The sequence below is a fragment of the Barbus barbus genome (genome assembly GCF_936440315.1).
Source record: "Barbus barbus genome assembly, chromosome: 11".
NCBI classification, from domain to species: Eukaryota; Metazoa; Chordata; class Actinopteri; order Cypriniformes; family Cyprinidae; genus Barbus; species Barbus barbus.
Genome location: NC_136739.1, coordinates 29890776 through 29962864, shown reverse-complemented (window position 1 = coordinate 29962864; position 72089 = coordinate 29890776). Strand labels below are relative to the sequence as shown.

The 72089-nt window shown below is 37.2% G+C and overlaps 1 protein-coding gene across 1 annotated transcript; it reads left to right on the top strand.

Annotated features, from left to right (window-relative positions):
* Positions 1–35926: 35926 nt before the first annotated feature.
* Positions 35927–66655, top strand: LOC306877449 (uncharacterized protein; the record flags this gene model as incomplete). The annotated part of the gene is made up of 7 exons (XM_079429217.1): positions 35927–36051; positions 41186–41314; positions 53605–53691; positions 54686–54755; positions 54879–54973; positions 56041–65209; positions 66564–66655. The coding sequence occupies exons 1-7, from the start codon at positions 35995–35997 to the stop codon at positions 66653–66655; spliced, it is 9699 nt and encodes a 3232-aa protein (XP_079285343.1). The 5' UTR covers positions 35927–35994.
* Between the last annotated feature and the right edge of the window lie 5434 nt (positions 66656–72089).

Here is a 72089-nt window from a genome sequence, read left to right as displayed (position 1 = left end):
CTGTTTACATTTTTATATTTATATAGTTATTTCAATATGTGTAATAGCCTTTTTTATATGACAATAGCAGCACTATTGAACAATACTCTCAATCTTTATTTAGTATTCGTTATAATTACCTATGTAAATATTTAAATATTTAATCATATAATATATCATACAATATAATGATCATCTAACGGATTATTTTTAAATAAATATATTTAAATAAGTATATTGCATCCTTAATTTTACTATGTATATAGTAATAGTAATAATAAATAAATAATAATAATAATTATATTTTAATGTGTAAAACTGCCAAAGGGATGTCAAAGGCAGCACAATTGAATGAATATACTGAATATTTATTCATTATTAATAATAATAATTTAAATACTTATATTAAAATAATTTGTAATATTTGCATTTTAAATAAATGTATATTTAAATTATTATATTTAAGTACATTGTACCCACAATTATAATATTGTAAAAAAAAATACATTTATTATTATTATTAATAATAATAACACCACCACTACTACTACTACTACTACTAATATTTCCATGGTATTTTAATGTGTGTAAAAATGACCATTTTTACATTACAATGGCAGCACAACTGATTTTAAACACTATATTGTGAATCTTTATTTATTAATTGTATTTAAATGCTTGCATTAAAACATTTTAAGTACAGTTTGCATTTTAAAATTATATTTTAATATTTTATTTTTTACATTAAAATTATTTTAAATACTTATGCCCCTTAAATGTTATATATTATTGAAAAAAATATTAATAATAATAATAATATAATTTATTATATAATTATTATATAATTATATTTTATATATATATATATATATATATATATATATATATATATATATATATATATATATTTATTATTATTTTTATTAATTAATTCATGCTTAAGAATAATTTGCATTGCTATGCAATAAAAAAAATGGTAATTTCTTTTTGAGAATTAATTGTTCTTAATTCAATTGTTATTTCTGTGATGCGCAAGTCCTTCATTTGTAAAGAATGTGGCTGTTTTGCTGAGTTCTTCCTACCATAACGACTGTTAATGTACTGTCAAATATCATTTTAGTGCAGGCTTTGAAGCAGCATTTTGTTGACAGGCTTACTGATCAGCAAATCTAAACAAATCTTTAGTTTCAATTCACCAGAAAGATTCAAGTCCCTGGGATGAATCAAAACACAGAACGCATTTAATGTGTCCGACAGCATTTTAGTGCAGGCTTTGAGGGAGTGTTCCCTTCATGAATATCAGCAAATCTAAACAAATATTTAGATTCCATTCACAATTTCCCAGGATGAATCAAAACTCAGACCACATTTAATCACGTCAAGCAGCACTTTGAGCCGGACCTGTTCATCTGGCTAATTACCATACCAAAAGTGGCCTCGGGCAGGGAAAGAAAAAGGAGGAAGTGTTAGAACCTCTTGCCTGCGGGCCCACCGCCTCTTCTCCTGTAGATCAGAGTCTGCACCGTTGCAGAGATCAGGGAGCTGCGCACAACCTGTGTTCAGTGGAGTGCTAACAGAAACATAGCATCCGCGTGGGCCGTGCTCGATGGGCTCCGGAGAGCTCTGACCTGTGTGCATCAAAGCTTCTGGAGAGTTCCTGGGGAAGGTTGACTGTGTGGGCCTGACACACATTATGGCTTGTTGTAATGAAGAAAGATTGTGTCAGACGAACACTCTACTCTCATCTCATGACAGATAGAGAGCCACGGGAAAGAGAGTGTGTGAGAGAGAATGTAGACAGCGCTGATAACATTGAGGTGAAATCGATGGGCTGGATGACACAGGTGGAGGAAAATATCGATTTTGTGAAGATTTCAGAGATTCGCTGATTTTTCGAAAACTTTTTAGAGAGTCTGGCAAACAAGTCACAACTTCTTTTTTTTTATGTTAAGGAAACCCAAATATACTCTCTTAAAACCTCTTTCTAAAAATATAAAAGCTGCTGTATATTTTCATGCATAAAAAACTGTTTAAACAGTGTGAACAAGGGCTCAATTTTAAAGACATGTTGTTCCCTGAATATTAATAATTGGCTTTTATATGGCATAAAGCCGCAACAGATTGTAAAAGTATTATCAAGAAAATATTTGCTTATTATTAAGTTAACTATATATATATATATATATATATATATATATATATATATATATATATATATATATATATATATATATATATACTGTATATACATTAAATAAAATTTGGGATTGGTAAAATTGTTAATGTTTTTCAAAGAAATATCTTCGGCTCACCAAGGCTGCATTTATTTGATTAAAAATACTGTATAAACAGTAATATTGTGAAATATTATTTTTTACATTTTAAAATAAGTGTGTATTACTTCATTATATTTTAAAATGTAATTTATTCCTGTGATAAAATGCTGAATTTTTAGCAGCCATTATTCCAGTATTCAGTGTCACTTGATCTTTCAGAATAAAACTTTTTGAGAAGAAAGTTCAAAAGAACAGCATTTATTTGAAATATAAATATTTTGTAACATTCTAAATGTCTTTTCTGTCACTTTTGATCAGTTTTGCACATCTTTGCTGAATAAAACTATAAATTTCTTCAAAAAAAAATAAATTAAAATTGATCCCAAACGTTTGTAGTGTATGTATATAGAAAATGTACCTATTTATTTTTTTGTGTTTTTTATACTTTTAATATATATATTTTTTTCAGTTTAATATTAAAATTAGATGATGAATATGAATATCTTGTCTATCCATATCCATTTTTCCATCTCTCCGTCCATCTAGCCCATAAATGATGTCTCCTGAGTGTCCGTCCAGAAGTTCCGGGCAGTTCATTGAAAACCAGTCTTACTTTTTCTGTAAGTAAGAGTGACAAGACTAAAGCCGAGTCCCACCGTCCATCCCTGTGGGACTGTGATAAGTTAAATGATGAGCCTCGGGACAAAAACACCTGCCTTTTTAATCCAACACTTCCTCCAAATGAAGATTTACACACAGACGACTTCTCCCCTGTCAGCTCTCGGCATCTCTGTCTCTCTCTCTCTTTCTCCACCCACAAGCCACCCTGGAAAAGCTGTGAGCGAGAGATAGAGCTTCTTGCCTAAATCCCCTTGATTTTTCACCCCTCCCTTGGTGCGCTCGCTGGTCACCTCCATCTCCATCTCCATCTCACATCTGCTTTATCTGAGCCATCAAATCTGTGGCTACAACATAATCACCAGCACACAGCGGTTTGACCGCTGCCCTCGGCCAAATCAGCCACCCGCCTGTCATGCTTAAGTAAAGAGCATCATGCGGCTGTTCTTCACACTGACCTTTGTATAAGAGGATGTTTTGTATCCTTGCACTTGGATTTCGGAGCTCTCCACACACATGCATGTGTGTTTTTGGATTGTGAATGTGTGCATATGGTGCTGCTTCAACAGGCACTTTTGGCCCTTTGGGTTTTTAGAGAGAAAGAGAGAGAGAAAAACTATTTTCATGCTAGTTTGCCTTCCAACAATGATTAACAGTGTACTTGCATCCCAGAAGAATTGTAATTTTTATTAGTAGTAGTATTGTGATTAATGTTATTGTTATTATTATTGTTGTTGTTATTATTAATGTTTTCATATGTTATATTTTATGTATATTACTAACTGTTAATGTTATTATTAATAGTATTGATTGTAATATTAATTATTATTAAAATTTAGAGGGCAGTTGTAAATTTTTTTGTACAATTTGTAATTTTAAGATTGAAAGTCTGGATTTGGGTTAGGGGGTAAAACTGTAAAATCTTTACATAAACAAAGGAATTAAAAACAAAATTGCATGGTAAAAAGTTTGTTTTGACCTTCATATAACAGAAAAGGTTGAAATTTGTAGACAGAATAAATCCTTGGAACAAAAACCCAATACGGATTGTGAGCTTGAATGATGGGTATATATGGGATCTGTAGTGTGTTTGGATGGGTTCACGCTGATGTAGGTATGTGGAGTGTGTTGAGAGAAAGAGGTCTGTGGGTTTGGTGGAGGTTTATGTTGCTTAACGGCAGCCTGATCCCTTTTACAGCTCTCTGATGGAAAGCCCCTTTCTGTAGGAGCCAGTGACCAACCACTAAATTTATCCTGCTCACATACAGAGATTGAATCCCAAACCCAGCCGGATAACACGGCGGATCAGCCCGCGCCTGAAATACGGTACACAAACTCAGAGTGAAAGAGAGTGAGACAATTTATAGTGTGTCTCTTAATAGCATCATGCTCTCTGCAGCAGTAAGTCCAGCGTTTCAGATGATTGCATGACAGAACGAGAAGAGTCTGACAAAGTCCTGTCTGAATTCTGAAGGCTGTTTAGGGCTTATGTAGTTTGGCCAGTTTGAGGAGCGGTTGTTAGGGTGTCTGAGTGGTTGATAAGATGTTACTGAATTGTTGCTGAGCTGTTCTCAGTGGTTGCTAGGATTGGATGATAGGGATGCTATGGGATGCTCTTTGAGTGGATCCTAGAGGATTTTCAGAAGTTAAAATGGTGTTCTGAGTGGTTTTTAGGATGTTGATAAATATTAGGGCTAATATTGTTGACAACGTCGACAGTAAAAATTTGCCAACAAATGTATTTATTGTTGAATAATCAGACCTAATGTAAGGGCCTGTAATAATGTAGTTTGACCAGTGTGGCGCTGTAGAGCAAGACTGTAATTCAACCCCCCTGTATGCAATCCAATAGAAAAAGATGTGCAAATGAAGCCGAACCAGTGTGGGAATGTTTTATAAAACTACAAACAAAAAATGCACATACATGAATTTTGCTTTTCAAAATGATTCACTGTTTCAAAACACCACACACTGGCGACACCTGCAGGAAAAAACAGTAAAAATATAAACGAAGACTCAGGCCACACATGCATAAAAATGGCTTTACAAACCCACTGCAAATATTTTATTGGAAGTATAGTCTATAAATTGTAATTAATTAATCAAATAACATAATTAAATAATAAGTGTCTGTATAATGTGTGCTTTTATCAATTTTAAGGGCTTTTTTACTTGCTATATGCATGGCTTAGCCAAACCAATAAGAGACTATTAACTACTATTATTACTTTTAAGTATACATATGTCTCATTAAAATGTCTATAGACACTTGTTCAGTGGGTTGCTACTGGGAATCTGAATCTGCATGATTTGCGTTCACAGAGATCATCGTCCCCTAGAGGTGACCCATTGAAATTTCGAAACATTTTGAAACGTAACGAAGCCTTTTTGACTAAAATCACGTGACTTTGGCAGTTTGATACACGCTGCAAACCACTCATCTGAAACAAAACTATCGTAAATGTTTTGAAGCTTCATCAATCAGTTTTTCGAAAGTGGCCACACCAGTCACGTGTATAGGCCCTGATATACTTATGCCAAAGTTATTTTTCATTCTTTGTCTAGGGGGAAAAGGAGGTTGGTATAAGCAAGCGGGGTGGTGATGGCGCAGTGGATAAGACACATGCCTTTGGTGTGAGAGACCCGGGTTCGAATCCACTGTGAGACACCAATGTGTCCCTGAGCAAGACACTTAACCCCTAGTTGCTCCAGAGGCGTGCGACCTCTGACATATATAGCAATTGTAAGTCGCTTTGGATAAAAGCGTCAGCTAAATGAATAAATGTAAATGCAAGCAATGCTTTAATGTTAGCAAACATTTCGATGCTGAGCGTGGTGTTTAGATGATTGTGCAACACATTGCGCACTTTGAAGTGAAGTGAAGTGACATACTGCCAAGTATGGTGACCCATACTCGGAATTCGTGCTCTGCATTTAACCCATCCAAAGTGCACACACACAGCAGTGAACACACACAGTAGTGAACACACACCCGGAGCAGTGGGCAGCCATTTATGCTGTGGCGCCCGGGGAGCAGTTGGGGGTTCGATGTCTTGCTCAAGGGCACCTCAGTCGTGGTATTGAGGGTGGAGAGAGCGCTGGACATTCACTCCCCCCACCTACAATCCCTGCCGGCCGGGGACTCGAACCCGCAACCTTTGGATTACGAGTCCGACTCTCTAACCATTAGGCCACGACTTCCCCAATTTACTGACTAGATGCACATGACAATCGCGTTTGATATATCGCCCAGTCCTAGGCTATATAGCATTTTATATAGCAAGCTGCTTTAATCAAGGATTCAAGGATTCAAGGATTTGAATTGCAAAAGCAGAATAATTGACCATATTAATCGAATAATCATTCTAATAATCATTAGATTAATTATGAAAATAATTGTTTGTTGCAGCCCTATTAAAAACTACCATAGGATCTTACCTTCATGCTGCTTATTTTTGACATAAGATCGCGCGCTGCCATTTTTAACTGGAATATGCAAGGTTTGTGCAAGGTTTCCTGTGTCATTCGCTTCCAGTTATGATACCTGTACAAAAATAGACAGTAATGCTCATAATCTATGATCAAATTTATGATCATAATCATAAACATACAAGTTTGTTAGTTGTTGAATACTGAAGCGGAAATCACGCACATTCACAGAAAATAGCGAATGTAAGGTGGATACACACACAGGAATAAAGACATACAAAGTCATGAGAATTATAATTTGATCAGGGGGGAGATTATTCCTGAAAAGAGCTGATTTAAATTTTGCTGTGTTTTTCATTTACGTCGGAGCGGAGCTTCTTATGCACGGTAATTCAGCAAACAAAGCTCAGCAGAGTGTACGTGTTAGTGTGAGTTTACTGTGCTGTGATTAGAGGAGCTTCAATCCCTCAGAGGATCTTGTGGAGAGGCGTCAACAGGATCACATTTGAGTTGCAAATAGTTTTGATAAGACAAAAGTATGATGTTTTGTATTTTTTTTTAGAAGGCCCTCGAAAGCTGCAGCGGCTTGGTGAAATGGCTCCTCGGCTTTTTAGCTTTTCCCAAAGATGAAAGGCAAAGGCAGACAATTTCCATTAGCGATATGGCTTCCTCTGGTTGCCACAGCAACATTGCTGCATCCGTTGTGATGTTTCCAGATAAAACTCTCAAAATTTAGTGCTATTATTGTGCATTAAAGCTGGTTCCATTACGGTGATTCACACAGGCACATTTTGTCCTGATAACCTCTCATTGCCGTCTTATATATGGTATTTTCCATCACAGAATCCCTGTATGAAACATCGGAAAAGATGGACAGAGAAAGAAAAGAGAAGCTGTGGTTTATTCTATTGTGGAACAGACGGTGAGAGGAGGTGATAAATGCTCTATTGTGCCACGAAATGAAGTTCTGAAGTGCTTTAACTGATTGCTGAAGATGAGAGTCAGGTCTCTCTTACACAGGCTGGTTTTTTCTCCTGACTCACAGGAAGTGGTATGTTCCTCTATGGATCTGCTGTCATATACACTCTCCCCTGGTCAGACAACAAAACCAGCACCTGTGAGAAGAGAAAACTTAGTATATATGGAGGGTGAGAAACATTCAGCTGCAACATCAACTGCCTTATATTACACTATGTGATGTACGTCATATGTTCACAGTGTTATTATTTTTGGGGTATTAATGTTTCCACAAATTTGTAAGCGCAATATGATTGAAATAAGTCATCTTTACTTAAATCTTTACTGTCACTTTTGATCGATTTAATGTGTCTTGGCTGAACAAAAATAATTAAAAAATTACTTTTTTATTATAAAACAAAACAAAGCAATCTTAATTGCTGTGCTTGTATCGGTTCTTCATTAGTTGGCTTTCATTAGTGGCAGTCACACTTTAGGCTGCCAAAATTTCTGATGCTCAGTATGATTGTAAAGGCAATTCATCTGCAGATTCTAAAACCACAGCAAACTAGAGCATCAATCATACAGTTTGCACTCAGGAATAATTCACAGAGAAATGAAAACTGTCATATTTCAATCACCTTAATGCCGTTCTTCCCTCTGTTATTCACTGATTATCTTTTCCTCAGTTATTCATATCATTATTGTTTATTTAACTTGAGCACAAATCTGTTATCAGAGCGGCAATGGAAGTGAGGAGGACTATCATTGAAAGCACAAATCTATCATATGTCTTAAGAAGACTCAGAATGAGTTATATGCATTACATTTAAGGTACCTTTATGGTGCTTTTGTGTCTTTTTTCACCTTAGCAAGATAGATTAACATCAACTTTCATTGTGTGAACAAAAAAAGCTAGGACTTTCTTAACAACTGGCTTAATATGTCATTATGTGTTTCATGGATGAAAGAAAATTATACAGATTTCTGAGTGAAACATGAATGATTAAATGATTGCACTATTTCTTAAAGGTTAAATTAGAGAACAAAACTACTGCAGTGCATTACTACATTACTAAAAACAGCATTTGCCTTCATTCAACTCTTTCTTATTAGATGCAGATTTAACATGGCAGTCTATAAGGAAATGTGTTGCAGTATAAAACGCAGTGAAAGAAAAGCAATATCTTTTGCTTTTCTGGTTGTGACATTGGATGTGTGTTTTTGTTTGTTCTTTTGTTGTGCTTGTTTACACTCGTTTTATGGCTAATCAGGGGAAATCAGCGTCTGCCGCTCAGACTGAGATTTCCACAGAAATGTGTCAAGAAAGCTCAAAGTAATTCCTGCCACAGAAGTCTTTGATGAAATATGAATGGCAACAGATTCTTGTATTGATGAATATGCATGAGCTCTTACTCCCATTCTACAGATGTATGTATAAGCTTTTTATTTTTGTCGGAAACAGGACTGAATATTTCATTCCGTAGAGGTTTATAATTAATCATATTTTTCCTTTCAGCTGTTTTAAATTGTTTTGTTGGAATAGCAGGCATGTGTGCATTGACATAAATGTTTAAATACGCCACACCATACATGCACAGGCACATTAATCACTCAAACACACACACAAACTAACATATGTATCTACACTCCAATGCCGACAGTGATGCAACGCTCTCATGGGCTCAGATGAACTAAAAACAAACACAGACTCTCTCGCTCTGTTACGTGGTCCCTCTGTATGTTTGCTTTGTTTCATGTCGGCTTTGTCCCTTGATGATACCGTGACACAAACACTGATATTTATGTACAACAGCCAATTTATAGTAGTTATATGTAGAATGCATTTCTCTAAATTCAAGAGTTAAGATACTTAACAGCCATTAAAATAGGATTTCATTTTATTGTACAGCACCACAAAATGTTTACCACACTGGTTTTTGATAACTTCATAAAATTGAATGTTGAGATTAGAACTTCAATCTATGTAATCTAAAACATAATTGGTTAAAATATTTTTTTTAAATGCATAATTTTACAAGAACATGAAGTATTCTTGGGAAACACTTCACAGGGAAGTTGTGGCCTAATGGTTAGAGAGTCGGACTCGTAATCCAAAGGTTGCGAGTTCGAGTCTCGAGGCTCCCAACTGCTCCCCGGGCGCTGCAGCATAAATGCCCACTGCTCCGGGTGTGTGTTCACGGTGTGTGTGTGTTCACTGCTGTGTGTGTGCGCTTTGGATGGGATAATTGCAGAGCACAAATTCCGAGTATGGGTCACCATACTTGGCTGTATGTCACTTCACTTTTTATAAAGTGTTTCATCATGCTTCCTAGAACAGAATTTACATTAAGTAATGGGAATATTTAGACCAGTCTTTTATTTATTTAATATTTATTTATATTATAATATGTAACTATTTGACTGTTTCTGGAAGTTCTTCATATGTTGCATGCATATTTTAAATTGATAAATATTTTAGAAAAAAGATTGTTAAACACTGAGATACATCTTTAATTTTAAAGAGCTGATTAGTTGCTAAATTCCGGCTCAGTCACAGATCATTTCAAGTTTGTAGGAATCTCAGGTTCATTTCCGTCCTGATGTTACAGAAAGTGATGATATTTGAGTGGGTGAGTTGTTTAACATTTAATTAGTTTTGCTCTTTGGGGCTGATTTGCAGACTGGTTGTGAACATGTTTACATGCATTTTTTTGTGATATTCATTTTTCTTTATTTTTACACTGCTTCCTCTGAAACAAATAAAAAAAGCTCCTGAAAAAAAATAAAAAAATAAAAAAACACGTCGTGAAAGGCTCTGAGCCTTTTACATTACAAAAGTGCAAAGTGCTTATATGCCACCCGTATGCAAGTAAGTAAGGTTTGATTTTAGTTATAGCACACAGGTTACATAGTGCTTTAAAGGAAACATAAATTACACAGAATAATAAAAGCGGTAAAAATAAAGTAGGAAAAGACAAAGGAAATAAACTGCACATCATAAATTAACCTGCATTTTGTCGGCAGTGTATCATCGTGTATTGTTAGTTTGTCATAGGACTGACAGAAGAAGGAGTATTACTCTGTGTCTCAGACAGAAACAGCATTGTGATGGAGATTTTATGAGGAACAAGATGGAAGGCTTTGGCTCAGCGCCTAGATGGAGAGCACAGGATGGCCTGACTGAGATTTCTTTTAGAAAGCCTGCACTGTCATCCAACCGAATGTGGGTTAGTCATCAAGGGTTTCCCTGCAACTCATCTGGTGTTTAGCACACAAGTGCTTTATAATTTAGTAAGTACAGTGGCAGCCATGTTAATTCCCGCTGAAGCATTTTGTTCACTCAGTCACAAATTTTGTATTCATTTCGACTTGCGTTTAATCACTCAAAAACCACTCTGACCAATTTAAAGCGTTGGACTAAAATATTAGACCAGTAACTTTTGAGTTCAGGAATCATTCATTGAAGGAATAGTTCACCCCAAAATGAAAATTTGCATATATATATGTATGTATATATATATATATATATATATATATATATATATATATATATATATATATATATATATATATATATATATATATACATACTCACCCTTAGACCATCTAAGATGTAGATGAATTAGTTTCTTCATCAGATCAGATTTGGAGAAATGTAGCATTATATCACTTGCTCACCAGTGGATCCTCTGCAGTGAATGGGTGCCGTCAGAATGAGAGTCCAAACAGCTGATAAAAACATCACAATAATCCACAAGTAATCCACACCACTCCAGTCCATCAGTTAGCATATTGTGAAGAGAAAAGCTGCATGTTTGCAAGAAACAAATCCATAATTTAAACGTTTTAAACTTCACACGATTGCCTCTAGCTAAAATACCTGGAGATTTTTATCCATTAAATTGCTTTCTCTTGTAAAAAAAAAAAAAAGCCATTTAGTCTGAATCAGAAGAGAAATATGCACAGATTAATTTACAAGCCAAAACAGTTCTAGGCAAATATATTGGTAGATTTTGATGTGAGAGGATGACAGGGGATGGACTTTTCACTGGAGGAAGACGGTTTGAAGCTAAAATATCTTAATTATGGATTTGTTAATTACAAACATTCAACTTTTCGACCTCTCAAGATGTTAACTCATGGATTGAAGTGGTGCGGATTACTTGTGGATTATTGAGATGTTTTTATCAGTTGTTTGGACTCTCATTCACTGCAGAGGATCCATTGGTGAGCGAGTGATGTAATGTTAAAATGTAATCTGAAGAAACAAACTCATCCACAGTACATCTTGGATGGCCTGAGGGAGAGTAGATTTTCAGCCAGTTTTTTCATTTCTGGGAGAACTATTCCTTTAAAAACAAACAGCTCATTTGTCATTTGTTGTGAATCAGAGCTGTATGCAACCAGACACTACAGTAAAGTGGAAAAATGCATTTCTATTTATTGTCTTTTGTATTATTTTTAAACAGCTAATAGTGCTCTCTCATCACGTTCAATTCACACTGCAAACTCAACACTCAGCGAAAACATAACTTTTTTTCTGCAGCGGTGTAGATTTAGAGGCTTTACAACCCTGCCGCTGGATAGCAGTGCAGAAAACAAAAGTATTTTAGGGAAAATCTAACATGTTTAATGTGATAAACGCTTCAAGGAAACCAGATTTCTTGCTTGTAACACACAATATCTTCTACCAAACAAGATGTAATCCTAGGACAAAGACAACAAGTTTTCTATCCTTCAGAAAATCCCATTATATGGAGACAGCCCAACATTGCTTAATGTACCAAATCAACAACCCAGGAACACAAAATCTTTAAAACTTGCTGGTCGTAAACACTGTCTACAGGCGATAGGATCACGCCATAATCAAAGCACAAAGCCAAAAAGGCTTTTCTTTATAGCCTATTGGGTTTCTGTAGGAAACAAGTTTAATGTTAAACTTTTAGATTAGGCTGGTGGGCTCAACCATTTGTCTTTAGACAATGTTTATGATCAATAAGATGCTAAATAATGTTAGTCTTGCGAGGCCAAAGTATTAGTATACGTTGAGCTGTGTCTATATTATGGATCTGGATGGGTAAGAGGCATTAAGGTAAATCTTTGTGCTTTTTGTTTTGATTATGGCATCGTTCTTGCATGCAGATGGTGTTTATGTTCATTATGCTTTGAGAGGAATTCTGCGGTCATTGCTTTGGTACATTAATCAACATTTGTTCATTTTATAATGAGCTACACAGAGGAAGAAAATGTTGTCTCATTTTTTGGACTGGTTGTTTTGGCTGTAGATGGTGTTTATGATGAGAAGTGTGAAATTTGGATGTTTTTGTAGTATATTAAGCCACATACTGTAAGTTATTTCAGTGCAGTGTTTATCGGTGGAAAAGTGTAGACGTCTAAGAACCTGTTAATCAACAAAATATTATGAAAATGATTCGGTTCCAGTGTTTCTTATAAAATGGAAACCGGTTCTGAATAGGAACTAGTTCTCAATTTCTATAGTCCCTGTGGTGATAAAGTACAATCTCTTAAAAGCCAATTGCATCTGGGAAAATGGCCAAGCCTGGATTCTGAAGTGCTGTAAAGAGTGATGTGAAAGGTCCAGCCGGAGGCATCAGAGGAATTAAAGCATATGCTCAAAGCACCTCATTTGTTAACTGTCACGTACTGTATTAGCAATCTTTAGACTTGTGGAAAGGTTGACAGATTTAGAAATCAGATTTAGACCTGAGCATGACCTGAAACTCTCATCTCATTCCTGACCTTCACCCTCCGAAAACACAGCAGACTGTTTAACACTCTCAAAATTGTACTGTGATGTCATCTTCCTGAAGGTAGCAATTAAAATGTCATTTTATTCTTACAGCCACAAGGGTTCATAGTAGCAGCCATTGCTTTTCATTTTATAGGCCTTTGTTTAATGAGTCAGGAAAATGTTATTGCTTGAGGTCTTAGTTGTGTTTTATCTCAGATATTGCTCTTTAAAGACATAAATGAGAGAATTGTTGTCATACTATGATACAATAATTTGATGAAAAATTCATGAATGCATATTGAAATCTCAAACATTTGGTTGTAGACTTAAGTAATCTTGGTGAATTTGAGCAGATATTGAGATGTTGATCAGATTTTTTTTTTGAAACACTGCAAATAATACTTTTCCTTTTTTGAGGCCTGTGTTTAATGATGGAAAAAAAAAAGATTCAAAGGTGAGGAAAACTGTATCTGAATCATCCGAATCCAGACTGTCTGTGTTTTTCTCTCACCATCTGCGTAAAAATCCCTGGCCAAATTACCTACTGTTTTTTGACAAACTCCAAGGTCGTCTAGTAATTTAATTGCTGTCTGAATCAACATCTCTAAGTTTACAAGAAGAAATCAATTCAAAATTCACTGTTTAAATCCTTTTTACCACTGTCGAACACCGTACAGTAACTGTTGCACTTTGCTGTAGTTTGCATGCATATTTATTACTGAAATGCTGTAAACCACAAAAGAACAGTATTTCATAACTGCTCCACAACATACAGTGGGAGCTGTTAAAAACAAAAAGAAAAAACAGAAGAAAAGCACATAAACATTTGAAATTATTATAGCAGTGACAGGTATGCAATACAATTTTAAAATATGTATTATACACAATTATATACATAATAATATAAACCAAGCAACTTCATGTTTACCTTATGTAAAGAAGACGTTGCAATTTAAAGGGGTCATATGGTGCTATTTTAAAGATCATTATTTTGTGTATTTGTTGTAACAGAATATGTTGACATGCTTTAATGTTCAAAAAACACATTATTTTTCAAATACTGTATATTTCCTCTATGCCCCACCTCTCTCAAACACGTCGTTTTCTACAAAGCCCCTCCTTCCAACAAGTGCAGTCTGCTCTGATTGGTCAACTGACCCAGTGCATTGTGATTGGCCGAACACCACAAGTACGTGACGGAAATGTAACGCCCCTTACCATAATCGCGAGCTTCAGCTTTCAAGTTAGTTTTATCAGTTCAAGCTCAAGAGGGGAACAGAGTCGCGTAGCAGACACAGTGATGATGCTTGTATGTATTTGCAGTACACAAGCTGCGGTTAAGACAACTTATGACAGTTGAACACTCCGCTGTGATGTGACCCTGTTCCCCTTACACACACACACACGACGCGTTACGCGCAAAGCTCCGCATTTGAACAGTCAATAGCAAATACTTGAACTAATAACAAACATACTTACAGTCACTGATTCAGAAGGGCCAGATTGTCATAGCAAAGTCGGAATTTACCCTTTTTTGTTTTTAGAAATCTAACAGAACAGAAAGGATTTAAATAAGGGATAATCACAGATAATAACTAAAACACAGCTGGATGGAATTAACTAATAATCACACTTAACAAGGACAGGAAACAAACCAAATAAGGACACAAGAGGGAAACACATGACACACACGACACATGACTGACATAACTCCACCCTCCCAGAAGGAGCGTCCCGTGCCGTAACAGTACCACCGGGGAGAGGGGGTGGGCAGAACAGACAGTCAGGGGCGCCATGGTGGATCAGGGATCTCAGGAGGCCATAGCAGGTGGTATTCGTGGCTGTGGCCTCGGTCCGGCCACTAGATCTGGAACCTTACTACCCCCCAAACAGGAAGCCCTCGCAGGGCTAAATACACAGGAACAGGACAATCCACAGGAACAGGAACCCTTCATGGGCTACGCTCAGAATCTGAGGCCTCTCTCAGGGTTATCTCAGGAACCGCCTCCATCTCTGCGACAGGAGGAGCCTCCGCGGCCATAACTAGATGAGTCTCCATGGACATGACAAGACAAGATTAAAACTGCTCCTGTGGACACAACAAGACTTTAAAACCATGTCTCCAGGGGACATGGCACGGCACTCCTGGTCGGAACAGGGGAACTGCATCCACGGGACCTGGAAACGGCTCTCCTGGCCGAAATTGTGGAACTGGATCCACGGGACCTGGGACCTGAAGTGAGCCGCAGCCGGCGGGCTTGAGTCAGCGGCGGGTGTCGTGAATGAGTGAGCCGCGGAAAGGCACTGTTGATTTCCCCATGGACAGCGGCGGGTTTGAGGGAGCTACGGACTCGCGGCGATCCCGCCGATCGCCAACGCCTAATAACAGCTGGCGACTTCCATGCCGCGGGACAAACAAACAGGAACAAACAAAAACTTTCAAAAAACTGAAAATAAAACAGTGAAAAGGGGGCGCCACTTACTTTCAGTTTGGTCCATGACTGATAGAAACGCACAGCGTCTCCCTGTCATGGCTGCATCAACAATACTGCGGTTACTGAAACCACGCCTTCTTTCTTTGCGTGAACATTTGAGCGACATTATGCAAATATTTCCACATTGTGACGTAGACATGCGGGGGCGTGTTTGAATGAGTGGTTTTAGGGGGGCGTGGCAGAGTTTTAACTTTTATAAAGAATATATCTTTGAGTTTTAGACTTTAGTCTTTGCAACTTCAGGGATCTCATCTATGCACAATCAGCTTGTAACACTCCAAAGAGAACGGAAAACTTGAAATCATATGACCCCTTTAATTAAATCCATAATTTTGAGAGATAAAATGCAAGACAGAAAACCATTTCAACTATAGTGCATCTGTTTTCCAACTTTTATAAACAGGTTTTATAATCAAATACTAAATAGAATATTATTAAATATTTAGTTATTCTCATTACTGTGAATAAATTCCCATCCGAATTCATGAGTTTTATCGCTGAGGTGCCATTTAAATTGATTTTTACAGGTCCGAATAGGACTTGGTGTTTTTATCCCAGATATTGCTCCTTAAATTGCTTAAATAAAAATAGACATCAATGAGAAGAATTTTAATTGCTGACTTTTTTTTATCTTGACTAATCTGAGCACAATTTGTGAGAGGAGATACATGAGATTACTGGCGTCTTATGCTAAAACTTTTGATTTCACTGCTATTTAGGAGGGGGAAAAAATGATTAAAGAACTCATTTGTGATTGTTCTTTCCTACAGGTGAAACTGAGGTGTTTTGTATGATGGCAGACCGCTAAGATGTTGGCTCAGTATTAGGTACATAAATGATAAAATTTACATTTCACTCAAAATTAATTTGCTGCAGATCAATAGAAAAAGGCCTAAGGTTGTTATCTAACTGCTATTAGCAGAGGAACCATGACACAAAGTCATTAGAGGTGAAATATGTGAGTGCGGTGTCTCCCGGTTTCAAGTTATGAATTAATAATAGATGCAACCTGTTTGATTGTACAATGATAAACAACAGTACAATCATTACCATAATATTGAGGAAAAAAACATTTTGGGTAATTTGGATTGCAGGAGAACATTAACTTTGAATACAAAGCAGCAAACATTTATTCATGTATATTAAACAGACAAATGCGATTTTATTAGCGCAGATCCAATTATGGAGCGAGGAATCATTAGAGCCATTACAAACACGGGAAATGCTGCCACGTGCACTTTCCCTGGGAAAAAGGCTTCTTGTTTTCTATTTGTTCTCCTAACGGAAGTTGAAATGTTGCTGTGGATTTTAAATGACTTTTGTGGCATGGGTTATAGACACATTCAGAAAAAGACATGGGTTTTATGACATGCCATTCAGAGCGGGCGTCTGCTGTGAATTTGACACCCGTTGTGAATTGTGTTTGATATTGCTGAGACATTTTGTTGGTACGAACACCTGGTAATGATGTTTCGCTATGTGTGTCTCGGATAATGCAAATGGCTGTATATCACTTTTCCGACACAACACCTCATTACAGGTGTTACATCGTGACAGTGGTATTGTCGTCACGACCATCCCAATGCCTAGAACCGAAATAGTATGGGCTATTGTGAAATGTTTTCGATTCATATATGCAAAAGCACCTGGCCTGTTTATATAGATGTTTCTGCCAAGTGGATTTACGATGCAACTTCCAGGGGGAAAAAAGTTTTAATACATTTTAATAATAAAATGTTAATACATTTTTAATAAATAAATTAGTGCTGTCAAATCAATTTATCTCAATTAATTGCATCCAAAATAAAAAATTGTGTTTACATAATATATGTGTGTGTACTGTGTATAAGTCTATATTCATACAAACACATGCATGTATATATTTAAGAAAGTTGATTTTAGATACAATCAATCACGATTAATCGATTTGACAGTGAAGCAGTAAGTAAATAAATCAATTCCAAATGGTTTATACAATACATAATCCAAATGGCATAACTAAAAAATACATAAAATTATATTTCTTATAATTTCATCTAAAAATATAATATATATACATGCATAAACTAATTATTGGACAAACCTGGACAATAATTCAGCATATAGTATTAAATATAATAATAAATGAATGAACATATAAACAAATATTATATTTTATATATTTATGTTTGTTTTTTCTGTATAAAATATATATTAGATTTATTAGTTATCTATATATTAGAGTTTTTATTTATATTATATGCTGAATTATTGCCCTGCCAAATTTATGTATGTATGTATGCATATTAATATTATTTGTGACCCTGGACCACAAAACCATGTTCATTGTCATAAGGGTCAATTTTTCGATATTAGGATTTATACATCATCTGAAATGCTTTCCATTGATGTATGGTTTGTTAGGACATGACAATATTTGGCTGAGATATAACAATTTGAAAATCTGGAATCCGAGGGTGCAAAAAAATCTAAATATTGAGAAAATCGCCTATAAAGTTGTTCAAATGAAGTTCTTAGCAATGCATATTACTTATAAAAAATTAAGTTTTGATATATTTACGGTAGGAAATTTACAAAATATCTTCATGGAACATGATCTTTACTTAATATCCTAATGATTTTTGGCATAAAATAAAAATCAATAATTTTGACCCATACAATGTATTTTTAGCTATTGCTACAAATATACCCCAGCGACTTAAGACTGCTTTTGTGGTCCAGGGTCACATTTTAGTTCTTATTTAGTTATGCATGCTTACCTTTTGTAAGGTGACTTCAAAATACATGAACCTCACACATTAGGTTTCTGTGTTTCTGCTCAGAATCAGCCAAAAGGAAATACAAGTTTTTTTAATCCTTAAATATAGCCTAATATAGATAATCTGTGTATTTCATAAAAAATATGCCATTAATAAGATGCAGTTAATTGAAATCTCCTGCAGCCCCAATGTTAGGAAACTCTGTGCTAGACTGTCCTACACGTTTGCAGTGAACTACTAAGTCATGTTTTTATTGTCTTTGTTTATGTCTAATGTCACCCAGGGCACAAAGTTGGCCAGGACTACGACTAGAGTCTCCTCAAAACTAGATGCATGAAACTCTTGCAAACCGTGTTAGTCACGTCCACTGTCCTTCTTCTTAGTCCGAGGTGCCACTTCATTCTTTCAGCAAGTATTTAGAATGACATTTACAGATCACACGGTGCTGAAAATAAGACGAGAGATTATGTTGGTGACACCTTGCTGAGTCCGTCAATCACTCTGCTTCGGACCCGCTGAGAAATATTATACCCAGCACATTTGTGTGTCTGTATCAAAACACCGTGAGGGTGAATTACGTGCTAGACACAACAGAAGTGATAGCAAAGGTTTAGCCCTCACTGCCCTGCATTCATTCACTCTGATGGGTTCAACTACCTTGACACTTTGCAGAGGACAGACTCTGAATGTGCATGTGTGTAAATCGTTGTCCTGTGGACTAACTGCAAGGTTTTAAAGAATAGTAAGAGTATTATTTAAAAGCTGTGTAATAGCTCTGTCAATTTCTTAAGTTTAGTGATTGAAAAATGAGCTAGAGATTTCTGTGAACGGCGTGAATTGTGGTCAAATCGATCGCATGTTATTTTAACGTGAGTTAGAATGAACTGGGCCATTGCAAAGCATCTCTATCAGTCGTTTTTCTTCCGTTTTCCAGTAACGTGATTAAAACCTGCAGAGACTGTGAATCAGAGTCGAATCGAGCTCTTCTCGCAGTCACTGAAGAGAGAGATGCCTCATTTGAAAGCGATTACAGCGAATCACATTAGTGTAAGTGAATAGAACTGTTCTTAACCTTTGCACGTACAACACAGTCACTATGAGCTGAAACAATATGTGATTTAAAGGAATAGCTCACCAAAAAAAATTAAGATGAAAATAAACTCACTCTCAGGCTCAAAGATGTAGATATGTTTGTTTCTTCATCAGAACAGATGGGAGAAATTAGCATTACATCACTTTCTCACCAATGGGTCCTTTGCAGTGAATGGGTGCCGTCAGAATGAGAGTCCAAACAGCTGATAAAAAAATCACAAGTAATCCACACCACTCCAGTCCATCAGTTATCATCTTGTGAAGCCAGAAGCTTTGTAATTGTAAGAAGCATTGTTGAGGATTTAATTTTAAACCAGTGAAAAAGCCTATCCCAGGTTATAGTCTCACATCAAAATTCACCAACTTATTTTTTTAAAACTGTTTTCACTTCTGATGTGTGCATATTTCTCTCCTGATTCAGACAAGACAACTTTTTCACTGGAGAAAGCAGAATTATGGATAGAAGACTCGCTTAAGCCTGAAAGCAACAGGAAAAAACAAAACAAAAAACAAAACAAAAAAAAGACAAAACAATAGTTTTTTACAAAAATGCAGCTTTTCACTTCACTTTGATGGATAAGACTTTGATTGACTGGAGTCTTGTGGATTATTGGTTTTATCAGCTGTTTGAACATTTTGACGGCACCCATTCACTGCAGAGAATCCATTGGTGAACAAGTGATGTAATGCTACATTTCTCTAAATCTGTTTTGATGAAGAAACAAACTCATTCACATTTTGGATGGTCTGAGGGTGAGTAGATTTTCAGCAAATTTTCATTTTTGGGTGAACTATTCATTTCTTTTAACTATTAACATTCATTGATTGTGATTTTTTTTTAGCTGTATTTAAAGTTTCTGTCAATTCCAGTTTCATTGTCAGAGGATTAGTAAATATTTGTATGTGTCTAAAATGATTATACCTCATCAGTCCAACAGTGAGCACTTCCGTTGCTAGGCTGTAATCACTGAGCCTCTTTCTCACCATTTCAACTTTCTATTTCTCTTCTGTTTTGTCATGCGTGCAGTGAGATGTATCAGATTGGAAAGATTGTTTCGAAACTCGCTGCTTATCAGCTGTCAGTGCAGAGGGAAAGTGAGAGTGAGAGAGAGAGTGAGGTGTTGCAGAGGAAGGGAGTGTGGGAAAGGAAATGTTAAACAGATTAAAATAACTGAAAGCCAGTAAAACATTCCCCAGAGGGATAGATATGATTAGTGATCAGTCTGCCATGACCATTGCAGATTTCAAAAGACTCACACCTCGTGTTACAACAATTATGTCACTTTAAAAGAGCCAATGGCGCTTGACCAATCAAATTCACAGATGGATTATTAGATGGATATATGGACAGATGGAGCGATCAACATCAAGGAATTTATATTTTTTTATTCTGCAATGATGCATTAAATTGAGTGTCAGTAAAGACATTTATAACTTATTTCAAAATAAATAGTTCAATTTCAAATAAATGCTGTTCTTTTGAACTGGATTTATTCAAAAATATGAAGCAGCAACAAACAATTTTTCAACACTGATAATAAGAAATGCATCTTGAGCAGCAAATCAGTGGATATTAGAATGATTTCTGAAGGATCACGTGACACTAAAGACTGGAGTACCGATGCTGAAAATTCAGCTTTGCATCGCAGGAATAAATTACAATTTAATATATATTTCATTAAAAAACAGTTATTTGAAATTGTAATAATATTTGACAATATTACAGTTTTTACTGTATTTTTGATCAAATAAATGCAGCCTCTGTAAGCAGAAGAGACGTCTTTCAAAAAATCTTACTGATTATTAGAGGTACATTATAGATATTAGATAGATACATAGTCAGAATTTTAGGACTGTAACTGAACTTGTTTACATGAATCAGTTTAGTGTTGACAACTAGTTCATCGTGACAAGTTAGCAATTCATTATCACCCAAAAATAGCATTTGTTTCCATATGGTGAGGCCTATATATACCCGCCATGTTTGGAATGGTTGAATCTCGACAATCTCCCTGAATGACGTTATTGTTGTTGTGACACTTGATCATTGTCGTTCTGCGGGGACTTTATTTTAAGCTATTGAATTCTTCAGTGCTGTGTTGTGGTTTTATACCATCTCTGGTGGTCTGTCTGCTGTCCTCCTCCTGTCAGCCTTCATGTCTCTCCATCCTGCTGTGACTGCACAGGGCATGGCGGAGCGGTGTATGCCGGTATTCTGAGAATCCGGGATCGTCTTTCTCTGTGGAGCTCCTGGTATGGATGTAGATGTGGAGAGGGGATATGGCGACACATTTCTGCAGACAGGTGACAGGACGCTGAGGTGTCATTTCTCCTGATGGCGAACTGGACAACCCAGTCACACTGCTGTCAGATTTGTGTTGGTTTATGATGGCTTCAGTGTTGGAAGCTTTCCAAACTACAAGCTATTTAAATTTAGTCAAGCAATCATTACAAAAAATAGGGGTGGTGATGGCGCAGTGGATAAGACACATGCCGTTGGTGTGAGAGACCCGGGTTCGAATCCACTGTGAGACACCAATGTGTCCCTGAGCAAGACACTTAACCCCCTAGTTGCTCCAGAGGCGTGCGACCTCTGACATATATAGCAATTGTAAGTCGCTTTGGATAAAAGCGTCAGCTAAATGAATAAATGTAAATGTAAAAAGAGGAAATAGCAAAAATGCAGTACAAGTTTGTTCTGAAAATAGCTCATTATATATATAAAAAAAACAAGAACAAAAAAAACAACAACAACAACAACTTGTTTAGGGGGAAATATGTATTTAAATCTGTTTAAATCAGATTTTATTACAATGTTCTCCCTTCTGATTGGTCGGTTGTGATGTATTTTTGTATAATTTGCATATTTCACTGTAGTCGCTAGGAATTTGACAGTTCTACTTTTATTCGTCTCATATCAATCCGCATTCTCTCTATTTTTATACCAATGCGAATTTGAGTTGTTCATATGTGCCGTCTTGGAACTCAAAGCATTTACCTGTAGTAAAATAGCCTCAGAGGACTTCAGTGTTTATTTTATAGTGAACATAAACTTTTTGATAGATAAACAGAAGTTTAGGAGTATAGAGGAGTTGCTCTAACAAGTAAAATAGAAAAAAAAAAAAAAATCAGTTTTTGTGTATCCATTAAAAAAATTTAAATAAAAAAACAATACAATTTCTAATAAAATGAATAAATAATAATAGACAAAAACAGGCATATTAAGCATTTTTATTTGTTTAAAATTTTGTTAAATCTAACAATAAATAATAAATTCATGCATTTTTTAAAGACAATAAAAACGACAAATGAGTTGGACTGCAATTATGAATGAACTTGAACTTAGGTTCACTTGTATTCGAACATGCCACAGACTCGAGTACAGTCGAGATAATAAAAAAAAAAGACTGAGATTTAAAATCTCTTTCACAGGAGTGTCCTGGCCATAATGGGCAGCGAGGAAAAATAAATTAACAAATGTCATAAATAATCTGTCTTTCACTCCAACTCAATAATAATGCTGCCACACTTTTTATACTGTTATCTTTAGGTTTTGTTTCAAAATCATTAGTGACAATTGCTATTTGACCCCCCACCCCTCTACACAATTTGTGGATTACGGGGTAAATATTCATCCATTCCATTGTGGCATTTGATATTTTGACTTTAATCTTCTTTTATATATTTCTTTCACCAGAAAAGTCCAAATCAAAATTTGAGTTGGGGTCCTCTGGTTGAGTTGACCCTGGTTCAGAGAATGACCCATTTGCTTTTCTTTATCCTTTTGCCAAAAGTATTTCTTTTTGTGTTTGCCAGATGAGTTGAAAAACATGACATTGGACATTTTACCGTCCAATTCAACTTTTTACCATTAATTCAGTGAACCTTTTAAATGTGCCTGTTTATTTATGTGAAGAGTAATTTATTTACATTTAGAGTTACATTTAACTACATTTTAAACATGAATTAAAAGTTTTTAGATATCTCTTAATTTTGAAAAGTGCCATTTTACACTTTTATTCTTCAATTTAAAAATTGACAATGGAATTAATTAGAGTTAGTTTTTTTTTTTTTAGCCTGTAAAGGACAATTTTTTTTAGAGAAAGCTTTACGCTGATTTACAAGCCAGAAAATATTTTTTATATAAATTCTGAGGGAAAAAGTAGCTTGTTATTGGAAAAGCTGCACTATTTTAGTTGTACTACTGTCACGCTTCTGAAAATTGCATTGAAGTTACCAGCATTGCTACTTTTAGTTAGTTGCTCCCCAACGCTGATCACTCTTGTTTCGTTTGGCTAGAGAGGACGGTTCAGGTGGGCTGGCGCCCTGCTGGGAGCGGAGAGACAGGGTCTCTCATATATCTGCCCCCACATCTGTCCCTCCACGTCTCTGTGGGTCTCAGGTGTCTGCTGTGCTGTTTGTGTCTCTGGAGCCTCTCTATTACATCACTGACCCGGTTTGCAAAACTTTCACCCCTTCAGAACTCTGACCCGCAGAGCCTGGTTTGATGCTGGACACTTGGTACGTGCATGTTGTTTTCGGCTTGTAAGAGAGCATCTCAGTTTTTTAGCTGGTTTTTAAGTGCATCTGAGCTCAGTCTGAATAGAGCATCAGACTTTTAAAGGAATAGTTCACCCAAAAATTAAAATACACTGAAAATGTAATCACCCTCAGGCCATTTAAGATGTGGATGATTTTGTTTCTTTATCTGAACAGATTTGGAGAAATTTTGCATGACATTACTTGCTCACCAATGGATCCTCTGCAGCGAATGGGTACCGTCAGAATGAGAGTCCAAACAGCTGATAAAAACATATTTGTTTTAGAGCTGTTTTAGACTGTTTTTGCTTTTAAACGGGGCTTTATCTGTGCGTATTTCTCTCCTGATTCAGACGAGATTACTTTTTTTTGCTGGAGTAAGAAATATTATGGATAGAGGACTCATATTTTAGCAGGAGTTTTAAGAAACAGCTTAATGATGGATTTGTTTTTTTACAAATATGCATCTTTTCACTTCATAAGACATTATTTAATGAACTGGAGTGGTGCGGATTAGTTGTGGATTATTGTGATGTTTTTATCAGCTGTTTGGATTCTCATTCTGACGGCACCCATTCACTGCAGAGGATCAATTGTTGAGCAAGTTATGTAGCTATATTTCTCTAAACCTGTTGAAGTAATAAACATATCTACAATTTGGATGGCCTAAAGGTGAGTACATTTTCATCAGCTTCATTTTTGGGTGAACTATTCCTTTAATCTGAAGGTTCAGATGAAAGCCTCACAGTTCACTGAGTTCCTGTAGCTCAGCTGTTAATGCATGGCACTAGCAGTGCCAAGGTCATGGGTTTGATTTTCAGTCGCTTAGGATAAAACTGTTTGCCAAATGCAAAAATGTTGGCTATACTAATTTCAGCAACATCAAGCATATTTGATATTATCCTTCAGTTGGTGTGATGGACTCTCCTTGCTTTGGCGGTGACCAATGAGCTTTTTCTCTAAAGAACTGGCAAGCTGCTGTCCTCTTTGAATCTGATCCAAACTAATTTTTCCTCAGCAAACACAAAGCCACGTATCTCAAATGCTGATTTTTATGTATGAGCATTTGTTCCTCCTGCACTTAAATGACTAATGAAACTAGAAAGTGGAGGCAGCACTGTTTGTTATTAATCAATGCATTATTGAAGTGAATTCATTATATTACAATTGTATTCGTTTATGCAGCACTCCAGAGATTTCGATAAGCTTCCTATTGATTTCCTGCCCAAATAGAGTCCCATGATCCAGAAAAAAAATCCTGTAAATACCAGGGATTTCAAAACTGTTATTTAAAATCCTGGAAAAGTCATGGAAATGATTAAAAACCTTAAAATGTCATGAAAAAAATTGGGGGAATTTATTTCCGACTATTTGTTTTTCTTTGTCAATGCAGTCATTATAAAATCCTTTTTATTTCCCAGTCAGTCATTGCAAACTGCTGAAAATATCATTAAAAAAATCATGCAAATTGGTCAGAAAATGTGCAAACGCTGCATGAGTTCAGAGAGAAATGTCAGCAGCAGTCATTTAGTCTGTCACCTCTGTTCCTTATTTAATTGGTGAGTGTGACTGAAAGAAAATTGTCAGAATTCACCCAGTCATGAGACCAATGGAGAATGCATAAAATTAGCCTTGCAAAGCATATAAAATAAATGTCAGAAAAATCAATTTTTTTTAAATGGAGCATTTTATTGAGCCTTGAGGACAAAACAATCCCAGATGTCTCAAAACAAATGTACGCATACATGTTTTTGTTGAGAATCATTTTATGCTTGAGGTTGTTATGGCTCACATAATATAGGAGAATATGGAGTTCATACTCAAGGAGGAAAAGGCATCAAATGTTTATTCAGAGGCCCAAACTGAGCAAAATATGTAATCTGGTGCAAATCTAATAGCTTGCAAATTAATGTGACTTTTGTAACCGTATAGCAGACTACTTACATAAACTGCATATAATTATCAGTTATCACTGATAATCACATATCGCCCAATAATATGTCGTAAGGTGACATTTAAATGCTTAGTTTGATGATCCAAACTCTGTAGTTTCAAAACATATGATGCAGTGTAATACAATGATGATTGAGAGATGAGCCTGAGAGCAATAACGTTAACATGATTTTGCTAAAAAAAACTGAAAGTGGACGTTTTTACAATTAAACTAAAAGGCCTTTTACTTGCTAAAAAAGTCTAAACTATGTAGCAGATTGTAGCATGTAGTAGATTGTGTGCAACAGGTTTCTCAGCAAAGTTTTGATCAGTTTAGAGGCAGTAGAAGTTTATGTATGAAATATGATACAGCGAACTTTATAGAGTTAAACCTTCAGATTAGATGCAGTTGTAATAATATCATAGTGCAGCATTAGCATGTAATTTTAATGACAGAACATAATATTGATTTGAGAAAGAACCACTGACTGTTGCTTCCCCAGCATGACACTGGGGCATGGCATGAAGGCCTCCAAAAAAAGCTCAGCTGGCAGTGCGCAGGCCTGAACGAGGGGAGGGGAGAGAAGATGACGGTCAGAAATAAAAGCAGCTGTTCCCCAAGGCTTGCTGAATACGCATTACGTTTATGTGTGCCGCTGGAGCTGGTCTCCACCAGTCTCTGGAGAACTAAGCAAACCAGACTGCTGGCGAGTCTGAGCACCTGCAGGACAGGCAGGAAACTACAGGCCCAATCTGTGGATCTCTAACGCTCCTCTTCCTCCGGATTGACACACAGTCAGTGAGTGAGACGGCTGCTTGGACCGAGCGATTGGCTGGGTTTATCTGAAAAACATTTGCCTTGTAATTGTGTTTTAAAGGAAATGTACGGGAAAGGATGACTTTACAGGGAGTTTTGTAGTCATTGTTAGTGATTGTGGCGATTGACACATTACTCTGATAATGAGCGCTTGCTCTGTGATGACAAAGAGAGATTTGCAGGTGTTTGCTGTTTAGGGATGAGAGTAGAGTGATTCTGTTAATGATTATTTTACAACTTGAAGAACAGCATAATGATTTATAATAACTGGTCCTAACTAGATGCCTTTTGGTAGTGTTTCGGTTTTGTTTTGCTTCTATATATTTTTAGTATTTTCTATGTAATTTATTATTATTATTGTAATTATTATTTGTAATATTATATACATATGTATATCAATATTTATTATTATTAATACATATAGCTTATATATTATAAATAATTATTAATTGTTAATAATAATTATTAATACTATTATCATTATTATTATTATTATTATTATTAGTAGTAGTAGTAGTAGTAATAGTAGTATGTACTTTTATATATTATATAACATATGTATATATTTATTTATTGTGTTTAATAAGTTAATATTATATATTATAATAATTATTATTAATATCATTATCATCATCATTAGTACTATTATTTTATATGTACTTTAATACATTAATATAATTATATATTAATATTTACTATTTTTATATATTTATATTAAGTTAATTATGGTATGTTGATTATTGTTATTATTATTATTATTATTATACCAGTCATCAGACATTCTAGAACTGTTGAAAGACACTGGCATGAAAACTATTTTTGTTTTTGTTTTTTTGTGTAAAACACTTGTGTTCTTGTTCATAAAAAATAAAAAATAATAATAATAAAAAAAGAATTAATAAAAAAAAAAAAAAAAAAAAAATATATATATATATATATATATATATATATATTGCACATCTTCAAATAAGTTTGTTTGGAAATGTTAGTGGTTTTTGTTAACAAACCACTATACATTAAACTTGTTTCAGCTAATCTCAACTAGCTTGTTTGTGCTGAAGATTGAAGTCCTGCGGCTGGATGAGGGCAGCTGTAGTGTTTCTTTCACAATAATCTGATTGATTTTTACCCGGTGGATGATAAAATAGTAGGAAGCCTTGAGTAGGAAGTAAACCACCTTAGCAACCACTTGGCAACACCCTTGCAACCCCCCAGTAAACTCAAGTATCGTTTCAGTGAGTTTTGGTAGGGCAGATCTAGTTTTATACTGTTTCTGCAGTGTTGAATCGATCATAAACCTGCTTTGCTTGAACCGCCAGCAATCTTCCTCCTTCCTTCCTTCCTTCCGATGTCAGACTCTGGGCTCCATCTTAATGACTGAGAACACAAGCTTCTCATTAAGAAGTTGTTTGTTTCTTTTTCACCTGATCAATTCTGTCACTGTCCTGAAATTGCCTGTAAATTTGTTTGTCTTTTACCTTCACTCCTTCTGCAACAATTAACAAAATTGACTTTGCACAAATTTAATTTCACTCATTCTCAGAAAGTTTTTCTACGTGACAAACATTGAAATAGGGATTGTTTTGTTTTATGAGAAGGCATTTCAGGTGATCCCTTTATTTATTTTTAGAGGCATTAAAATATCATGATTGCACTGTTAATGTTAATTTAATTAATTGCTAAAGCAAAACAATGACAGTAAAATAGTTGCAAACTTCAACAGAATTTTACGTAAGTATCAGGGTTGGAGACGAGCTAATGAATGTAGCAGACAAATGGTATTCATAATCTAGTTTACTTCCATAATGTGACATATGGATACTCAATAACAATCGAGAAAAATGTAGTGTGGGACTTGATTTTATGTGTCAGGAATAGAATTAATGATAAAAAGTGGATGTTACAACATGTTTGGAGGTTTGTGACATCAACCTTAATGGAAAGTAGTTTTAGAAACGGAGAGAGATTACAAAAACATTTTTTTTTTTAAATTGAAAAAATGAAAAAGTGCACTAATGAATCAGTAAAACCATTTAAAAAAATTATTACTTTGCCCTTCCACAAATTAAGGCCTTAAAGTCTTAAATCAAAGCAGAAAGTCTTAAAATCATAAATTCATTGCATGAAATGTTGCATGCATTGCAAAAAAAACAACAACAAAATAATCCTCAGTATTTTTGTTTTCCAATACAAATTCTAAACATACTTAAATCAAGATACTTGAGATGCAAATCTAAAATTAAGTCTTTAAAAGTTGAACAAAATTGAGTGAGTTTATGCTTAAAACAAGAACAAATATCAGTGAATGGGGAATGAAAACATTAAATTGCTAGTAAATTTAACAATAATTTCAAAAAACACTTTGAATTAACCCTGAACTTTTGGAGTAGAAAGACTAAAATAGTATTTTCGGTAACACTTTATTTTAAGGTCTCTTAACTAGTTGCTTATTAGCATGCATATTACTAGAATATTAGCCATTTATTAGTAGTAATTAAGCACATATTAATGTCTTATTCTACATGACCTTATTCTAAATCCCTAATCCCACCCAATACCTAAATTTAACAACTACCTTTCGAACTATTAATAAGCAGCAAATTAGGAATTTATTGAGGAAAAATTCATAGTTAATAGTGAATAAGTGTTACCATATTTTCTTGTAAAACATGTTTAAATAATCCAACAATGTTTTGACAATTTATTTTCACGACACTTTCTACTTCAGAATTTAATGTTTATTTCAGTGTGTTACTTGCTGTTTCTTCATAACTACTTGTGAAATTTACAAGCAATTTATGAGTGAATTGATTTCTTTTGAGTTTAATCAGACGTTCGGTTGAGGATCTTCAGCTCTCTCAGAAACCTGACTCCACCAGCCAGCCCGGTTTAAAATAAGTTAGATTTATTTTTGCGGCTATTTGGCGCCTAGATTACTTCACTTTCCTGTCATGTGAGCTCGGGTCTGTACATAACTCATTACAAGATAGCCTCGGATTGTTGACACGCTTCAGACGTGAGGATTTATATGATCTCAAGGTGAAAGCTTTCAACCAGCACCAGCTCAATAGTAAACTAAAGCTGCCATATAGAGCGCTGCGCTAAAGATGAGGAACAAGGATGTTCCATCATCTTCTCTAACACAGAGCTGCATTTAAATGCATGTGAAGCGCAAGAGTGGCTGTTACCAGGCTTATTTTGGGTGGTGGATATCTGTGGTTGCTCATCCTTCTTGACAGGTTGATGGGTTTACAGCAATGCCGCCCCACACCAGCACGGTTAAAATAGAGTACTCTTGACCCGCTGATGTTATGTACCACCACACATGATCATGCATCATATGACTGCTGTGCATTTTAGAAATGTGTTCCGGCTTCAGGGCTGGGCGATTACAGCTATTTTAATACTTTTAAAGAAAATAAAAAAAAATGGAGCTATATCGCCCATCATATATAGGACTGGGTGATATAGCTCCAAATTTTTATTTTATTTATTCATATTTTCAGTACTTGCTTCAGTATATCAGTATTTATGCATTTCCTTTGAGATGGAACAACATTTTTTGTAACATGGGTGTATTTTATAATATAGCTCTAAAAATGTATTTTATTTATTCATATTTTCAATACTTGAATCAGTATCTAGGTATTTATGCATTTCTTTTGAAAAATTCAAGCAGATTCAAAATGAAGAACAAAATTTGAAAGCAAAAATCTACTTAAAATAATCTAGCCATTTTTTTCCTTAGAACTATATTCAAGAATTATATTCATAATGTCACAGATTGAGCCAGAGACAAACAGGTAAGTGAAACACAGGCAGGTTTATTGACAGGCTTGTGGAAGCAGATCGTGAAGAGTAATGGCAGGTGAGTATCAAACACTATGATCAGTTCAATGGTTCTTAGCTGTATGCTGATGAGTGGTTTCTTTGCATGTTCGTAGGAGAGCGGAGACCAGGAACGAAGGAGTACTACGTTGGAGAATCATCAGGAGATCTAGAGGCAAGTACACACTGGTAAGTTGTGCACATAGAGTCTGGGGACAGTACAGGGATGTGAACAGTAGACCGAACCAGGAGGGAGTGTGAAGAGTGTGCAGATATAGTGGAGCTGATGAGTGCTGACAGGTGCTGGTGATCAGTGACGAGGTGATTATGATCAGGTGTGTGTCGTGACTGGGCTGATGACTGTGATGGATCCCTGACAATACGCCCCCCTCCGGAAGGCGCGTCCCCGTGGGGCGCTCTGGAGGCCTCCAGGGACCAGGAGACAACAAAAGACAGACGGCCTCCAGGGCGGTGCCCGTTCCGGGAACCATGGCGGGTCAAGGGACTCGGGAGGCCATGGTGGGTCAGGGGACTTGGGTGGCCATGGCGGGTCAGGGAGCCTGGGCAGCCATGGTGGATCTAGGAGCTTGGGTGGCCATGGCTGGTCAGGGGAATTGGGAGGCCATGCGGGACCGCCTCCCAGACCACGGCCCCGCCTCTACTACCCCCCCGGAGAGGCGGGCTCTGGAGGGGCTTGTGAGGAGCTGACACTGGAGGGCGCTCAGGAGGCACAGGCACAGCATAGCGCTTTCGAGGGGCCGGAACTGACTTGGAAGGAGCAGCGACCGGCAGCCTTGCCATACGAACCGCCGGTGGGCTTGCCATACTAACTGTCAGCAGACTTGCCATACTAACTGCTGGCGGGCTTGGGAGAGCTGCGGATGGCGGCGTAGAATTCCCCGTGGACGGCCGACTTGGGAGAGCCGCGGACAGCAACGTTAATTTCAAGGGCGATGATTTGTGCGGCAACTTCCATAGAAGTGTCAGTATTTGTCCGGTCTTCTGTCACAGATTGAGCCAGAGGCAAACAGGTAGTGAAACACAGGCAGGTTTATTGACAGGCTTGTGGAAGCAGATCGTGATGAGTAATGGCAGGTGAGCATCAAACACTATGATCAGTTCAATGGTTCTTGGCACCATCAGCTGTGTGCTGATGAGTGGTTTCTTTGCAGGTTCTTAGGAGAGCAGAGACCAGGAGCGAAGGAGTACTACGTTGGATAATAGTCAGGAGATCTAGAGGTAAGTACACACTGGTAAGTCATGCACATAGAGTCTGGGGCCAGTACAGGGATGTGAACGGTAGACCGGACCAGGAGGGAGTGTGGAGAGTGTGCAGATATAGTGGAGCTGATGAGTGCTGACAGGTGCTGGTGATCAGTGACGAGGTGATTATGATCAGGTGTGTGTCGTGACTGGGTTGATGACTGTGATGGATCCCTGACACATATCATTTTCATTTAAATGTATCTATTCTGGTATGTAATGCTCACTTTTCATGATCCCATAAATTCCCGATCGATAAAATCAAGCACTACCTTCCACTTTGACATGCTGATAACCCCGCTTCGCAGAAATATGCCACATTACTGAAGTAAAGCGCATGATTCATAGGAGGTGCAGCATAATGCTAAAGCATCTGGCTGGAAACTGCTAGGTTGTAGACTTAAAAACCCACAGGAGATGATGCATGAAACTCCACAGTGCCCTTGAGCAAAGCACTTAACCCAGGTTGCTCGAGGGAGATAATAAGTGAGCTTTAAGCTGTAGATAAAAGCTTCTGCCGCATGACAAATAATTAAGTAAGTAAATGAAATTGCCAGATGTGTATTGCCAGACTGTAATAACTTATAGGAGCACATAGTAATGCCTGACCAAACATTGCAGCATTCGGAGCCATTAAAGCATATATTTCATTTACAGATGATTTAAAACACTGAGCTTCCAGCACGTTTCTACACAACTGCAGAAGTGAACTCAAAACACGCCACCTGATTCATCTTTATGTGCCTATTTAATAAATGCTTCAGTGCCATAAATAAGTCTTTAAATGGAAGGAAATCATTAAAAGTTAATGAAGAGTCCGTTTTGCTGATCGTGCTGCAATACAGTATTTTATATCATGATAAGCCTCGCTGCTTTTACTTCAACTGCAGACAGTCGGCAACCATTAGTGCGCTCTATAATGGATGTTATACGATTATAACTGGGTGAATCTTACAAAACCTGACAAGAAAATGTTTTGGTCCAAATGTTTCAGTCCAAAAGCAAAAGCAAAAAGTTATAGAAACTATATTTTGCATAAAGAAATTGAAGGAGATATTACTGATATATTTGGCATACTGAAATTGAATTTTTTGACAATTAAGCACATTCCCATAACTGTCTTTAGTATATATATTAGATTAGATTAGATTAGATTCAACTTTATTGTCATTTATGCAGAGTACAAGTACAGAGCTAATGAAATGCAGTTAGCATCTAACCAGAAGTGCAAGAATATAGTGTTTTATATACATATAAGTGCAGAGTAAATGAAGATATGATTTACAGAATGTACAGTGGAATTGCTATATACAGTATTGAGCAGAGTATATACAGAATATAATATATACAGAATTATATATATATAATTTTTTATTCTTTTATTTTAGTTATAACTTAAAATGTACTTTGTATATTAATGTGTATTGGGGAATAAAATGTGTAATATTATATATTTTGGAAAATTAAGCAATTAAAAAAAATCTAAATCGTTCTAATAAATAAAAATGTATCTTTTTTTTCTTTTGGTTGTGGGGTAAAAAATTGGGAGACCAATTGCTGTTTGTTATAGTATTACTAGTGAACTTTTCAAATGGTTCAGTATTGCTTATATTGTTTCTGTAAATGTATTTAAACAACTGTTTTTTAGATGCTTTTTAAAAGCATTGGTTTGAACAAATTGTGTGTGTATGTTTGATATGAATAGTTCACCAGCATACGCCAGCAGCACATTCTTGCACTTATCCTGAATGTGTTTCGTTTACTGGCATGTGATCAGATCCTGGCTTAGACTGTCACTCTAATGAAGACACCAAAGCATTTCCCACAATGCTGCTGTGAGTGCTGTGAATGGTTTTCTTAATAACGAAACACAAATAAACCCCATACTGCATTTCATATTCATGCATTTGCTAACACATCCAGAGCACAATCATTTATTTTAATTGCTTTCTTCAGAAAAAGATCTTTCTTTTTTGTTGAAAGTGCTTGTTAGAGCAACTGATTCATCTATTTCAAAGCATGTCTGATCTATTTAAAAAGTCAATGCTGAAAAAAAAAAATACAGTAAATTGCCTCACACACTGATAGGCTATATTAGGTATTTTAATGTAACAAATATATACTAATAATATTGTTTACAAATTATTTGGTAATACTTATCTGAAAGGCTTAATATAATGCATTATATATAAAAATAGTTTTAGGATTAATTATACCTTGTAATGCACCTTATAATGTATTATCTCATGAATAATTTTAACCACAGTTATATACTTTATAATACTTAACTATTCATTGTTGCACATTTAATAATGCATTAACACACGACAAACAAACCTTCATATAATATAATGCATTTTAAATTTTTGAAATTTATGAAAAGATATACTGTAATGCATTGGGTAATTGAGTAAGAAAATTAAGAAATTGGGTAGTCTCACACCCACATTAGTGAATTTTTCTTCGACTATACGTCAATATAAACACGCGTGAACACCGAGGGTGGGATTAGATGCTCGGTTCGAGCTGCCAACAGCTCATTACCTTAATGAGGTTTTACAGCAGCCGGAGAGACGCATCTTCATATTCGACAATGTCTAATTGGGTTAGTGATGGGCTGACAGTGCAACTGATCTCACTGATGCTCCTGGATGAAGCGAGAAAGCCTTCGGTCATCAAAGTTCCTCCACCACCTCGCAACGTTTTCCCATTAAGGTCTCACCTCCGGCTATGTTTAGGCTTGTTGGAAATACAGTGTGACTTCACCCTAGAACGACTCTGAGGTGTCTGGCCTTTGAGACGGCGTTTACTGATAGCCTGTTGTCTTAGCTGGAATTGCAACCTGGGTAGCTATGCAAACTCTTGCAGTTAAATGTAGGACCAGCCATTTGACCTTTGCAAACATGACCTGTGGTCGCATGCGATATTAAACCCGTATCTACTCTGCATCCAAGAATATGAACTCCTTTTAAGGTGCTCGGCTGAATACTGAGCAGGATTCCTGATTATTCAATTTAGCTTGGGCTGTCGAGTGCAGAATGTTATGTCATTTTATTGTCAAGTCATTAGTAAACTGTCATTTGTTGTGGATAAAGCAATTCATCTCCTTTTTTTAATGAGCAACACAATTAAAGTCTTAATGAAGCCGCTGTATGACTCCCAGATTGCTGTAATCAGTCTTTATTGAAGTTTTTAGAGTCACGTTCCGCCTAAAAAACCTGGTGCATTAATCTAAGGGTTGTTTTTACAAAGAGAGGACCTATAAATCTGTGGGTAAAACATTCAAATAATAATGCAGATTTATATATTCATCAAGGGGTAAATTATAGAACACTCTTTTGACGCCTTTTCCATATGCCCTGTTGTTAATCTTGCTTGTATGCACTAATGACCTTGTTTAATTTGGTAGTGTTTGCCAAGTCAAGCATCGCTATTATTATTGTTCACGTTTACGCTTGGTGGTTAGCACAAACCCCTAACGTTAAGTTTTACATTTTTCACCGTTTGTACTACAGACGCAGAGAGGTTTGCTGTTACTTTTCTGTGGCAGGCTTTGACCTGGGCCTGTACGTAAAAACACAGACACACCCTAGGAACCACCTAGAAGAACTTAGAAACCCCCCAAAACACCCTAGCAACCACCCAGAGCACCTTATAAACCACCCAAAACACCGTAGCAACCAGTTATTTTGACCCATACAATGTATTTTTGGTTTATGATATAAATATACCCCAGCGTCTTAAGACTGGTTTTGTGGTCCAGGGTCACAAATTAGCAACACCCTTAAGAGCATGATTTAGCAACCACCCAACAACTCATAAGAACTCCTTAGCAATCACCCAGAAGACTCTATAAACCACTAAAACAGCAACCACTCAAACCTGCCTAGCAAATCTTTAGTACCCACCTAACCACTTCTTAGACCCTAAAAACCACCCAGGATACCCTAGCCATCAAATAATCTACTCATAACATTCTAAAAACAAATTAACCAGGCATCCAAAGCAACCAGTTAACAATCGATCAGAACACCCTTGCAATCCCTTAGCAACCATCCAGGACATCCTAGCATTGCGGAGGTGTTTTTTTTAATTGCATGGGCAAGCACCACTCTTTTTTTTTCTGAAAATATTCAAATCTAATTGGTTTGTTTTGTCTGTTGATTTCTTTACATCTGCAGGTAGCGTTGCAGCATCCAGAACAGGCACACTGGAGGAGAGCGCTCACTCCGAACCTGTCCCGCTGAAAAACCGCATGGCTGTGTACCAGGCGGCGGTTTCCAAACAGGACAGAACAGGCTTCTCTAGTTCGGTAAGCTTTACACACACACACACACACACACACACACACACACACACACATACATACGGTGAAAACTGATCCTATGATCATAGGAGACTCATTTGGGATGGAAATACCAGGTGTAAACAGCAATCTGACCACTTGTGAATGAATTGCATGAGAGGGATTTCATTTTGATTTTCAAAAGTGAAAATTTGGTGTTGATTTACTCACCCTCAGGCCATCCAAGATGTAGGTGACTTTTTTTCTTGAGTACAACAGCAAAGAAGATTTTTAGCTGAAACTGTGGTCCTTGGTGATTCTTAAAATGCAAGTAAATGACTACCAGTTTTTGAGAATAAAACAAAGCATATCAAAGAAACACAAAAATGAATACCCATAGCTCCTGCTGATATATTGAGGTTTTCTAAAGTGAAACGATTGGTCTGTGCATGAAGAAGAACATTATTTACAACATTATTACCTGTAATCCAAAGCCTCAGGTAAATGGTCCGGAGTGATGTCAGGTTCACGAACGAATCATTCTTTTGAACTGGCTCTTTTTGATTAACCAAATGAATCAGTTCACGAAATCAGACTGAACCGTCTGAAACAGTTTGTGGCTTGAGCAGCACAGATACCTGACTGTCACTCTGACTCAAAATACTGCCAAAATACTGGCCTATATGATCCTATGATGAATGAACTCATTTAGCGCTCCAGTTCCTCCAACAGTCACTAAACTTGAAGCCGGTGACATGCACATGCGTCAACCAAGCAGTTGAACGAAGGGATGAAATTAATGTTTTTATGGTTTCGCATTGTTTATGTAAAAAGGTGAGATGTTGAAGACTAGTTTGTTCACTTTATATGCTTTAGACATGTAAAACATCCACGTTTCACATCATTCTTGGTTTCTTTAATAATTGCGGATTCGTTACGACACTGCGTGATTACCTACATGAATCAGTAATTTGAATCAGAAACGAACTGTCCAAAAGAACCAGTTAGAGGAAAATAATCAGATTTTGCCATTGCCTGAGGCTATGGATTAAAGGTAATAATGTTGTAAATAATGTTCAGTTTCTTGCACAGGCTGATTGTTTCGTTTCATAAGACCTCAATATATCAAGAGGCACATGTATTTTATTTATTTTTTCTCAAAAACTGGCAGCTGCTGACTTGCATTTTATGAATCACCAAGGACCGTGTTTTTAGCTTGAAATCTTCTTCACTGTTCTATTCAAGAAAAAAATTAACCTACATCTTGGATGGCCTGAGGGAGAGTAAATTAACAGCAAATTTTCATTTTTGGGTGAACTATCCCTTTAATTCCTGCTTCATAACTGTCAGCCATCAGTCATATTTAGACAAGCCTTAAGCAGACTAACGCTATTTACTCAGCAGTTCCCATCCGGCTGTCTGAGTGCCATCAAATTGATCAGCCAATATCATTTCAATGAGGCAAATGAGGCAAATGAGACACTCGTGCGGCACGCAAACTTGTTATGTCAACGTCTCATTAGAGCAAACGATCAAGGCTGATAAATTCTGACTGTTCTGCGTTTAAACATTACGTGAGGACTGAGCGCTCGTGTCAAATTCATGTATAATTCCAAACTCATTGATTTATACAGTAATTGCTGCCTTGATACATCAAATCACAAAAGAAACCAGTGTGCGTTTGATTTGTGCCCCTCGTCACGGTAATGGAGACAGAACATTTGACAGACAAACGCAGTGATGAGGACAGAGAGGGAGACCAAATGAATTAGACAAGCAGTGGACTTCAGCAGGCAGTACATTATGCAGAAACCCCAGGTCTCCAAGGATTTAGCAGTTCTGGAGAAATCTCCTAAGAAAGGTTTCTTAAAAACAGAATGTAGTGACATCAGTAGTGGCTTTGATTCAGGTGCCTTAGCTGAGACATGAGAAGAACACAATCACCTGTATTACACAAGGGGAAAAAAAATCGTTTTCTTCAACAGTATTAGTTTTTGATTTCCAGTAAAACACCTAAACATTGTTAAAACAAGAAACATTTAATTAAGAAGCCAAATGAAGTAGCATAAACATTAACATGTGTTAACTGTTTCTTAGTTATATATATATTTTTTATTTTATATTTGAACAAAAATGCCCTTTTAATTGAGTCACTATTTGTCTTGTCATATTCCTTGGTTTTAGGCAAATTTGCTATGTCTAAAAATAAAATAACATTATAGTTCATTTTTACTGAAATTACACTGTCTTTGTAAAAACTCAGAGCTCCTGAATAACAAATAATGAGTGTAGTATAGTATTAGCTAATATTTAGACATTATTGTGAATTCTTCATTTAGAAGAATTCACAATAATGAATTCTTTTAGAGACTGTTTATGATATATTTTAGGATATGTTATGTTTAGGGTGTTTTCAAGGCAATAGTGCATTCGCGATGCATCTTGTTTTTTTCATTAGCAAAATAAAAAGATTAACACTGAAGGAGGTAAAATCTCGCAATTTTATCCAGTTTTTCTTCTCTTGGTGACGCAAAGCAACTTCATGTCCTTGACACTCTAAAACCAGAGTGAGGTGAGGGGCCGAATGCCTATTTGGACCCCACAGTAGAGAGGTCATGTGCGTGTGCAGTGACATCATTTTTTTCTGTGGCTTTGTCACAGTGTGAGAGTGAAATGTGATGATGGTTGACCAGTGGGAGTTTAGAACCTCTCAAGAAACCCAATTCCCTCTGTCTCGCTCTCTTTCTCTCTCTTTGGCCAGCTGCTAAAAACAGCATTGCACGTCCGCTCTGCGCCAGTGGAGGTCAGATCCCTGCAGGAGGGTAAAAAGTACAAAGAAGTTACTGTTTCTGCTTCAGTACAAGTTAAAATCTACAGGTAGTATTAGTGGCATAATGTCGGCTCATCCCTTGGTGTTTTAAGTTTTAATGTTGCCGATAGAGAAAGGCACTTACAAGTCGAATATGAAAATTAAAATTCAAAGTGCATGTGTGCAAGCTATATGTTATTTTGTTGATAGAGCTTAACTTGTGTTAAACCTGGAACATTCCTTTAAGTTAGAGTAATGGTTTAAATACATCAGCATGTTATTTAAAGCAATAGTGACTGCTTTAATATAAGATAATGAAAGCCACGATGACCTATGAAATATGTACTCTGAAGGTATAAGTAAAATTGTAGCAAGTAAAAATAGCATTTTGCTTTGAAAATACATTAAGTACAAACATGCCTATTTTCTATGCAAATAAGGCATATTATAGATGATGCATATATTCACAGAACTCGTTTGTTCACAAAAAGCATTATTTACCAATAGCAATTAATGTTAAAGGAATCGTTCACACAAATATGAAGATTTGCTGAAAATGTCTTCACCCTCTGGCCATTCAATATATAGATGAGTTTGTTTCTTAATTGGAACAGATTTGGAGAAATGTAGCATTACATCACTTGCTCACCAATGGGTCCTGTGCAGTGAATGGGTGCCGTCAGAATGAGAGTCCAAACAGCTGATAAAAACATCACAATAATCCACAAGTAATCCACACCACTCCAGTCCATCAATGAATGTCTTCTGAAGTAAAACGTTGTGCATTTGTGAGACACAAATTCATCATTAAAGCATTTTTAACTTCAAAACATTGGCTCTGGCTAAAATCAGAATCAGAATCAGAAAGAGCTTTATTGCCAAGTGTGTTTGCACACACAAGGAATTTGTCTTGGTGTTATGAGCTTCCAGTACAGAAAGTACAAACATAGTGCAGACAACATATAATTAAGGTGATAAAGAACACTAATGAAGAGAATATACAATAATTAAGAATAACAATAGTAATAAAAATAAAAATATTCAGAAAAGAGACATGACCATAGACAGAACTGTGAACGTGCATGTGTCCTATGTACAGATGAAGGTTTGATGGGTTATTTACAGATGTATAGTACCGGGGTGTGTTATGTGTTGTTCAGGTGGGATACGGCCTGGGGGAAAAAAACTGTTCTTGTTTCTGGCTGTTCTGGTGCTCAGTGATCTGTAGCGCCGGCCAGAGGGCAACAGTACAAAGAGAGAGATATGAGTCCTTTATCCATAATATTGTTTTCTGTAGTGAAAAAGTTGTCTGGATTAGGAGAGAAATATACACAGATCAAGAAAATACAGTTCTAAACAAATATGTGGGTGGATTTTGATTTGAGAAGACTTCTCAAGACACATTGATTGATGGACCGGAGTGGTGTGGATTATTGTGATTTTTTATCAGCTGTTTGGACTCTCATTCTGATGGCACCCATTCACTGCAGAGGACCCATTGGTGAGCGTGTGATGTAATGCTACATTTCTCCAAATCTGTTCCAATTAAGAAACAAACACATCTTGGATGCCCTGAGGGTATATTTTCCTTTTTGGGTGGACTATTCCTTTAACTATTGCTGTCAGACAGTCTAGTTATATTTATGAATGTTTGTTTTAATATTTTTATTGGTCATGTTAGCAGTTATACATCAAATGATGGAGAAGAGCGTTATAACTGGGCATATATCCAGATGCAGTGCAGTCAAGAACACTTTCATCAATTTAAAGAGCTGATTCAGGTGTCTGGGTCGCAGTGCTGGAGTGACACTGTACAGTGTGTCAAACCTTATAAGTCTCCTGTATCCTGCATCTGATATTTAGAACTTGTTTGCAATATAGAATTTCACTGTGCAAACTGCATTCATTCATTTTGTAGATGGAATTAATTTGTCAAAACTAATAAATGAAGCAGTCTTTGAAACAAAGCAGGCGGCATGTGCAAATAAACAATGCTTTCAGAAGGTGACAGCATGGAAGGGTTAACAGGATTGCTGAGTAAATGAAACCTCGCAGTATCAGGGCCTCATAATATCATGCCATGCAAATAAGACTGTCATGCAAAATCTTAAAATGTGATTTTTGTAAAGCCACAGAGATAATGAGATGAGGGCTGGAATCTGTGCTTGTGTGTGTGTGTAAGCCACATTGTCTCATGAATATATGAATATTTTTGTTTGATGGTGGATGAAGACGAGAGACAAGTGATCACATTTTCACTCCCATAATCTTGCAGCTCTTGTAAAAGCATAAATCTGCTTATCATGATTTTCAACACGGGCGGACTCTCTGTCTTTGTCTCTTCTTCATCAGGTCATGGAGGAAGCTGAAGTTTTTTCCCTGCCTGGGGGTCTGGCCAGTGTCCGCAGACAGTTCGAGAATGAGGACATGTCATCATCTCACACGGTCACCCAGATTCACCACACACACAGATCTGTGCAGGTAAGAGTTGGAAGATACTTGGAAACTGCTTCTCAAACTGGTAACTCATAATATACACCACTGTTCAAAAGCTTGGGCTCAGTATATGGCTTTTTTACTTTCTTTCAAAAATATTAAGCAGCACAACTGTTTATAATAATAGGAAAACATTTATAATAATAAGGAAAATTTATTGAGAAGCAAATCGGCATATTAGATGATTTCTGAAGGATCATGTGAAACTGAAGACTGAAGACCATTACTGAATCAGAATCAGAATGAGCTTTATTGGCCAGGTATGTTTACACATACGAGGAATTTGTTATAGTGACAGAAGCTCCATAGTGCAAGAGAAAGACAGCAATAGGACATGACACAGATAATAAAAGAATAATATACAAAAATGCAAATAGGCAATGTACAAAACAGCAAAAACACAATATATAATATAGACAAGTATGTGTGTACAGGTCTGATATGTGCAAATTTGAAATGAAAAAATAAGTATGTGTGGTGAATAAATAATGTATAATAGAGTTGTTCCTGTGTCTGGTCGTTCTGGTGCTCAGAGCTCTGTAGCGTCGACCAGATGGTAACAGTTCAAAGAGGGAGTGTGCTGGATGTGAGGGGTCCAGAGTGATTTTACCAGCCCTTTTGCTCACTCTGGATGAGTACAGTTCTTGGAGAGTGGGGAGGGTTGAACCAATGATTCACTCAGCAGTCCGGACTACCCTCCGTAGTCTTCTGAGGTCAGATTTGGTAGCTGAGCTGAACCAGACAGTTACTGAAGTGCAGAGGACGGATTCAATGATGGCAGAGTAGAACTGTTTCAGCAAGTTCTGTGGCAGGTTGAACTTCCACAGCTGGTGAAGGAAGTACAACCGCTGCTGGGCCTTTTTCACAATGGACTCAATGTGATTGTCCCACTTCAGGTCCTCAGAAATTGTGGTGCCCAGCAATCTGAATGACTCCACTGCAGTCACAGTGCTTTTCATGGTGGTGAGTTTGGGGGAGTGGAGGGGGTTTCTCCTGAAGTCCACGATCATCTCCACAGTTTTGAGCGTGTTAAGCTCCAGGTTGTTAAGACTGCACCAGGCTGCCAGCTCCTTAACCTCCTGTCTGTAAGCAGACTCGTCACTGTCCTGAATGAGGCCGATCAGTGTGGTGTCGTCTGCAAACTTCAGGAGCTTGACAGAGGAGTCTTTAGATGTGCAGTCATTCGTGTAGAGTGAGAAGAGCAGTGAGGAGAAAACACAGCCCTGAGGAGCTCCAGTGCTGATCGTACGGGTGCTGGATGTGTATTTTCCCAGCCTCACTAGCTGCTGCCTGTCTGTCAGGAAGCTGGTGATCCACTGACAGATGGAGGTGGGGACGGAGAGCTGTGTCAGTTTATTCTGAAGGGTGTCCGGAATGATGGTGTTAAAAGCGGAGCTGAAGTCTACGGACAGGATCTTCACATAAGTCCCTGGTCTCTCCAGATGCTGCAGGATGAAGTATCCCATGTTGACTGCATCATCCACAGACCTGTTTGCTCTGTAGGCAAACTGCAGGGGGTCCAGTAAGTGTCCATTGGAGGCCTTCAGGTAAGCCAAAACCAGTCTTTCAAATGATTTCATGGCCACAGACGTTAGAGCCAAAGGTCTGTAATCATTAAGTCCAGTAATTTTGGGTTTCTTTGGGACGGGGGTGATGGTGGAGCGTTGGAAGCATGAAGGGACTTCGCACCGCTCCAGTGATCTGTTGAAGATATGTGTGAAGATGGGGGCCAGCTGGTCAGCACAGGTTTTTAGGCAGGCTGGTGACACAAGTGTGGGCCTGGTGCTTTCCTTCTTTTGTTCTTTCTGAAGACCTGGCACATGTCATCTTCTCTAATCTGAATTGTAGGTGTGGGGGACAGGGGGGGTTGCTGCAGGTGTGAATAGTTGTGTGGAGAGGTGTTCAGAGCGGGTATGGGGTGATTTTTCAAACCTGCAATAGAACTCATTCAGGTCGTCTTCCAGTTGTTGATTCTCCACAGTGCTAGGGGATGGTGACTTGTAACTGGTGATATCTTTCATACCTTTATACACTGAAGCAGAATCACTGGAAGAGAATTAGTTCCTTAGCTTGTCAGAATAATTCCTCTTTGCCACTCTGATCTCCTTTTCCAGTGTGTATGTGGCCTGTTTATACAAGACTTTATTCCCCTTTCTGTAAGCATCTTCTTTGGCCTGACGGAGCTGTCTGAGTTTTGCAGTGAATCATGGTTTGTCATTGTTGTAGGTTAAATGAGTCCTGGTAGGAATGCACATATCCTCACAGAAACTGATATAAGATGTTACCGTCTCTGTGAGCGTGTCCAGATTGGTGGCAGCAGCTTCAAAAACAGTCCAATCAGTGAGAGAGAAACAGTCTTGTAATCCCCGCTCTGTTTCATTAGTCCATATTTTAACAGTTCTTAATACAGGTTTTGCAGATTTAAGTTTCTGCTTGTAGGTCGGAATAAGACCTACAGATCTGGAGTAATGATGCTCAAAATTCAGCTTTTTCATCACAGGAATAAATTATATTTGATCATGTATTCAAATAGAAAACAGTTATTTTAAACCTTAATAATATTTCACAATATATTCTTGTTTTTAAAAGTCTTCTTTCTTTTTTTTATTAAATAAATGCAGCCATGCTGAGCATTAGAGACTTTTATGGGCAGTCCTAACACATAAGGGGCAGTCGTGCCTAATGGTTAGAGAGTCGGACTTTTAACCCGAAGGTTGCGAGTTGGAGTCTCAGGTCCAGCAGGAATTGTAGGTGGAGGGAGTGAATAACCAGCTCTCGCTTCCACCCTCAATACCACGACTGAGGTGAGACCCTTGAGCAAGGCATCGAACCCCCAACTGCTCCCTGGGCGCCGCAGCAATATAGCTCCCCACTGCTCCGTGTGTGTGTGTGTGTGTGTGTTCACTACTGTGTGTGTGCATTTGGATGGGTTAAATGCAGAGCATAAATTCTGAGTATGGGTCACCATACTTGGCCACACATCACTTCACTTTCATAAACATAAAAAAAAATATATAACAGAGATCCCAAAATTTTGACAATGGTAGTGTATATATGTTATAATATACAGGACATATTTTCAAAATAAAAAAAAGGATCTAAAACTATTTAATAATAAATTTGCCTTTTGGATTTGCAATATTTAACATATCAGACATATGTTGGCATATGTTTGTACAGTTCAAAGTTTGGACACGCTTCCTCAGTTTTATTATGAGTATCTTTTTTTTTTTTTACTTTTCTTTTATATATATCAAACACACCTGAACAAGCTAATCAAGGTCTTCAGAATTACTAGGGCTACAGGCAGGTGAGGTTTTTTTCAGGATTCAGGGTCATATTTGAGCAAATCGTTGGAATGGTATACAGCAGGGGTAGGCAACGTTGCTCCTGGAGTGCCGATGTCCTGCAGAGTTTAGCTCCAACCCTGACAAAAACCTCACCTGCCTGTAGCCCTAGTAATTCTGAAGACCTTGATTAGCTTGTTCAGGTGTGTTTGATTAGAGTTGGAGCTAAACTCTACAGGACATCGGCACTCCAGGACCGACGTTGCCTACCCCTAGTATACAGTATATGCATACTGCTATGTATGTGTATTGAAAAGAACCAAGTGCTAAAATGCACTTGAGATGCAGTTACTTTGATTTTGACTCACTGACATACAGAATCTGTTTAAAAAAAAATAAAAAATTTAATGTTGTGCTAAAGTGTCACACATCATTACACACATATCATTTTAGCTTCTACCCAGGCGATTTATGGCACAAGAGAATCGTGACTGAACATAAAGAACACATTCTTATTTTGTTAAACTTTTTAGTGCTTTTGTACATTTTAAATTCCCCAAACTAATCCTAAAGGTGTTTCACATCTAGCTTTTGTTGTCCATTCTAATCTGCAATTGTAAAATTAAGACTTGGATGCAAAACTAGTTGCTAAATGCAATGAAGTGTATGGGTGTGAGATGCTAAAATATAACAAATGTGTCCCACATGGATTCAATCGAATGGACTTCTGTTCCTTTAGATACAGGACACTTGTGTATCTTTTAGCATGCTTGGCAACTCTAATCACCACTAGTTTTAGTTCTGGTACAGGTATTAGACGCTATAAGCATGCATGCAACTTCCACATGAGGAAAATGTCTTCTGGTGTAGAAAGTGGAGTGTGTGCGTGGACTTTCAGAATAAAATTAATCCTCTTAATCCTCATCTGACTTTACACCAAAACTCAAAATCTGACACAATAACAAGTCAAATCTCTACCCATCTGTATCCTCTCAGATCTGCATAGATTCTCTCAAGCTTCTGAAGGCCATTAGCATTGGCACACGCTAATATTATGCATGCAGCGCCTGCCTCTAAAAAAAATGAGACACTGCTTGCAGTGAGAGAAGCAGCATGGAGATAAATTTTGGTCACAGTCTGTATAATCCAGCTCTGCCAATCCAAATTGAATCCAGTCCACCCATCCATACCAGTGGGTCTGAGCGCGCTCTGTTCGCCCTGCAGGGACGAGGTGGCTTCGGCTCACTGATAGAGGAAAAAAAAAATCAGACTGAATACAGAATGACAGGAGAAAGTGGGAGATGTGCTCTCATCTCGTCTGCCAGCACATCAGCGCTCAAGTGCTCTAAAGCCGCGCCTCTCAAACTGTGCTAGCTGACGTGAATCAGCAAATGCAAAATATTATGAAGCATATATTTAAATTCATTTTTTTCATTCATTTTTTAAAATTTTATTTCTAATTTCTGATTAATGTGCAATTTAAAGTGTGCTTCATCCAATTTGAAATGTGAAATGCATGTGGGATGCTAATCAGGACACTTCAAAATGTAGTAATTGGCTTTCTTTCAATTTGAGTTCAGTTGGCAACAAACCACAGAATAATGATTTGTAACTTGAATTGGCATAAAAAGCAGAGGAATTAAAAAACAAATTTGCAAAAATTGAGGTGAGTGAATGTTAATTACTTAAAAAATGACTTTTTAAAATGTTTTTCCTTCTTTCTTTCTTTCATTCTTTTTGACTTGAAAATACAAGAGTACAAACGCCACCTTTCTATGTAGATTGGATCATTATAAAATTGTGCTTTCATTCTCAAAATGTATTTATTTTAAAAAAGCATTATCTACCTGCAGCAATTAATTAGTTAAGTACTGCACATTGTAAAAATGATTTTTCAAAGTTTGAATTTTTCAAAGATTGTTGGCATTTGACAAGAAAATACAATTTCACGTTTTCTACTTTTAAATTTCATGTTTAATTCAATGTGTTACTTGCTGTTTCTTTGTAAATGTACTTGCAATTTCTGTATGAAAATTGTTTCGACACCAATTTGAGTGAATTTAGTTTGTTTACGTATTTTTACTGGTGGCAGCAATTTTGTAATTAGCTTCCTTTCGATTCAGCCCAGCTAAAAGTGAATGTTCTCATAATTTTGTCTCTGTCAAGATTCTCTCAAAAGTTATGAACAAACCAGGCCCGGTTCTACGGGGGTGCTAGGCACCCTCAAATGAAATCAAAAGCACCCTCAGTCAAAGCTGTAATAATGGCATTTCATTGCAGATTTGGCAGACTATAACAGTGCGTTTTGGTTTGTGCTCTGGAGATTGGTTTCTATTTCAACATGTTTGTGCAGCTTTGAGCAATGTAGCCAATCACAGACATATCTGTTGATTTCTTGAATGCAACAGCCAATCAGAGGCATTTAAGTTAGAATCCACTCACTGTTCCAATCACCACAGTTTTTATTCAGGTGTTGCGTTCTTATTATTACAAAGTTTAGACGTGATGTAAATAAGAGATTCGTTGTGCAGTGTGAACTTCATCGGTTATAAACGTAACTTTGTGAGATCGCGATGAAATAAGATGAGTGACGGCTTTTTAGTGATTATGAAGGGAGTGCTCTTTGCGCCACAGCAATAGACGACATGTATAAATAATAAATTATATTAGCACCCTCACTAATTTAAGAACCACCCTCAGTGATTTGATTCTGAAGCCGAGCCTGGAACAAACATTTTTCCAGTAACACTATTAGAATGCTAGTTCAAAGTTATGTGGTCTTTAATAATGTTCTCAAAACATTAGCTCAAAAACATTATTTATGCATCATTCATGGAATTTTTTTCCCCCCCTGAAACATTTTGAAAAACCAGATGCTTTGAATGTTCAGAGAATGGTATGAAAAACAGTGTTTTTATAACTTATTAGGAGCGGTAGCAAAGCATTTTTAGAACAAATTTCTGTTAGCTGGGAATTGGCTACAAACCACAGGATGTTGATATGTAATTTGAATTCAACAAAGTAAACATCTGCTAGATTTCATGAAGGTAATATGAGTGGTATGTTTTTGACTCTAAAATGCTGGATTCGGGTCTCAGTTTTGAGAATTGATAAAGAAATACAGCCGTTTTAAGCACTTCTAAACAGACGGGAGAAGTTTTAAAAGTCTTTATGAGCGGTTCTTAACCACTTAGGTTACACTGCAGTCATGAAACCATGATTTGCTACCTGCTAGTCAAAGGCAGGTGATATTGGGAGGAAATAATGATGTGGAAAGCGATATTGATATTACATTCCTGAGCAGCAGATAATCTCACCAGTATTTTTGGTTTGCCTAGAAGAGAAAGATTGTAAATTGCTTACAAAAGTTTCCTTGGTATACTGTAAATTTAGGAATACACTTTAGTTTAGGGTCCAGTTCTCACTATCAACAATAGATTCTTATTCACATGTATATTACTAGCATATTGGCTATTTATTAATTCTTATTAATAAATAGCCAATAGGGCAGTCGTGGCCTAATGGATAGAGAGTTGGACTTGCAACCTGAAGGTCGTGGGTTCGAGTCTCGGGTCCGGCAGGGATTGTAGGTGGGGGAGTGAGACTCTTGAGCAAAGCACCGAACCCCCGACTGCTCCCCGGGCGCTGCAGCATAAATGGTTGCCCACTGCTCCGGGTGTGTGTTCACTACTGTGTGTACACTTGGATGGGTTAAATGCAGAGCATGAGTATGGGTCACCATACTTGGCCACACACCACTTCCCTTTCCCCCTTTATGAAGCACATTTTAATGCCTTAAGGTCATTGCACACTGAGTCTGAAATTTTCGCCCGTTAAAAAATAAATATAACCTCACGTTGTGTCAGTCATGTGTACACACTGCCTCTGAAACTTTCGTCCGTCATAAAAAATTCGGATCAGGTTCAATTTTCGGTGTTTTCGCATCTGTAGCAAGCATTTTGATAGGAAAGGATGACGAATACAGAAAAGAAAAAGTTCAAGTCAGTGTGCAAGGACCTTTATTCTGCATGAACATATTTTAGATTGCTTAATTCTACCCCATATATAAACTCAACAACTACCTTACTAACTATTAATCAGGAGTTTATTGAGGTAAAAGTCATAGTTAATAGTTTGTTAATAGTGAGAATTGGTCCCCTAACTAAAATGTGACCAAATTAGGTACATTTACAACAAATATGTTATATGTAAATATGTTTTTTAGATGTATAGATCTGAAAATATGTTCCTATATTTTTGTAGCTTTATGAAATCAAGATGCAAATGTATACAGACAAAGTGTAGTTTACTGAACATTAGAAGGAATTACCACATAAAATAGCTAAAGTTTGGCAGCAATCCACAGCTCACAAAGAGAAGCATGTTGAAAATGATAAGCATTGAGTAGACAAATGAGAGCATAAGCTGACATTATGTATCATGCAGCAGTTATTTGAGCGAAGGATCAAAGGATTCTGCTGCAGCAGGTCATCTCATTATCTGTGCTTTCTGTTGCTCGTGGTGACACTAATTTATTAAACTTGTTTGTGTGTGCATGTTTGGAAGGAGGTGTTTTTATAACTATAACTGTTTGGTATGTAGGACGTATTTTTGAGCTTATTTTCTTTTCCTTTTTTCGTGTTTAAACAGAAAATAACCTATAGAAATACAAACAAAACAAAAAATCACACTTGTCTAAAATATAAAAATATATATATATTTTTTTTTGATTATCTAACACAACTCGAAATGTCTTCAGCTTTCTTTAAGAGCGGTTTTATGTTGCCTTTTTAGCAGTTTATTTACTTATTTATAGATGTTTTGTCATGCTCTATTTTTATCTATCAGTAAAAGGTTACATTTTTAAGTGACATTGATATCACTAGATTTTTTTTTATAAATTTGATCGCATTCAGTAAATGCCAAATTTGACATGTAATCTATAAATGCGAGTCTTGTGAGAGAGCCTTATTTATTTTTTTTACAGATTAATATATCAATGAGATGTATATCAATACATTAATACAAAAAAATATCAAAAATAAACTTTTGAAACTGACAAATAATTTTTTTTCATTCATATTTACAATGTAGATAAATATAAAAACACATTTAAATGCAACATTAAAATTGCTTTTTTATTGAGCATTGACAAATTCCTAAAACTGCTATTTAAATCTGTAGGACTGCAAATGTAAATTTTACATGCAATTTAAATGTTTTTTTACAAATCACTTTAATACAGTAATATACTACTTGACAGGGTTTATTAATTATTAATAAAATATATATTTTTTTCCTTGGAAAAAATACATGCACTGTAGCCTACTGTACCTGATTGCCTATATATCCAGATGAATCAATACTGAATTAAGTCAAGATCTAAGCTGTATTGAATCATGTGCTTTTTAATCAAAATTAAAAAAATAAAAAATAAACAAAACAAAAAATATCAATACACAGCCCTACAAATGGCTTAAAAAAAAAATCCTTTTGTCAATCAAGTTAAAATATATCATTGAACAGTTCATATCTGAGCGTAGCCAATGAACTTTGTCCTTTTTTCCATATTCAAATGCTTTTTTGTGATTCATCTCAGAGCCAGTTGGTTTGGTTAATGACTTGGAACTCTTTATTCAAGTGTTTTTTGAAGTCTCTCTGGAGAAAATGAAAAATACTTCACCAGAAGCCAAGCAGCTGAAGCAGTGGGCGGTCACTGTTGCGCTGTTGCTTTGATCAGTGTTTTTAGGTCTGATTCTCAGTCACCTTTGGTTTTAATGATGCAGTCAGTGTATGTCAGTCGTATCTCTTGTAATGATGAACATGTGTTTTTATGGATTGGTATTGATTTCATCCCTGTTGATGATATCACACTTGTTTATGCGCAGCTGCATGTGTTTGTGTGTGGGAGTGTGAGTTGGAACATATTATAGCATTACAAAATCTGCTCATCCAAGGGCTGAAACCATTAAACATGCCTTTTAACATTAATTGACACTGACTAATCGTAATCCTAATGGAAATGTACAGATTAATTCCAAGCTTTAATTTGTGCTTGGGTAATTTAGATTTCATGGAAATATGCATAAATACATTTTAGATTTTATTATTATGTTTTTTCCTTGAAATTATGTTGACAAAGCATGTGTGTATTACAGAATGTGTAAAGGGCTGAGATATGCTAGCAGCACTATGTGACTCTTAAGTATTCAAACATTTGTAGCTTCGATTTTGATCATGTAGTTTTGAGAAAAGAACCTTCAGCATTTGATGCCTGTTGGTTTGATATCTAGCTTTCTAATTCAATCCATACAGTTCAAAAGTTTGAAATCATTAAGATTTTTATTTAAGATTTAAGATATCTATTTTAGTCTCTTCCGCTCACCTAAGCTGTATTCATTTGATTAAAAAAACAGTAATATTGTGAAATATTATTACAATTTAAAAGAACTGTTTTCTATTTGAATATATTTTAAAATTAAATTTATTCCTGTGATGCAAAGCTGAATTTTCAGCGTCATTACTACAGTCTTCTTTAGTGTCACACACTGTAAATATATATATATATATATGTATATATATATATATATACTACTGGTCAAAATTTGGAATAATTAAGATTTTTAAATGTTTAGAAAGAAGACTCTTCTGCTCACCAAGGCTGCATTTATTTCATTAAAAAATACAGTAAAAACAGTAATGTTGTGAAGTACTATTAAAATTTGAAAAAAAAAAAGGTTTCTTTTTGAATATATCATGCAATGTAAAAAAAAGTTGAGGCAACCAGCTTCAGCAGATTTTTGAGTTTTCTCAACTTATTTTTGTTGTATAAACTTAAAACAACAAGTTGAGAAAACTCCAAAATCTACTGAAGCTGGTTGCCTTCAAATTTTAAGTTGGCTCAACTTTTTTTTTTTACATTGCATGATCCTCCAAAAATCATTCTAATATGCTGAATTGATGCTTAATTGTTATCAATTATTATTAGTGTGTTTGATTGAATTATCGTCTTATCATCAGTGTCTTTGATGAATAGAAAGTTCAAAAGAACAGCATTTATTTAAAAAAGAAATCTTTTGTAACATTATAAATGCATTTACTGTCACTTTTGATCAATTTAATGTATCCTTTGCTGAATAAATGTTTTAATTTCTTTGAAAAAATATCATGTATGTCAGTTTCCACAAAATTATTATGTAGAAAAATGGTCTTCAACATGAATTATAATAAGAAATGTTTCTTTAGCAGCAAATCAGCATATTAACATGATTTCTGAAGGATCGTGTGACACTGAAGACTGGAGTAACGATGCTGACAAAATTCAGCATTACATCACAGGAATAAATTAATTTTTAAGATATATTCAAAAAGAAAACAGTTTTTATTTTTTTTTATTTTAATAATACTTCACAACATTACTGTATTTTTAATGAAATAAATGCAGCCTTGGTGAGCAGAAGAATCTTCTTTCTAAACATTTAAAAATCTTAATTATTCCAAATTTTGACCAGTAGTATATATTTCAAGTGTTAAGTAATTTTCTAAATACTTTTTGGTTTGATACTAGATAGGATTTCATCTTTGAGTTACAGTGAGCTGCAGTTTCATGCTTCTGTCAGAAACTGAACTGACTTGTGCCAGTCAAATCTGCCTACTTCCCTCCCTGTCACCTGCTAGTCCAGCTGAGTAGAGTGTACGGCTGGTGCAATCAGAATAACCAGAGAAAGACAGAAATGAGGGGAAAAAATTGCACCTATAAAGAAAAAATCCATCTATAATAATGGTTTAAAGGGGACCTATTATGCCCCTTTTTACAAGATGTAAAATAAGTGTCTGATGTCCCCAGAGCGTATATGTGAAGTTTTACCTCAATATACCCCACAGATAAATTTTTATAGCTTGTTAAAATTGCCACTTTTAGGGTAAGAGCCAAAACGTGCTGTATTTGAGTGTGTTGCTTTAAATGCGAGTGAGCTGTTGCTCCCGTAGAAGAGGGCAGAGCTTCAAGAGCTCAAGCTCCGGCATTAGTATTGCTAGCCTTTGCAAATAAACATTCCCCTATTAGTACAAGCCTGTTATCTTTACAGAAAACTACTCGGTTTCAAAGTCAGTCATCTGATTATACTGTGCATAATAAATTTGCGTTTATGAATTATACAGGGATAAAAATAACAACATAGCTGGTCTCATGCTATCACAAACTTTATAAGTTCCACTTTTGATTATGAGCTCAACAACTTCAAGCGATCGACTCACATTGCTTTCATATGCAACTTTTAACTACCACATTCCTATTCACGATCATTCTGATAGCACTTGAAGGCAGCATCAGTGAAAACACAAAAGAGACAATGATCGCTTTAGCAATAAGCCTTACAGAGTGCCAAGAAGCTCTTTCAGAAAGGCAATTTGGAAAACAAACGAGTGATACTTACTTTGTCTGGAGCTGAAGTTCGTGCAAGAAGCGTTGGTATTAATTCCTAACAATATAGGGGATGTTACCAACTTTTTCCTGGATATTTCCTTCAAAAATGAAATTTAACCACAGTGTCCTCGGCTCAGATGATGGGAGATTATGGCGACTCCTATGACTTTTTCCCCTCGGTGACGTGTACAGAGGGAGAATCTGAAACAGCTCGTTTGGAGAGACTGTTCATAATTTATTGTTTTTATTAAAAAATGAGTTGGTGGATTTTTAACATTATAGGCTGGTTGTTTTCACACGCTGCGGCCACACAACTGTGTTCAAACACCTTATAAAAGTACAAGTATATAAGTCCCCTTTAAACTTCATTCACAGTTGAGTGTTTGAGTCTTATCACTTTTCTTGTATATACCTGATCACAATAGCGAGATACAGTCACAAATATGTTTGTGACTACGAAAAGGCTGTGCAGATAAGATATTTTGTGTGAGTGCTTTCTTGGAAAGACAGTGTGTGTTTTTCTATGTCTCATCCTCTAACAACCCTTGTCTCCTGTCACGCAGGAGGTGTCAAATTCATCAGCGATGAGTGTGGCGAGCAGCAGCAGGGGTCGACACGTCTCACAGCAGGTCTTCCTCCAGGATGAAAGGGTACAGACATTTCCGACAGCCCTGCTACTAATAACTCTCCATTTCACCAAAAAACGTCAGACACTAACAGTAGTGGATCTCGCCAACAGGATCTACGCTGACAATCACACCACTCTTAATTCACAGTCTCTATAGTGCTTCATTTCTGTTTATTGTCTGCTGTGAAATGTCACTGCAACTGATCAATTTTCAATAATGTGAAAATGTAATTTAGAAGCTGGAGGTTTTAGCGTCATCACCTCCACATAAACACTTGCATTTACATTCATTCATTTTAGCCTAAGTGAATTGCATTGCATTTAACACGTATATTTTATCAGTTCATGCACTGCCTGAGAATCATACCCATAACGTTGCCCTCCTTATAATAATCTCATGGTAAAGGATGCTAAAAGTGATTAGAAATGAGAACAAGGGGAATAAATAAAGGTTTGAAGTAACCCTGCGAAAATAGAAGTGAGAGTATAGTCCAGTAGAATAATTCATGGAATATTGATTGTTTAATCGAGTGAGCAGATCAGTGTCTGTGGAGTAGAATAAAAATAAAACACTAAAAGATTAAAAGTGCTTCAAAGGTTCTTGTCATGCCGAAGTCACATTTAAAACAATTCATGATAATTTGCTGTATTTTAAAATATAAAAATATATTACAAATTAATATATTAAAATATAAAATAATATATATTATATTGTGAAAATATTTATATTATAAAATGTATAAAAATATTATATTAAAAATACTTTACCTCTTTATATGTGGTTCATCTGATTAGAATTTAGAGTTGAGACTGGGAAAGGCGCTATATAAATTAAACATATTATTATTATTATTATATTATTATTATTAAACACAATGCTTATGAAAACATCTGCCAAATGCATAAGTGTAAATTCATGCCAGAACTGTTCATTTAGATGCTGTGGGTTGCACTCTATTTCATTATTGCATATGCCATTAAATTGAAGTTGTTGTATTTGTTTTGTCTTATTACAGGCTGCATGTGATCAAATCGCTCATAACTTGGAGGTTATTTCCAGTTATGAGAATCATCACAATGAAACGGGTAAGTTTACCAGCAGTAATTTATAGATAATAAGTTCTATATCACACAATGACTCATTCTTTGGCTTACAGTGCATTTTACAGAGGCTCACAAGATGTATTTAATTTTAACTTTTGCTTCCAGAGGAGGAAGAGTACTATCCAAGGCTCTCGACTAAAGAACTGGCACAGCATTTTGAAAAGACTATTGAGGAGGCAGCCCCCAGCAAGAAAATTAAGGTAAGTCTTCTTTAGCCTTCATCTCTACTCTGACACATTAATGTATTATACTTTAATAGGATTCAGTGCAGAAAAAGACTCTGCTTACAATTATCTTTTACGTTTCCATGAGTCCCTCTATTCAACAGCATAGTTGTATTAAGCTTTATATGACTTGAAAGCATGTGTTCATCTCTCAGTGTTCTGACATTGTTATTGTAAATTCACTTTACATCTGATACGAGTTATTTTTGTGTCTTTATTGTGCATCTAAACGACAATGCATAGCAGACTACAAGTCTTGCTCTCAACACAGTTTTTTCAAACAAATCGGTTTACTGGAATATCAACACTGCATAAGATATTCAGGCTTGTTTTTATAGACTTTTTCTTTAATATGAGTGTATTTTGTTTTTGTTTTTAACATGTATGAACACATTAAAATAGAAAAACTGTATTAAAGAAAAAGTCTATAAAATCATGTCTTACTGTCTAATGCAGTCTTGCTTCTCAAGTAAGTTTTCTTGTTTTAGAGATTTTTTAAATATTTTACTTGGAAAATGTCAAAAAGACTAATTAAAACTCATTAAAAAGACATTTTTGCAGTGTGCAGTAATTTTCAACTGTACTACATGATATTGATGGTTTTAGGGAAGTGTGTCTAATATATTCATGAAGCTGTTTTTTTAAATATAACAATGCATTGGGTTAGAAAAACCATTCATTTAGTTAATGGATAACTCTTTCAGATGCAGAGGGCAAACATAGTGCTGTGGCTGAGCAGTTACAAAAATCAGATAACTTTTTCTTATAATTGTGCAAGGTGGTGCTCTTTATTTTTATTTTTTTTGACACTCAAGCAGTATCTTTACAAACACAAAATTAATAATTTTTAGCCTCAACCACAATTATTATTATATTTTTTGAATGCACAATAAGGACACAAAAATACTAGAAAGACCTTTAAAATTATTTGGCCAGATTTTGACAATCAGCTTTAAAAAATGAAAGTACTTTTCTGATCCAGCTGAATATAAGCCATTTCAGACCTCCACTGAATTATGTCCATTATTCTCTCTCTAAAAAAGATTGAACGTGACAAAAGCCGTTCACAGCTGCCATCAGATGTGAGCACGTCCCATCAAACTGTGAAGACTGAAATATCAAGTGCTCTGAACAGTGTTGCCTCAGACAAAGTGGAAGAAGGTGAACCGAGTTATGAGTTTACTTTTGATGATGATGATGATGATGATGATGATGACGATAATTTGGAATATCTGCCACCGCCCCCACCGGACTTACTGGAGGATACTTCGGACGTTGCGGAAAACTTTCCTGAACCTCCAGTGAAACACACAGTGAACAGACAGCAATACTACAGACAGAGGGAGCTATCAGAGCTAAAACGTCTCTGCAAACACATTCACCCTGATGTCAGGAAAGACCTGGAAAGAGATTTTTACGATGACGAGGACATTGAAGCAGTAGGAGACGTTCAAGAGGCAGCATACCAGTTTGAACACACTGGCAGCAATTCAAACGGAAGCCCGGATCACGAATATTTGGAGTGGGACGAGATTCTGAGAGGCGAAGTGCAGTCCATGCGCTGGATGTTTGAGAACAAACCCTTGGACTGCATTAAGGATGATTTGAATAATGAAGAGGATGGCAAAAAGATCATTCAGCAGGAAATCATTCCTGGAGGTGACGTTAAGAACAGGGCTTTGATGTTTGAGACGCAGCCCATGGATACACTGGGATTGCAACGTGATTCAGCTAAACGGAACTATCTAATGAATGAAGTGGGGAAAAGAGATGTGCGTGCGGCCGCCTGTCTGTTTGAGACAAAGCCGATGGATACGCTAAATAAAATTCACACTGATGATGAGCAAACCAAAGAAGTCATCTTCACACAAGAAGCCGACGAAGGGGATGTGAAGTCTGTGAGGTACATGTTTGAAAACCTAGAAATGGATTCTCTGGGCGACACTGAAACCATGGATGAGAAGCAGCTGCTGAGCCTGAAGTCTGTACTGGAGGAGATCAAGTCAGAAGTGAAGAAAGTCATATGGATGTTTGAGACGCAGTGCATGTGTGTAATGAGGGAACACTCTGGTGAGATGGTGTTGATTACTTCTGTCCGCCGAGAGGAGACGGAGAAAGGTGATGTCAAAACATCAAGATGGCTCTTCGAAACGCAGCCATTGAATGACATTGACATGGACCTTTCTCAAATCAGGCTAATCTCCAGTATATCCATGGAAGACAACCAGCTTGGTGATGCGAAAAGGGGAAGGTGGCTGTTTGAGACAAAGAGGTTTGACTCCATAAATGCCCAATGGGAGAGAATGCAAAAGCAGCAGAAAGAAGAGATTCTTGGGGCGGATGTACGCAAACACTGCATGGTGTTTGAGACACAGCCTATGGACACGCTTAAAGACGATGCCAACTCCAGACCTGTTGCCTCAGAACAGATTATTGGAGGTAACGTTCGCTCTGTGAGACACTTGTTTGAAAACGCTCCACCGGATGAACTCAAAGAGCTTCCAGAAGTGGGAAAACTAAATAAAAAAGCAGTCTTTGAAGAAGGAAGAGGTGATGTGAGACACCAAAAATGGATGTTTGAGAATAAACCTCTGGAGAACATTAAAGATGAGGATGATGATGTAAAACGACTTAAGAAAACCATAGCGTCTGATGAAGAAAGAGGCGACGTGAGACATCAAACATGGCTGTTTGAGAACCAACGCTTGGAAGACATTCAAGAGGAAAAGAGAGAGTTTGTGAAGACAGTTGATTCAGAGCAAATAGATAGAAGTTACAAGGGTGATGTCCGCAGAAATTGTTGGGTGTTTGAGACACAACCGATGGATATGTTAAAGGATGATTCTAATGCCAGGCCAGCAAGTGCAGAAGAAATTATAGGAGGTGACGTTCAGTCTGCCAGACACTTTTTTGAGACTGCTCCAAAAGATGAGATGAAAGAGCTTGCAGAGGTGGGGAAGCTCAAAAGAATGATGACATCTGAGGAGAAAGGAGACGTTCGACACCAGAAGTGGCTGTTTGAGAGCCAACCGCTGGAGCAGATCAGAGAGGAGAGAAAGGAAATAACAAGAACGGTGAATCTGGAGGATATAGAAAATGTGGATGTGAGCAACTACAAGCAAATTTTTGAAACATATGATTTAAGCCAATATGACGAAAGTCAGAAGATTCAAGTTGAGGGTGTCACCACTGGCTCTGTTAGATCAAATAAAAATCTATTTGAGTCCATGCCATTATATGCACTGCAAGACAGCTCTGGGCATTATCACAAGGTCAAAACCGTACGGCGGGAGGAAATCCTTAAAGGAGATGTCAGAAGTTGCCAGTGGATGTTTGAAACTCACCCTATTGACCAATTCGACGAGAGCATCACTAAATTCCAAATCATAAAGGGCATAACACAACAAGAGATCGAATCTGGAGATGTCAAGATGGCCAAATGGCTCTTTGAAACACAGCCTCTCGATGCCATTAAGTATTTTAGCAATATTGAAGATGAAGAGTGTGTTACTAGGGAGACAGCAGAAATAGTCAAAGGTGATGTTAAAACCTGTAAGTGGCTTTTTGAGACCAAACCTATAGACATGCTTTATGAAAGAGAAGAGCTTAAGAGTACAAAAGATTCTGATGAAGTTCAAAAAGGCGATGTGAAAACATGCACTTGGCTTTTTGAAAGTCAAACCCTTGATGCCATACAGGATAACTCAGAGACGGTGTTGCAAACTCGCACTGTGAAACAAGAGGACATTCATGGAAAAGATGTTCGCATGGCACGTTTCCTGTTTGAGACAGAGAACCTGGAGAACATATGTGGAGGACAGCGAGAAGATTTTAAGAGTGTTACTGAAATAGACATACAATCAGGGGATGTGTCTCGGATGAAATACATATTTGAGACCCAATCTTCTGACGTTATGAGCTCAACCTCTGAGGATTTCATGAGACAGCTGAGGAGTGCTCAAGCTGAGGATATTCAGAGAGGAAATGTTGGAAACTGCAAATGGTTATTTGAAAACCAACCCATAGATAAAATCGCAGAGACCCCCGGCGAGCTAAAAGGAGCTCGTACGGTACAAGACGTTCAGGGAGGCAATGTTGATAAAGGCAGATTCATTTTTGAGACCTACACGTTAGATTCGATTCAAGACGTGTACTCTGAGGCTGAAGTGAGAAAGCTGCAGAAAGTCATCAGAGAGGATGAGGAGAAAGGAGATGTGAAAACGTTCGCCATGATGTTTGAGACTCAGCCTCTCTATGCCATCCGAGACAAAGAAGGCCATTATCATGAAGTGACCACGCTTACAAAAGAAGAAATACATAGAGGCGATGTAGTTGGAGCCCGTTGGCTCTTTGAAACAAAGCCTCTGGACTCAATTAGAGACACGGATGAGGTCTATCTTTTAAAAGCCGTTACAGAGGAAGATATCCAAAAAGGTGATGTCAGCTCAGCAAGATGGAGGTTTGAAACCCAGCCCCTTGATAAGATTGCAGAAGATGACAAAATATCAATGAAAACTGTTGAGGACATTCAGGGAGGTGATGTAAAGACAAACAAGCAGCATTTTGAATCAGATGCATTGTCTCAAAAGTTGGTGCGTACTGTCAGCATGAGTGAGATTCATAAAGGGGATGTTAGGACAGCAAAATGGATGTTTGAAACTCACACAATTGATCAGATACATGCTGAAAAGTCAGAAGATGAGATGAAAACTGTTGTTATGGAGGAACAGCTGAAGGGGGATGTCAAACAGTCTGTGTGGCTATTTGAGAAGAATCCTCTTGATCATATTAACGAAAGCGACGAAAGTAAAAAGGTAATTTGTGAAGAAATCCCCAAAGCAGATGTCAAAACCACAACGTGGCTTTTTGAAACTACGCCGTTCACTGAATTTAATGAGAGCAGCTTGGAGAAGACAGAAATCGTTGGTAAAAGTGTTAAAGCCACCCTCGACGAACTGTTCACCCAAAGAATGGTAGACAACAAAGGTATCATCATAGAGGCAGATGAAATTGGAGACGTTCGCATGGCTAAGTACAACCTCATGAATAAAGAAGCTCCCCAGATCCAAAGAGAAGAAATCATGAAAGGAGATCTGGAAAACATCATGATGAACCTCCTCAACAGACAGGAGAAAACCGAGAGGGGAATCGTTATAAATGCAGAGGAGAGGGGAGACATCAGCAGCGCCGTACAACAGCTGCTCCAAGAGCACAGCAGCACCTCTGTGGAGAAAGAGGAGATACTAAGAGGTGACATTCAGGAAGCCATAAACAACCTGCTGAAAGAGGAGAGCACTGGCAAACGGGGCATTCTCATTCAAGAAGACGAAAAGGGAGATGTTCGTATGACAATCTACTCTTTATTCAATTCTCCTGACGAATCAAGCACTCAGAAAGAAAATATAGTCAGTGGTAATGTGAAAGGGTGCCTTGAGAGACTTTGCAATCCAGGCACAGAGGAGATTGTGAGAATTAAAGTGGATGAAGCAGAGAGGGGAAAGGTGAGCTTTTATTCTACATGTATTGAGTCGGGTGCACTGGATTACCTCAAAAAGCTGCAGGTAGAGCCAGATGAGGCTGACCCGGGTAAAATTGAAAAAGAGGAAATCATCGGTGGTAATATTAAGGGAACGAAACTCAGCCTGACACATAATCAAGCTCAAATCGGTCGTCTGGTGGACAGGGAAGATATAGTCCCAGGCGATGTTCATAACACAGTTAAGGTTTTCATGACCAAGCCTCCAGTCTCATTTGAACATTTACAGAGAGACGAGATTGTGAGAGGAGACCTGCAAGCGGTGATGAATTCTCTGACGCAGTCTGTAAACCAGACGGTTGTTTTGGAGAAAGAAGAAGTAATTCGAGCTGATTTACCTACAACCCTGAGGTCTCTAGAGGAGGCCCAAAATCAGCCCAGAGAGGTGGAAAAGCCCGAAATCCTTCCTGGTAACATCAAAGGAGCGCTGAAATCGCTAAAAGACTCGGCTTCCACCAAGGTGGAAATTGTCCTTGAAGATTTAGTGCCAGGTGACATCAAAGGTACGTTGAAATCGCTGGAGGAGGCCAAATATGCAATGAGAGAGGTGGAGAAGGAGGTGATTGTAAAGGGTGACATTCACACGGCAATACAGTGTCTACAAGAAGCATCAAATGAGAGAAAGGTTTGCCAGCAGGAGATTGGTGTCCAGGGAGATGTGAAAGGCAAGATTCAACTCTTACTTGAGCCTCCTCCATCTCCCAGAATGCAGCGCAGGGCGAGCACAGAGGGCGACGTGAAGCTTTCCATAAAATCACTCTATGACACCCAAGAGCAAGTGCTATCAGAGAAAGAAGAAGTGATAAAAGGAGACGTTAAGGGCACAATAAAATCCTTAATGGAAACAGCACAGAGAGCTAGCCCAACGATTCCCCGAAGGCAGTCAAAAAGAAAGGTCAAAGTTCCTGCCAAGGCCCCGTCTCCATCAGTGAAAGACATCCCAGCACAGAAGCCCATCCCTGCAGTTAAAATCCTTGAAATGAGCAGTGAATCAAAGAGAAGCGCTCACAAGCAATCAATGCAAAACAGATACGCATCTCAAGAGAGCACTGCAATCACCGCTCACACCACAGCATGCAGCCAGGAGACAAAGACCACAGTGCTGGAGCACAAAACAATTGTTCAAACACACGGTGTCAAAACATTGAAGACCGACTTCCGAAACCTGAAAAAAGGTGGCTGTAAGGGGTTGATCAGACTGGATAAAAGAAAACAGCAGGAAATCCATACGCCACCTCCACCACCTGACCCCGAACCCCCTCTGCCTCCCCCTCCAACGCCCCCTCCGGATTATGATAGCATCTCCTTCCCCACGCCTCCTCCGAGCATTAGGGGTGATCACGATCTTCCCCCTCCCCCTACTCCTCCTCCATGTGATCCAGCCAAGACAGAACTTGACCATTTACCTCCTCCACCAACCCCACCACCTCCTCTTGCCACAGCTGAGCTAGACCTCCTCCCTCCGCCTCCCACAGAACAGGAGCTAAACCTCCTTCCACTGCCCAACATAACACCATCCAAACCCACTAAAATGACTGTCAAACCTGTCAAAGCACCAACATTGTGCAAAGTACCCAAACTTGAGCCAGCAATTTCATTTGAGCAAATGGATGTGCAGGCTACACGAGAGACCAAGAGTAGAAAAAATGTCATCGCATCATCAGTTAAGTCCACCGTGATATCGTCTGAAATTCAGTCTGTGTTCACAAATCAGCCACCGGAGTCTCCGCGGCCTCCCAAGAAAGTTTTCGCCCCCTTGATGCTCACCCCTCCCGCCTCTCCTCCTCCGCCGTCCAAATCCCCGGTAAGCAAATTCAAAACCCCATTAATACAAGCTGAACAGAAGTACAGACAGCAGTGGGAGGAAAGCTGCACGCCGCCACCACCGCGCTCCCCAGCCTTTGAAATCCACATGCACGAGTCAGTCAGTGCAGCCCTTGAAATGCTTTCTTCAGAGAGCACAGGCACGGTGCAATCAGAAGCAAGCATATCATTTGATTTCACTCAAGAGAGAGCTCAAAAGGGTGTGACCAAATCCGAATCAGCCACAGACTCATATGATTCAACCAAGCACACAGCTCTCTCAAACGCTCCCCCAAGCAAGGCTTTAATCGCTGCCACAAATGAGAAATCTCCAGAATCTCCTGTTATTTCCTCAGTTAAACAGAATAGTATCTCTAATCAGTCATCGCAGGGCTCTTCGGGTCAGCAGCAGACCACCTCTATTTCAGCTAAAAAGAAAAAGAAGAGATCCATGATGACCAATATACAGCAGGTGACAAAGACGGTTATTAAAAACACAACCAAAGAAGAAATAAAGGTCTCTGTCAAAACAGACAAACCTCAAAGTCTCTCTAAAAATGAATCTGAGAATGTGAGCAGCATATCTGAGGACAAAACAAAAGAGGTAAGCTCTCCAAAGAAAAATCAAGAAAAAAACTCTCCTGATCGATCCCAACCAAACAAAGAGAGTCAAATTAAGGATGCTGAGCAGAAGCCCCAAAAGGTCGACAGTCAAAAGTCTAAGAAAGTTAGTAAGAGCACTAAACTGGAAAGCAAGGAGAAAGCCACAGCGGAGCAGGAGAATGTTCAGGGGAAACAAAGCAGAGAAAAAAGCCCCACAGAAACAGAGAATAAAGTGGAGAAAGAGGCCAAAGAGAAACCTGTAGAGGGGCCTCCTGCCACTCCGAAAAAGAAAAGGAGGAGCAAGAGTAAGAAAGACAGAGAAGCCGCTCAAAGCAACAACGCTGCATCCATCTCGCCCACCGAGGCCATGCCTGCTGAGCCTAAGTGGCCAGTCCTGACATCTGATGAAAAACACGAAGAAATCACCGTTGAGCAAACACGGCACACCATTCAAACGGGACACACTGAGGTTTACAAGGAGGTCATCAAAACTGAAAGTGCAGTCCAACAGCAGAGTTTCCAGGAGGAGGGCACGACTGCAAAACTTCAAAAGCAGGCCAGTGGAAGGCAGCAGATTCTTGCGGAATCAAAAGATGAAAGCAAAAATGTTCCAATAAAAATGACAGGCAAATCTGCACAAAAGGAGCCTGCTGAGTCCTCGGCAGAGAGCGCCGGCACATCTCTAAGACAAGACGAAGTGCAGAAGATGTTGTCTCGTATCTCAGAGTTACAGGGGGTTGTGGGAAAAATGGACTCTAAGTCTGTGAAGACGCTGCTCAATGAAATGCCCACCTGGATTCTGGGGCCAGAGGAGAAGAGTGATTTGGAAGGGGCTGCTGCCGAACACAATGAACAGAAGCTTAAAGAAATTCTCGCTCATGTTAAAAACCTTGTTCAAGCAAAGCTAATGCACTTTGACGGCGCTATTGAAAAGCATGAATGTGAGGCCACCTCTGAAAAATTAGTCTCAAGTGGAGCCATACAAAGAATTTCGAAGATTTCCATTGGTTCTACAAAGTGTGAAACACAGAAAGTGGTCAAAGAGGAGACGAAGACAACGCGCAAGAGTCGAAAGCAACAGATGAGCAGCGTTACAACTCTTGACCCCAGAGCTCCGTCCCCATTGTTACGGATGCGCGTTCCCTCACCTACGTTCATCACCATCGAGTCCACAAGGAGAACTGATTCGCCACAGAGGGCAGCACCTTCGCCTTCCCCAACGCCACCGACGCCTCCTCCGCGCAGGTCTGAGATGCCAAGCTCTCGCTTAAACAGGGATTCACCTTCATCCTCCTCGAGCCGGGCAGATAGTCTGACGCGGCTCAGAAATGCCACAGCTACGCTCTCCCGCGGTGCCTCACCGGATCTGATGCCTCACCTGGTGGCGGCCCCTGGGAAGAAGTCCGAAATTGTGGAATCTCCCACTACGTTCCAAAGGCAGATCAAAATTGACTCTAAACCAGTTGAAGAGAAGACTCTTGGGTCTTCTGAAACACAAGTGGTGACCGTTGAAGTGAATAACGCTAATGTAAGTGGAGATGCCATTATTGTTCCAGATCGTTTAGGCCCCAACACCGAGACAGAAAGTGCAGTGAAAGAGAAGGAAAATCTCTCTAAGTTTGATCTGTCTGGACAAGCCACAACAATTGAGACGTTAGAGGGCAAAGTTGGTATTAGAAAAGACCCAATTGGCAATACAGAGAAGCCTGGCAGGGAAAGTGACGACCTGGAGCTTGATACGGAGAAGAAAGCAAGAAAACAAGAGGATATGGCTGCTTTCAACATCAAGGATATTAAAAATGTTTTTGAAATGAGTGAGCGAAGTTCCCCCATCAAAGAGCTACAAAATAAACAGGAGGAACAGGAGTCAAGAGTGAGTGAAATTGCATCTGAAGGTTCAAAGCCTGAGCTTCCTCCAGAGAGGGAACAATGCTCCCAGCTGAGCTCCCCTCCGCTTGTGAGCAGAGATGTGAAAGTAGACATGTCTGTCGATCCAACAGGCTTTTCAGAGACAAAAACAGTCACTGAACATTATTCTTCTGTTGACGAGTTCAGCACTAAAATTATCGGATCAAGAAGCACCACGGCGGTTTCCACGCACTCTCAAAGCGTTACGACGCAACGGGTGCCTTTTTCCTATGCTGATGCTGTGAAGAAAAAGACGTCAGAGGTGACGGTGTCACCTGAGGCCTCTGCAGAGGAACTGATGAAGAACTTCCATAAAACGTGGACAGAAAGTGAGAGTGTGTTCAAAAGCTTAGGTGTCACAGGTGAGAGAGCCAAGCCACCTACTAGTGCATCAAACCGAGACTGCTGTGCCGGGTAAATATGCCTGCAGTGCATGATGGGAATGAAATTTAACAGCAAGCTACTACAAAACTTCTGAGGTACATTGCCGGGTCAAACTGTGTATGTTTCTAACTTTTGTCTTTTAGCTGAGTTAACGTGTATGTGAATGTGTCAGTCATGAAACAAATGTTACTCATTACAGTTACGTGCATGTTAATAGCTGAAAATTGAAAACGATTTTAAAAGAGTGTGAAGTTTAAGTTTTAAATTAAGTTTGAGTTTATAGTTTTAATGAATACATTTATTTATTTTATTTTATTTTTATTTTTAGGAATAAATACATTTTTAGGAACAATGCATTTATTTGTAATTTTTCATTTATTTTTTGGACAGTGTGACAAACAGATTTCCTTTTTTAACTTTTTAATTTTTTTATTGAAATATTGTTTTGCCATGTCATTTCATTCGTTCATTCGTTTATTTTATTTTATTTTTAGGAATACCACACATTTTTCATACTATCTGACACATATCACTGAACTAAGTGTCCTGGGAAATCACAGAGTCTGGGGAGCAGCCTACACTCTTTTTAGACACTTAGAAATGCTATCTGCCTACTCTCGCTTGCAGCAACATCAAAGAATCAAAAAAGAGTTTATCAGCTTAGAATTTGAAGTATCTCAATAGCACTGAGTGCTTTCTCCATAATTGCCATTCATCTCCGTCTCATTTGCATTTGAGAGTGCTGCAATAATCAAATGTACTTTAAATGCAAAATGTTTTAGGGATTTATACAGAACACTAACTGAAGGAAAACAAAGCTTGAGTTTAAAATTCTGTCTCTGTGTGACCTGAGAAACAGCAACTTGGATTTGTGTGTGTGTGTGTTTTTTGTTTGTTTCATTTCAGAGACTGCAAGTTTGCAGGATCATTGCATTTCCCAAAATAACTCTACAAATTATAACCCAATTGTTATTCAGACTTCTATACACTCAGCTGGGGAAAATAAATAAAAGACTAAAAACAAATGTTGGATGCATATTGAACAGTGCACGTGTTTGGCTAGAGTGAAAATAATATTTTTTTTTATGTAAACTACTAATAAACATTTACATAATGTAAACATTTTCATCTCCAGGTTTGAGAAGTATTAATGCTTTAATGTATTATTGTGTGTCTGAACATGTGTTTTACTACTGCTGTTGTTAACAAACTTTCCAATAACTTTACATTGCAGTAGTGGATGTTGGATGGTTTGGCAAACTGTGCGTGGGAATATTGATTGTGCACAAAACTGAAATGACTAAAACGTGAACATCTTTACCATCTTGCCAGATTCGAGTACCAAAGTCGGACATGTGTGCAGTGTGCAAGAAGAGGGTTTACCCCATGGAAGGCCTGATAGCCGACAAAAAGAAGTTCCATAAATCCTGTTTTTTATGTGAGCACTGCAAAAACAAATTGAGGTATGTTATAAAAAAATTGTACCATGATATTTAAAAGAAAAATTGCTGAAAATGTACTCGTCCTCAGGCCATCCAAGATATAGATGAGTTTGTCTTGTCATCAGAACAGATTTGGTGAAATGTAGCATTACATCACTTGCTCATCAATGGATCCTCTGCAGTGAATGGGTGCCGTCAGAATGAGAGTCCAAACAGCTGATAAATACATCACAATCATCCACAAGTAATCCACACTTCTCCAGTCCATCAGTTAACATCTTGTGAAGTGAAAAGCTCATGTTTGTATAAAACAAACCCATTATTAAGATGTTTTTATGTCTTGATGTTAACTTCAGACCATTACTTCTGGCTTAAATATGAGTGCATAATCAATAATAATGCTTACTCCAGTGAAAAAGTCCATCACCTGTTGTCCTCTCACATCAAAATCTACTGACATATTTGTTTAGAACTGTTTTCACTTGTAAGCGGTGCTTGATCTGTGTTTATTTGTCTTATGATTCAGACGGGACAACTTTTTCACTGAAGAAAATTATGAATAGACGACTCGTATTTTAGTTTGAGGTTAAACGCATCTTAATGATTAATTTGCTTCTTACAAACATGCAGCTTTTCACTTCATAAGACTTGATGGACTGGAGTTTTGTGGATTATTGTGATGTTTTTATCAGCTGTTTATACTCTCATTCTGACGGCACCCATTCACTGCAGAGGATCAGTTTATGAGAAAGTGAAGAAGTTACCATGAAGAAGCTAGCAAGTAACAGAGTGCAACATCCTAGCATCGTTGTAAAGAGTTTATAGTATGTGGTTGTGTTTAAAAAGGAGCATAAACAGACAATTTATCATATTTAACATTAACATCAATATTCTTGTAGGTCTAACAATGTAAGTATTCCAACATAAAGTACCATTATTTGTAACTATAAGATAAAGTATCCTACATAAATCCATTCAATGGAAAACTAGCAGTGCAGTTCTCATTTACAAACTGTGTGAATGCAGACAGCTCTATATATTTTCTGTGATTTATGAATTATGAAACTCTGTTGTCTGACAGCCTTGGAAACTTTGTCTCTCTCCATGGACATTTATACTGCCGGCCACATTTTAAACAACTCTTCAAGTCTAAAGGGAATTTGGAGGATGGATTTGGACAAGGATTGCAAAGGGAATTACTGGGCGTCCGGGATACAGGGAATACATACCATGACGGATCAGATTGGAGATATTCACTTTCGCAAAGTAGCATGTGCTCGCTCTCAGACGTGTTTGAAAAAGAAGCAATTAAACCTGACCAAAGCCCTAACAAAATTTCTGTAGTGTGGCCTCCACAATCAGCCTCTACGAAAAAGACATTCTCTCTGGATCAGGATGTGAAATTAGTTAAACCCGTTTGGCCCCCAAAGAACGAAACTTCAAAGTCTCCTCAGTACCAGCGTCGGAAAGCAACTCAGAGGACCACACTTTAGGAGGAGTGCAACAACACCTCTGGGCCGGCGGTGAAAGAGAAACGGGGAGAGGAGAGCGAGGGAGACATCTCATCGATCAGCAACACACAGAGCATGTCACAACAGCATGAAGTATTGTGGGAACTTTAGAAACACAAGGACACATCACGATGATGAAGAGCTTCGAATGCAGGGTGAAAATCTCGCCGTTGGACGGGTGAGGAAAGGTGGAGAGAGAGATGGTGGAGGTGAAAAGGTAACAGGAAGTTGATAAGGATTTCGGGAAATGATAAATATCTTGTGTATATATAAAGTAGGTGCAGGTTCAGATGGTTTGTGGGTTATGTTGAAAGAAAGACTGAAAGAAAGTGAAATTATGAATAGACATAGAAATCATTTAAGGTCATATTTTACCCCATAAGCAAAAGATAGAAATATAAACTTAAATTTTGCATCAAGAAAATAAAGCCTATTTTTTATACATCCCAATTCTCATTACAGTAATTAAAAAAATACAAATAAAATAAATAAATATATATATATATAATCCCATTATCATTGTTGTAATGTGAAAAATAAATATTACAATTTAGAAACAATAAAAAAAAATAATATATATATATATATATATATATATATATATATATATATATATAAAATATAATATTATTATATATAATTATTATATTATATATGTAATTTTTTCCCCCAGTAAATTCTGTTCAACTATTCATTCTATTCAACTGTTTCTATTCAACTATTCATCAAAAATCATTAAAAAAAAAACAATTAAGCAGCAAAAGTTTTTAACATGGATAATAGTAAGATAACCATTATTAATTACTGAGCACCAATAATAATTTAGCAGCAAACCAGTACATTAGAATTTTATATATTGTCTATTATAGTAACATATATTTTTTATTTCCTTAGAGTGCTTGATTATTCAAATCACAGTGCAAAAAAACTTATTGGTTCTAAAAACAGGCTTTATTTTCTTTAGTTATGCAGGATAAAATGTATTTGTTTTATTTTTGTTTATTTTGGTTAGAAAATGACCTGGTCATGATTTCATTATTAACACTCATGCAGTTACTGGGAATTTTTGGGAAGTCTATTTAAATGTTGTATTTGCAATGCAGCAATCAGTTATTTCAAGATCAAAAATTGTAATTATTCAATTATTGGGTGCCAAATATAAGGGCCTATTTTTACAAACTTTCTGTACACTTCAACAATTCGAAAATGGTGCAAAACATTTCAGTTCTGTTTTAAATTATTTTTTTCAAATTAGTCACAGCATATATTTTCTGCAATGCTTTGTCTGTGTCCATGGAGAGAAGACAATTTATCACTAAATTGAACCCTTTAGATTTGCATCCCTATATTTTTGTATTCTTTATAAGGTTATAATGTATCCTGAGGATTCTTTTCACATCTCAACCTTTTTTTTTTTACTTCTTCCTGTGCAGCACCTGGAGTGTTGTGTGGGAGGAAGATGAACAAAACACATATTTGTAAATCTCTTGTCTTGTTTATAATAGAAGTGTATGTCCTTCTCTCTCAGAAAATAGAAATATTAAGAAATGACAGAAAATATTTTGTGAGGAAAATGATCTTTTTAGAGTTGTCTTCTATGATTTGTACGGGACAATCCCTGATGGTTAAATTAAGTTGGGCTGGTTCAAAAAGAAGTCTTGCTAATTTATTGATGCAATTACAATAAAGACGTCTTGATATCACTGCTTATGCATTCAGGTTAATTTCTTCATTTTAAATGAATGAGTACATGAAAATTCTTTACTCGTGTGGTTTAAAACCCGCATTCTGTTTATATTTCTTAAAAATTGCTTGTCTGGTTGTGTTGAGAGTTTGCACTTTAGTGCATTGAGGCTATTTTTATTTTTTAGCACAGCAGTACAGTGTAGTTTTTTACTCGAAAACACTTTTCATCAAGCATAACCTTACTCTTCTGAACATCAACGAGAGACTTTTGAAGTAAACGGAGTTGACACGTGATAAACTGCTGGTCAACTGCACTTCTGCTGTTATTGTGCTTTAACTGGAATCCCTTAGCTTCACTCACAGTGAGAATTTCAAGGTGTAGTGTTTAAGCAAACCTGTAAGACTGTTGTAAATCAATAGCTCTTGCTGTACAGTCGCCTTAGGGAGAAGTATTAGATTGATGGAAGCTGGAACACTCAGCGTTCTTTTACAGCAGCAGCAGCAGCTTCAAGACCTCAAAATACACTCATCAGCACCAGCAGGACGTTAAAGGGAGAGGGGTCATGATCAAGAGGTATGTGAACTTTTGATTCATCTAGCATGTATTTTATTTGACAGTATTTGTATTATGGATAAATGAGTAAATAAGAACATACACTAGCATTCAGTCATTTCTTTAAAGAAATTAATGTTTAGTATGTTAATCAGAAGTGACAGTAAAGCATAATAATATTGCAAAAGATTCCTGATTCAATAAATAAATGCTGTTCTTTTGAACTTATACACAATGTATATATATATATATATATAGAGAGAGAGAGAGAGAGAGAGAGAGAGAGAGAGAGATTTCTATGTGTGTATGTGTATATATATATATACACACACACACACACACACACACACACACACATATATATATATATATATACATATATATACACTGAAGATTTTTACATTTTAAAATATAGTACACCTGAAACTAGTTATTTTAAATTGTAATTATATTTCACAATTTTAGTGTTTTTTCCTGTAATTTTGATCAAATAAGTATTAATAGTAATAGTTTTATTTAGCATATTTTCGTTATTGTTTATGGCATCTGTTTTGTATTGCATGCTCCATTAGCACATAAATTACCTAAAGATCCAAAGAAATCTATCCAGTACATTTAGTTATAGAACTGTCATGTCAGAGTGAAATACCGTCCCTTTAAAAATGAATTAATTCTGGAAGAGCTGAACATGTCTCACAAGCTCTTGGTCTGAATTCTCTATGGTTTCTCACTGATGTGGATGTATCACGTTTTCACCTTAAATATGATGCTTGTATTATTTCTCCATATACATCTCAGGGCTCACTCACTCACATCTGAAATAAGTGTGTTCACACAGCCAGCAGTTCATGTGCTGTAGATGTCTGAAACTGGCTCTACATCATTTATCTCAATTACTAAGCTCTCTCATATGTAGGCTATACTGTAGCAAGTAGTTTAATGCTGTGAAATCCTGCCCTCTCGTCTCTGCGGGGTGTGAGCTAATCTGCCGACACAAGTGGAAAAAAGCCAAAGAGAAAAGAAAGAAAGATGGAAAGCTTCACTCTTCAACTTCCATTTGTGTTTAAAGTTTGTTGCTCTCATCTCGCACACACTAGTCTTGCTGGATAAATATGACGCGTCGATCTGTCTTTGTGCTTTCATAAAACCTCCAAGAGCACATGAATCATTGAGCAAAGCCCATCTTCCACAGAGATGCTGTCAGACGATACAGAGAGAAGGATGGAGCTCACCTTTCCTACCCAGGCATCTCAGACTCAGTTTTATTTAAATAACTTTAAAAAAATAGTTCAGGCACAAGATGAAACTAGAACTATCTACTCGTCCTCATGTCAGTTTTCATGTCAATTTTATGTAAATGTTCATTTTTCACATGAACTACAGGAGTTTCAGGCTTCAAAAAGGATTCAGAGGTATCAGAAAAGTTGTCCATACTCAAAACCTTGCACCAATATACTCTTCTGCAAGGCTATTATAGTAAATAAACATTAAATGTTAACTGAAATAAAATCAATTATTAAAAACCAAACAAAAAACATTAACTTATTTCATTTAATCTAATTGCCAAGGTAACTTTTTTTATTTAGTTTAACTTGGTGTACTAAAGTAAAACTAAAACTAATAATAATAATAAGACTTAACTAAAATTAAAATGAAAACACAATAT